The following is a 72,089-nucleotide window of genomic DNA, read 5'->3' as shown; positions in this document are numbered from 1 at the left end:
ACTAGGGTTTGGAGAAGGTTCTAGTGTGTTCGGTGTTCTCTTTTCAAGTGATCAGTTAGACTAATCCATAAGGTTCCCTAGACTTCGAGACATACATTATTTGGGTCTAGAGGGGCAACAGAAAACTCAATAAAATTCTTTCACACCCGGTAATTCGTGAATTATTTTCCAATATCTAAAGCTTAAGATTTTGTTGGAACTCGTGTTCTAGACGCTCTGATGGAACTTGTCCTTTTGCACTTGCCATTCCCCAAAGACATTGAGGAGTCCCCAGTCGCATTGTGGCTATTGCCGAGTGTGGTGATGTTGTAGCGCAATCCTTTCACCTCGCAATTGATTCCGCTCAAGCTATGGTCAAATGGATTGAAAATGGCCATCACCTTATTGTAATTTTGCTCATGGCCTTGATCATTTGGCGGTGGGGGCGGAGCACTACTATAAAAAATAGCATTGGGTGCGACTTTTGACTTTTAGGTGCGAAAAAGTCAAAAGTCAAAAGTCGTACCTCCCGCACCCAATGATACCTTTAGGTGCGACTTTTCCGCACCCGAAAGTCCGCACCTAAAAGTCTTGGGTGCGAAAAGTCCCACCTGCGAATTTCCTCACCTAAAGTCGCACCTAAAAAGTCACCAAAAATAAATAAAAAAAATGGCGACAATTATCCATAGCCACACGGCCAGAGAATACACACACGGCCAAATCCAAAACCGAAACCAAATCATCCACAAATCCGAAAATAATCCATCATCAACTAAATCCAGCATGCAACAAATCACTTCAACACATCACAAAAAAAAATTGAAATCCCGAAAATTCAATACCCAAAACATACGGCCAAGTAACACCCAAGAAATTACACGACCAAAACAAACTCAAATCCACAGGAATAATCTAAAAATCTCATTTCACAATTTCGAGTCCAATTCTAATCATAATTCTAGCACAAATCGAGTCTAATGCATAGAGAAAATCAGGAACCAACCCACAAAGATAAAAGCCCTAAATTAACTTAACCCTAATTCTTTGAATTCCAACCTGGGTGAGAGATTCTCACCTCATTTTTTATGGATTTGAACTCTCTGGCGCTAACCCTCTCCTTCAGTGGCGTCCTCTCTAGCTCGCGGCGACTCGCACTTCCCAGCAGTGGCTCTTCTCCCCGGCCAAGATGCGCGTGCGGGCTCGGTGGTGGAGTTGCTGGCCGAGCGCAAGCGAAGAAGAAGAAGAATGGAAGAGATGCTGGTTGTGGCGGCCGGAGATGGGTTGTTCTTGTTGTCGAAATTTATTTTTCCTCTTTGTTCTTGCAGGTGAGGCGTGCGGCAATGGAGAAGGAGAAGAAAAAGATAAGTATCGGGAAGAGAATAGAAGGAAAGAAGAAGAGGGAATGAGGAAAAATGAAAAAAGACCGCTCAAAATTTTATACAAAAGGGGGAAAAAAGACCGCTTAAAACATTTGGACTTTTGGGAGCGACAAAGTCGCACGCAAAAGGTAACCTTGATTTTTAGGTGCGACTTTGTCGCACCCAAAGATATTAATGAACTTTTGGGTGCGACTTTTCGCACCCAAATTAAAAAAAATTCAGCGAAATTTTTTAGTTGCTTCAATGTCTTTTGGATGCGACTTTTCGCACCCGAAAGTCTTTTTTAGTGCGACTTTTAGGTGCGACAAGTCGCACCCAAAAGTCATCCGCACCGAAAGACTGTATTTGTAGTAGTGGAGGTTCGCCTTCCTCAAGAGCCGTTAAGATTGGGTTGTTCGGGCTACCCTAGTATTGCTCTGGGATGTCGATGAACCTACACCCGTCCGGGTGGACCCTGCTGTGCTCCACTGCCGAAAGCCCATTCCTGATCTTTGCTTCAATAATTGGCTCGCCAAGCCCCAATCGCACTTCGTTGTGGATGAGGTTGAGTCTTGATTTGATGCACATCTCGTTGATGATTCCTCAATGTCAAGTGTGACATTGGTATCGCGATTCACGTAAAACAAGAAACGCTCCTTTAGTATCTTGCCAATGTTGATGCTCTTACCAGTTACGATGCACGCCAGAAGTGCAAGTTGCTAGAGGTCGCACTTGTGCTCCCGCTTGTTCAGGAGGATCGTGGCACAAACAAGTGTTACCACGCATTGGCGTATTGATTGAGGGATGTGATGGTGAGGTGCTTGGAATGGATTTGGCCTCGGACCCTCTTTGTGACGTAGTTTTCCTTTGTGATGGAGAGATGTGAGTAGAACTCCCAGACGAGTTTGGGAGCCGCCCTTACGTCAATGGTTGTCAGCTTCCTCCAGTAAAGTCTCTGGATTTGAGCTTTCATGTTCTCGCATATACCATCAGGGCACAAGGCTTGATCGGGAAGCAAACTCACTCGGTGTTTAAACATATAAAGAGGTCTTTGAGGAGTTTTGTGCGTCGATAAGAAAGTAGAAGTGATATCTGTGAGTTGTGTGAATTGTTGGTGATTATTGCACCTTGATAACCATATTAGTTACGGAATTAATTAATTACACTAACAAGAGCTAATTAATATTACGGTTATCTAACAAGATCTAGATTGACTTATTAATTATTCATGAAAGCGATGTCAAGCAACCAATAAGAGCAAGGTTTAAAGATTCAAAGAGACTCGCATGATTTGGATCAGCTATAGAATCTTCAAGCTTTCACTCCTCTGTCTTAAGTCTTATAAAGACTATCTTCAAGCTTTAGCTCTTCGACGATCTAGACTCGATAATGATGACACCGTAATCTTCCGAGACGTAATCTTCTATACGAATAATAAAGATGAGTGGGCACAATTTTTATCTCACTACGATCTAGAACGAGGTGTTTAGACCGCACCGTGTTTATGGGATTAGAATCACGGAGTTTCAAGAGGGGCGAGAGAGGTCTCCAAGAAAGAGGGAGAGAGCTCTTGGTTGAATTTTTCTAATGCAAATCACTTGTTGTTTTTTGCCTTCTCATTAACCCTTATTTATAGTAGTGGAAATGATATATTATTGGTAGTTTCCAAAATATATTATTTCTTTTTATTGTGTTTACACTAGTGAATCAAAGCTTAGCCATTGGATCTCATCTCATGAATCTTACTTTCTCTCTTAGTCATCAGATCAATATCTGTAAGATTTTATTTTCTGTTTAAATATCTTATTTTCTTTTAAATATTATTCTCTCTAAATATTGACAATATCTTATTTCCTTTTAAATATTATTCTCTCATAATATTCATAAGAGAGAATAAAGAACAGTATCTTATTTCCTTTTAAATATTATTCTCTCCTAATATTCATGAGAGAGAATAAAGAACAATATCTTATTTCCTTTTAAATATTTTTCTCTCTCATTTATTTAAACAACTAGAGAGAAAATATTGGTAAGTACCAATATTGTGATGGACGAATTTGACACACACGGCCAAGAGGGATGACGCAAATGCTTGTGCTCAAATCCCAAAAAAATTCGTCCACCTCATTTTGTGCCAGACCCAATTGCTTAAAACTCAATTAATTATTTATTTACTTGGTCCAACAATAAACAAGTAAGTAATTGATTAATTATTTACTTGATCAAATAATAAATAATTAAGACTACCATAAATAATTATATAATTATGCAAATCCTCATATTTCATAATTGATGTTGTCAATCACAATTACAGCTTGTGAGATTATAATAATGAAACATTATTATTCGTAAGTTCTTATCCGCTTTTATCAGAGCCGACTCGGGGACTATAGACCTAGTATTAGAAGCTTAACAAATTCATGAAAAGATGAAAAAGTCATTTCTCTTTTCCATGTCGATTTGTCTAATATTGGTCAGACTCCACCTTGCAAACCAAGACTGAATCCTCCTTGGTATTAGAATTATATTTACTCATTGTGACGAGTGTCCACTGATATAGTCAGTTCGTGATCATGATCCTCCAAGTTTATCCCGTGTCGAAAAAAGTCAATTATTCCGTTATACTTTTCTTGACACCCATAAGCCCTAAGCATTGTTGCTTACCCAACGAAAGATTTCATCAAATGTACAAACTTTGGAAGTGCGCACAATTTATCGGTTCTGGAATCAACCCTTAGGTGAGAGAACATTTACCTTCTTTCAGGAAGGTTGGATTCCATATCTGTAAACACTTCCCACTCGAACCATGTTCCGAAACTCCCAAGACATAAGCTGTGATAAGCATGATAGTGGCATTTTAGCGAATGAGTCAAAGAGTGCGGTAACATGATCCAGTGTCCATGATCACTTCAGGATTTAGATCAAGTCTCACAGCGACCATCATTAGCGACCTCGGTTAGTGTGTCGTAACGGTCCTTAAATGACACATCTACAACCACGACATGTCCGGGTCGTACACTTATCACAAGCGTAGAATGCTCCCATTAAGTGATCAACATTTACTTGTGTTCCATATATGATTTCAGATTCATTTACCCAGGCTTTAATTAATCATCGACCAGTTTTAGTTCGCCGCCCAAGCTCAGATGTCGTGCATGTGACTTAGTTCGATACAGAGACTATGGGTTGATGAATGTTTGATAGATCTTAATATATAAGAAATAACGATTTCGATTCGAATAAATTATAACTGACAAAACTTTATTTTTTTTATAATTCAGCGAGAATTTACAAATAAGCATCTTCTCGTGGGCAAGAATTTCTAACATGAATGTCTTGTGGTTTGATCGCATTTGAGTTTGTGCGTGTGTGAGTTCGTGTTAGTGAGATTTGGTAATACGATTCCATGATAGGTTCACTTTGAGTCACTAAACTTTCCTATCCTACATGTGACCCTAGCTTTAACGTTACAAGCCTTAAAGACCTATGGACTAGCTAGAAATGATGTGTGCACATTAGTAGAGGTCAAGGGGGACGAGGGGCATATAGGTGTGTCGAATCAATATATTCTCATTTAAATTTAATTTTTGTGTTCTCTTGATGATGGTTTGACGGACTATGAGACTCGGTACCCGATAGCATTCGAGATGGGGAAGCGTTGTAAAACGGTCTAAGGTAACATGAGCTTGTATGATTTCTTTCACATTAGGTAGTTAACTTGAAGTTTAAAATTGTGAATTTCCATGTCGATGTTAGTCTAGAGATTTGGAGTTGATGGAAGCATGAGTCGGTTGACGTATTTCAAGCACCAAGCTTTACTTAATTTGTTTTATATAACAGTTTTTGTGGGTTTATTTCTTTTCTGTTACTTGAGACAAGCGACGGTTCAAGTGTGGGGGTATTTGATTGGTGCGTATCGTACATGTTAAATTCATATTTTCTTGTTTGAATTTAGCGAGTTCACGGGTGTTTTTTTGTGGTTTTAGAGTATTTACTATCTCTTATTGTGTTTTGAAGAGAGAGAAGTTTTGGGGAGCCATTCATCCTCGTCAACACTACGATCACAGTTTTTATTCTCTTGAAGTCCCGTGTTTACGATCATTATAGTGGCTTTTTTCATTGGATTTTAGTTTTTCTTCTTCTTCTTCTTCTTCTTTGTTCCTTCGCTATGCCATGAACTAATCCCTTAAGGGCTATGGTGTAGCTAGTCTAGAATATGGTTATGGATTGAATTTGATTTTAATTAAAATGTTCATTCTCTTTTGCTTTGCTTAATTCAATTATGCTCTTAATGCTTTTATGAGATTCGCGACCTCGTTCATGATTTTGAATTCAACTTGTTGTTTGAGAAAGATTAGGTCGTTAGTGTGCATGAATTGAATTACCTTGATTCATTCCTAATCTAGAGATAGGTAGGTAGTTACGGAGTCGTTTATACGTTCTTGTGTTCAATGTTTGCCATGTTTTTAGGAGTTGAGATCGAAAGATAAAATTTCGGCATAGGTTTAGGTTGTTAGATGGTCGAGAGAAATTTAGTGATATCGTTGTGACCATGACTAGCAAAGTTGAGTGTTTAAATCGTGCGAAAATTCCGAGAATCGGTGAATAGACTAGTGAAGCCATGGTCCTTACCTTTGCATAACTGTAAAACCATCAATTAATTGCTATTTTTAATTTCTTGTCAAGCATTTGTGACAGCTTTTCTTTTGAGTTCAATTCGTTATAGTTGATGTAATCATTAATTAAGCTTAGTCTGCGTGGGTACTACATCCTTACCTACAAATCTATACTACTTAGACAACACGTGCACTTGCGTATGAAAATATTGCAACAGTAGCCTCTTCGAAGTTGAAACAAGGGTATTTCCCTACATCGTGGTGGAAATAATTATATTTGTGTGATCCAGCTATATCCTTCTTGATCTTAGGTGGCTTCCGGAAGCTTTCCTTCTGTTGAGTTGAGGCGTACACTTTTTCTATCCTCATGTTCAGTGATGATATTTATCGAATTTACTCTCGAAAGGTTTTTATGGAGCCAACTCTGGCCGAACTCATTTTGGTGGTCGGTATACTTTGTTGAAAATGACACTCTGGTTTTAGAAAAATGTTTGACATAACTAGGTATGACAAAAAAAAAAAAATCATATTTCTTAAACAACATATAAGAAACCAGATCTATGTACATGATAATTTGTAAAAGAATAAAAAAAAAAAAATGTATCAACCTGTAGTGTGTTTGAACGTTACAAAAGCTTTTAGATTTTGAGCTCGAACGTCTCATTAAATATTTACTTCGAGATGTAAGAGTAACCACACAAAGAATATACTGATAAACCCAAAGAATGTTTCTAAGATTTATGTGGGGACAAGTGAATCTTTAATATAACGAACAAACTAAAGAGAGCGTATGTTTGGCCGAGTGCCTTACAAAATAATTTGAATGACTGATGTTGGGTTGATGGCCGAGAAACCTTGTCTATAAATAGTCATTTCAAACCGTGTAGATGTGTTATTTGATCTCTCAACTATGGATTCAAACCCACCACCTAATCATGGCCAAATTTTCTGCATCTCTCTCTCACTTAGTCCCACGGTCAAAATTGAATCCTTGTGAAATGAATTCAGCCAATGAGTATAAAGCACACCTTTAAGTCATTTTAAATATCAATAAAGAAAATTAACATACATGTCTTTATACATTCTTGACCAAAATCACTTTGCCATATATAAGAAATACAAACCAAACAAAACTCGAGGGTGTTGATGACATGAGATAAATCAACCGTACTTTCGATTCGTTTACTATGTTTTGACCCATGTTCAAGTTGAGGTGAGTGTGTGTTCGAATCGTTGACTGTGCGTGTGTTATAAATTTCATTGATCAAATTCAACCACCCCAAGAAAAACTATACCCCGACCTTGTTAACGTTGCCCATTTTCTCAAATATCGTACATCCTGCGTTATTACTTTCTTCCTAATACACTCGACATATGCGGCCAGCTAATTAATCGAGTTAATTAATTCTGTAAGTGTACTGCTCAGTGGTCATTAAATAATAAGCAACTTTATTTTCTTGGAAAACCCCATATAACTGTCGTGTTATAGTGTTATACTACTGAAAGTTAAAATTATAGTTGGCAATAATGTACGGATTTGCACTGCTTCTCTTAAGGTTTTCTCTACTTTTTTTGTTTGTGTTTTACTTTCCAAGAGTTTATATCACTAAATCATAAACGCAAAGTTGATCAAAACCATTATATATGTAGCCCCTAAAACCAGAAGGATATCTCTCAACCCTGGGTGTCACGCGCTCTCTTTCAAAAAATCAAGACTTATATTTTTAATTTTCGATGTCATCGCTTCCATTAAAATACGAAAATTCCGGTGATCTTGATCAATAGAAGACTCTCGACCTATAGAGCAAAATATTTTTTATCTTTATTTTTTTCTTCATATTTTGCTTTTTATTTTGATTATGTTTCAATAATCCAAATTTATTACATCCAACTTTTGTACCACCCGATCTTCAATCGGAGTGGCTTACTTTTTCCTATCTAAATCTTGAATCTAAGATATTGTTTTCTTTTAGCGTGAATCTCAGTCGGGCAAGACCCCTAAAACCGCAATCTGCAACAGGCGAATACCGGCGTTTCCATTCATGATTCATGTACTAATCTGATAATGACCGGTTACCTGTACAAATGGCTAACCCACGAGTTATTTTATTGTATTTATGATTGTTCGTAGTCCACTTTCCATCTTTTTCGTGTAAAAGTTTTTGATTTTTTTTTTTGCATTTTTTTTAAATTAAATCATTTGAATTTATCAATATATTTCTTTAGATAGCCATTTATCAAAAATAAATAAATAAAAACCATTATATATAAATTTCGAGCCCAGTAAAAATGAAATAAGATTTGACATTCCTTGGCTTCCAATTTGAAGTGCACTGAGACCTACCAGGCTATATATCTTAGAGAACCGTTTGATTGCATATGATTTAGAAGATACATACATATATATATATATATATATATATATATATATATATATATATATATATATATATATACACACATATTGATAAATGAATCCAGCTTTAAACAAACGTACTCGTGATAAAGCCACTACGAGCAAACAAAACATTTTAATATGCTCCAGACTTTTAAAGAAAGAGTAAACTAATTAAAAACACTCGACAGACAATATTCTTCATGTGAAGTATATGATTGCCAAATTTTGTAAGGGAAATAAAGATTCGGTGAAGTTGAAGTGCAATCAAGATTATGGAAAATTATACTAAAAATGAGCAAAGCAAGATATGTGTTTGACCAATTTGCGCACTAGCGAGTTATAAAATATAGATATACCGGTAAAAGAAAGGTCTCAAACCTTTCCGACCCTACACCCAGATCCACCCAAAGAATATCTGTCTATTACCGTATCTCCACAAGGAAACTCTATTAACTAGTCAAATATGGAATGGAACTAATCAATATTATAATTTATAGACTTCATTGCACGCGCACATAATATTTATATATATCTAATTATTGAACGTGCAACGTATACATATGTAACTTCTGTTTTTCTCTGTTAATTATTTGATACAAAAACATGAAAGATTAGTTTCTACGCCTATTATATATAACTCTTTTTTTTTCCTTTCTACTGAATCAACATAGATACATGGTTAGTAATCTCCCAATTTTTGTTATTATTGTTTCCTCGCTATTGAATTAAATTAGATATACATCATGAAGATTAGTTACTTTCGTTCGCGAACATTTTGGGTAAACTGATTTATGTGTCTAAATTATACAACATCCTGCGAAACACACAGTCATCACTATTTTACTTGCGTACGTACAAAATTGATGGTTAGGTTTTAGGGTTTTAAGGTTTAAATCTTTTTGAATATTGAATGGGTTTTTTTTTAATATATATTAACTCAAAAGATGGGAATGTACGTATATCTACTTGAAGATCACAAGCACGAATCATATATTCATTGTTATTCATGGTTGTTTACTGTTCATAAGCCTTAGGCCAGTGAAATTTTTCCTAACTGTTTATGTGGCTAATGGAGTTATTTTGCTTGGTTAAGTTTGGGTTTCGGCAGCTGCCTATCTTTCATATATAATATGGGTGTATATATATATCAAAATCGTAACGAGACGTAATTAACTCTCAATTCACAATCAAACATGTCATGTGCACTCTTTTGACTCTACAGCACGATAACAAAAAAAAAAAGACGCACGATAACAAGATCATGTGAAATCGTTGTAATTGCAGGACTATATACAGCACAATAGGAGAAAAACACTGAATATATATACATATATACATAAATACATATATAAACAGACGCATAAGTTAGTTTTCTCTTCAAAAGGAGAGTTAATGTTGTCTCATTTGTTTGCTGACTATGCACAAAAATATAAATGTATCTTTGTGTTAACCTTCTTAGATCGGCAAGGGTATAATTAAGAACGAATTTCGTCTGTCCAGAGCCGCTTTTTTTTTCTCTTTCTTATACATAACATATATATATTAAGCTAATATTTATCCCCCACTAGGAATGCGTTAATTAATAGAATAAAAAAAGTCTATATGGCTACTGAATTTTATAGTACCTTATATATTCATATGTACAAGATAATATATTCGAATAACTTAATACAACTTTACAACTGTCGAGTAATTAGAGATGTAGCATTCTAATATTTAGTGCTCTCTTTACTTAAAGAATGTGTGTGTACATAGATAACGTAATAGAAAATTGGCATACACTTTTATATTAAATCTTGAATGATTCCGTGATCATTTAAAATACTTATATGCAGATTTTTTATTTTTTAACACAATACATACAAAGTTCTTAGCATAAAAAAATTACATCAATTGTTAATACTTATATAAAGATGAGTTTTATGTTCATTTCATATTTTTCTCTCAATTATATCTTACATTTACATATAAATTAACGTCGATTTAAAAATAAACTTGAAATGGGACATAAAGACCTATTATTAAAAAAAAAAAATTGGGGAATTCGTATCCAAATCTCAAGTTTAGCTAGCTCCTAGGGTCTAAGTTCACCAAATTGTTCTGTGATCATTTTACTAGGAAAATTATATTGTCAATAGTGTTATTCATGACTTAAAGTTGCGACTTCTTATAATTTTCAAAAGTCGCAGAAAATAACAGTGTTCTTTGTATGTTCTAATAGATGCAATTGACTGCTTTACAGTTTTTGATATATATATTTTTTCATTTACTTCATATACGTACGTATTCACTTTACTTATCTATTTATCCTTCATAATTCACAATATATGCATAATTATACATTATAATATTGCTACAAAACTAGAATTTTACTAATCACTTATTAATGAGGTTACTTTACTTTTCTATTTATCCTTTATAATTCACAATTTATGCATAGTTATACAGTATTACATTGCTACAAAACTAGTATTTTACTAATCACTTATTAATGAGGTTACTGTAACAAGAATGTAAAATTTTAGTGAAAATAAAACTTCAATATTAAATGAACTACTGGAGAAAACAAAATTAATGCCAAGTCATATCTGGATTCATATAAATTACTAGAGTTCTCATCGAAAGTTTCATACTTGTAATAATAGTGACTATTAAACACTATTAAGTTTTCAATATCTGATTAACTTTATCGAAGACATTATTATTTAGTCATTATGGTGAGCTAATTATATTTTGGGCCGCTGGCTGAGTTTATTATGATATAATGTGACTGATAATGTAATAGGAAGTTGGTGCATGCATGTACTCTTATTCCTTTATATTCTCTATTTATTTAATATTAAATGTCCCATCTTCTCTCCTTTCCTTTAGAAAATACCACTTCTAAAAGGCCCTTTGAATCTGACGGTAATTCATAATTGGTTCCTCAAGTAAAGGAGTTGAAGATTTTCCCACGCAGAAGCTATTTTGGACCCTTGAACATGGACTTTGTCTGACTTTCAATATCGACAGTGGAATTTAGGTTATTTTTAACTCTAAACGTATGATTGGAAAAGGCCAAATTCCATTTTAAATGTCGATATATGAGTGTAACTAGTATTTCTGCTCATGAAAGTGAAAAGCATATGTAAAGATATACTTTCAAGTGGCACCAAAGAGCCGTCAGATTCTTGTGCGTTATACATTGCACAAAGGTTGTGCACTAATTAACAGTAGTTTTGTACCGAGGTTTTAGCTAAATTCTTGAGTTTAATTTGTACGTATTGACCAATGTGTTATTACGATAAAGTGGGATCTTCACGCACGATTTTTTTATCTGTCCCTAGGGCTTCACAAGGGTCATATTTTGCCAACACACACACACAAATAATAAAAAAATCTTAACCATTGGATATATCATTTTCACGTGAATTTTAGAACTTTGGTTCTTAATAAAGTGATAACATATTATTCTTTATACTGTGTGTGATAGCTTTTGGTTTGATATACATAATGATTAATCAGAAAATGAAAACACTGCTACTAATTTGTGCAAATTTGACTTAAGGAACTCATTGCGAACCCCGAAATTTTCACGAGATTATAGAGTGGAAATTTACATTCTGGTACTTTTTTCCACTAAGAATGCTTGTATCCGCAACTACAAAACCGGTTTGTACGTGTAAGAATCTATCGTACTAGACAAATGGTTATTTGTGCATACTAATGTAATAAGAGACATTTATCATAAACCCATGAGATTTGGTGTACCTGGCTCTTATTTTAGTTCCTCTAAGTCAAAATACAAGAGTACAGAGACTTTGACTGAGTCGAATGGTATAAATTTCACTGATCGATCATCGAAATCATTGATTTATATATATTTATACACTATTGACAGCCGTCCAGACTCATTACCACAAAACTATAAATAGAGTACAGTCTATTTTAGTTTAAAGACTAAAGTTTAACTGAAATTTGTAGCATTTTAAAATAGACTATGATCAACCAAATTTAAGAATTGATAAGACTACATTTGGTACTGCAAACGTAGGGAAGAGTATAGATATATAGGCTACATTATGAATAAAAATGTAGTAGTTTTTTTTCATAATATATTTTAAAAAAAAATTAAAAAAATAAATATATAATCTATTCACTTTCAAGAAAATGTTATCCGCTCCACTTTGATATTCTTTCCCTATTTTGTTTAATATGAATTATTTTCATCTCTTAAAATTTTGAAACCAAACTAATTTTCATTTTTTTTTTCTCATGGCTCCGTGATTCTCTCTCGCTCTATAGTTGTCACTTCTCATCTAGCTCACTAGCACTACCACAAAAACCTTATGTAGTCTTTAAATACAACGACGATTTTTGTTTTGACATCATTGTATCGGAGTCTTTTCACTTTATGTACGATTTCGGTTTTTTTACGTAATTTGTTTTTAATGAGATACCGTAGTGAAAATATATTTGCTACAAGAGTCTCTGTCTCCACTCCACAACAGATCCCCAAAGTTACTCATTCGCTCTCATCATTTCTCTGCCATTATCAGAGTTCATATATATCGATTCATGGTGCTCAAAACTAATAATCTATTTTCTTTTTCTCCACTCATTCTCTCTATTTCTCCAATCAAGTATCTCATACCCTGATGGCCACAACTTCATTTAAGAAAATGTAGTTTATATGAATTCGGCTAGATAAGACTACGTTTTTTTTAATAGATCAGACTACACTGAAAAATTGTAACTATTACAATAAAGATAGACTAAGAAAGACTATATTAAAAACATTGTAGTCTTTTATAAAATACAACAATTTTAGCCATAGTCTATTAACAATTTTGTGGCATTGAATCTAGCTATTCTAACATTACAACAAACTTCCTTCTTAATTAACAGCTAAGCCTAATGTACACTAATATTACAATAGCCCTTCCGATGAAGATAAAAAGGGCTCAACAAGGTTGAGCTTGAAAGCTAAATGAACAAAAGAAAGAATAGTCAAAGGTTTTCTAAACATATCCGCAACTTAATCATTTGAAAAACAGTGATTATTTGAAAATGTAAATATTATTTGGAATTATGTTTTTTATAAAAAAAAAAATGATAATAATAATAAAGTTAAATAGAACTCAAAACAAAACAATAATCAAATTTTTTTTTAAATAATGTTGTTAATATAAAAAAAATATTACTGTTTACAACTAAAAAAATAAAAAATAAAATAAAATAAAACTATTTTGTGATAAAAACTTTAAAAATGCTATTTGTGTGATTAATTAAAAAAAACAGCGATTTCCGAAAATAAAATTCATTTCTCCCTTATTGAAAGACTTGAGCCCATTTATAACTTTACTTAGAAAAGCCCAATAAGAGACCGATCAAGCCCTCCACCGTCCGATACGAAATTTTTTATTTATTTTATTTTTTGTGAGGGTCCAACCCAACATTTTTTTCTCAAGCAGAGTGTTTCAAAGTACAATGTCAACCCAAAAAGAAAGTCTCGAGTCAACGTTTACGATTTGCTAACGGTCCTATGGGCTGAAAAAATTAGTTTATTGTGCTCATGTGTATATTGTGTGTGAAGGAATATGTCAGTCCTTGAAAAATTCAACCAAAAATCAATTTTGAAACGCGGAAAAAATGAAAAATAAAATGGAGCTAATTTTGCTTGATGTTGTAAGCCTTTGGCAAACAGGTATTCTTATAATCTAATAATCAAACTAATTACTCTATTATGCTCTGTATATATGCCAAGCTTTAATGATTTGTTAGTAATAATAATAACTCACTCAAACCCATGAACTAAAGATTTGTACGATGATTATGTTGATTTTTTTTTTTTATGATGAAAATAGAGTACCCAAAAGTCAAAAGTCAAAAGTCAAAAGTCGCACCCAATGATACCTTTAGGTGCGACTTTTTTCGCACCTAAAAGTCAAAAGTTGCACCCAATGATACCTTTAGGTGCGACTTTAGGTGCGACTTTTCCGCACCCACAAGTCCGCACCTAAAGGTCTTGGGTGCGAAAAGTCGCACCCGATGATCATGATTTTTAGGTGCAACTTTTCGCACTCACGATCACACCCATAAATCAGAAAAGTGATGTTGAAAAAGTCCCAAATTATGGCGGGAAGGCCATTAGGTGCGACTTTTCGCACCCAAAGGTTTGGCGGGTAGGCCTTTGGGTGCGAAAAGTCGCACCCAAAAGTATACACTCCAAACCTTTGGGTGCGTAAAGTTGCACCTGATGGCCTTCCCGCCAAACCATTGGGTGCGACTTTTCGCACCCAATGGTCTTCCCGCCATAATATGGCGGGGAATATCGACCTTTGGGTGCGAAAAGTCGCACACAATGGTCTTCCCGCCATAATATGGCGGGGAATATCGACCTTTGGGTGCGAAAAGTCGCACCCAATGGTCTTCCCGCCATAATTTGGCGGGGAATATTGACCTTTGGGTGCGACTATTCGCACCCAAACTTCTACCCGCCTCATTTTAGGGTGCGGATATTCGCACCCGATAGTATTTTTTTTTTGTTATGCTTATATATTCTATGATTGTAATCAAATTATATGTACTTTAGTTTATTAATTAGAAAATTCATTAATTAATATTCATAATTATAATAAAAATTATCCGTTTGTTCTTCGATTACAATAATAATTATAATGTACGACAAATAATTAAAAAAATGTTCAATCTTTTTCTTTTTCTTTTTCTTTTCCCTTTCCCTTTCCCTTTCCTCGGTTTGTAAACCACTCCTTGAATGTTTTACTTCCTCTTCTGCCAAATCTTCCTTCGGAACTGCTGCTACCTCCTCGTGCATTGTCACTCGTACGCTCTCGCTGGAACTCTGCTGAAGCTGGCGGCGTCGTCTGAGCATCCGCCATTGAAATTGATGGCGGTGTTGTCTGATGCGTAGGGTGCATCTGTGGCGACGGGTGCATCTGAGGTGACGGCATCGTCTGAGGCATCTGTGGTATCATGTCGGGCGACATCTGAGGCATCTGTGGCATCATGGTGCGAGAGGCTAACCTGCAGGGCGGGGCTTGAGCACGGCGAGGCTGCGAGAGGCAGGAGGAGCACGGCGGGGCTGCGATGGAGCTGGAGCACGGCACGGTTTTCCTGGAGCACGGCACGGTTTTCCTGGAGCACGGCACGGCAGAGCTGGAGCACGGCACGGCACAGCAGAGCTGTGTTCTTGTACCGGCAAAGAGGAAGAAAAAAAAAGAGGAAGTCGGAGTTTGGCGAATAGTCGGAGTTTGGCTGGCCGGAAATTAAAAAGGAATAAAAAAAAGAGAGGGAGAGGAAACTCACCTTAGAACGCTCAATGGTGGTGGTATCCGTCGGTGGTGGTCGGAGAGAGAGGCTCGGTGGAGAGGAAGCTCGGAGTGGACTGGTGGTGGTGGTAGGAGAGAACTCGGAGAGAGAGAGAGAGAGGGGCTCGGAATTATGTTAAGAATGAATGAAAATCGAAGTGAAAATTTGTTTTATATCCTGGCCTAGAATTTGGGTGCGACTTTGTAAGTCGCACCCACTGACACTTTTGGGTGCGACTTTGTCAATACTTTTGGGTGCACAAAGTCGCACCCAATGATATTTCTTAAAAAGAGGGGGAAAATTTGACCGCGGAAAAATTTAGGTCATTGGGTGCGACAAAGTCGCACCCAAAAGTACCATTGGGACCCGAAAAGTCGATCCCAATGACCTGTGTCAGTACTTTTGGGTGCGAAAAGTTTAGGACATTTGGGTAAGTCGCACCCAAAAGTTTTGATAAAGTATTGGGTGCGACTACGTCGCACCCAAATGTTTTGACGGACTTTTGGGTGCGAAAAGTCGCACCCAAAGTTAAAAAAAATCAGCGAAAATTTCCAATGCTTGTTTGAGTTATGGGTGCGAAAAGTCGCACCTGAAAGCCTCATTTGGTGCGAATTTTGGGTGCAAAAAGTCGCACCCGAATGTCTTCCGCACCGGAAAACAGTATTTGTAGTAGTGTATGTCTCGAAGTCACTACGTATGAATTGCATCATGTTTACCTCAATCCTGAAATGAGACATGTCACTTTATAGCTTACGTATTCTCATTTGAGAAAGTCAGAGTTTGGATTCACTATGTGATTCTGAACAGGGCCTATTGGTGAAGTACTAAGTTATGAAGGTGTCATGTGTAACTTTGTGAAGATCTCATAGATATGGAGTTCATGTACAAGATTGCTGAAATGCAATGTATATCACCTCATGCTTTTTTCCTTGGAATGTGAATAAATGAACTGGCCAGTGTCCAAATTGAGTCATGATTTTTTTGGATGAATCAATGTGATTTGTTAGCTCCTCGTCAATACATTATTTCCAACTTATTCACAAGCGACAAATGAGTTGAGGAAATAACAACTAGAAGGGTAAAATGGTAATTTTGTAAATCCCGACTAGCTGATGATATTCATGAAGGGTAAACATAGATAATATTCAGTAGATCCACTCATCACAATTAAGTTGAATTCTTGAGTAGAAAATAAATTCATTTGAACCGAGAGATTCTCAGTGTCTCTATAGTGGAGTCAGTTGACATTAAGCTAAACTTGGAAAAGGATTGTGAACTTTTGAGTCCAAATATGTTATCTCAAGCTTTGTTCATTTGGATCCATGAGGTCACTGTTACAAATCATTTCGAGTAGGATTAGTTAAACTAGAAGCTAAGTCAAAACAAGAACGAGACAAGTTTTACGAAAATTGTCTAGAGGGTGATTTTTTTCTTTTTGGACATAGGAAGAAATGAATGTCAATAATTTTTTTGGCATTGACATATGATGACAAAATTTCATTCGGCCATAACAACTTATTTGGGCCTTGAGGATTAATTTCATTTTATGGAATTTTACTTGAAAATTTTTAGTGGGCCTTTGTTATGTTGTCATGAACAAGTGAATAAAAATCTAGAAGCACCTTCTAGAAAGTGTTGGCCGTCCAACCCAAGGAGAAAAAGAGAGATTATTTTGTGCATTGATGTATGAAGATACTTGCCAAAAGAAAAAGAGGAAACAAATTTCCTCTACAATGCAAGAGGGATTTCGGACAACAAGAGTCAAGGGAGAAGCAAAATAAAAGAGGAAACAAATCCAAGGCTTCTAGAAGCTCACCTTGGCCGTGTGACTTAAGAGAATAAAGAGCAATATTTGCTCATGAATATGTGATATTCTATAGAAGAGGAAACTACATTTATGAAGGTAATCCCTGTCTTATAAATATAGGCCACATTTTCATTGTTTTCTCATTCCAAAGTTTTAGAGATTGAGAGTTTCTCTCTCTAGAACCTCTTGGCGCCCATTCTCCCTCTCTCTCTCTAGTTCTTTTCGTTTTTTTTTTGCACCTAGGTCCACATTTGACCTAGTGTTTTAGCTCTTCGACTCTTAGACTTGTTCTTGAGTCGTCGTGTTTAAAAGTGCCCACACACTAATTCCTTTCTTTCTCGAGTGATTCTTGTGATAGAAACTTTCGTGGTTACTCGAGTTTCCCGAAGAACGAAGAAAGACGAGTTGCGTGGGGAGACGAAAATTTCAACCTTCCTAAGGCTTCTCAACGTTCAAGCTTCACAAGGGTTAGTAAACGAGTAATGCTCTTTAAGAGTTTTAATTTAAATATAAACATGTGCTTGCTCTTTGTCTAGGTTAGTAAAATTGTTTAACTTGTTTGAAAGAAAATTTTTATTTTCCGCCGCTTGCTCGAAGCGTTAAATCTTTTGATAGGATTAAAGTAATAATATAATGGCATTGTGGCACTCATGCATGATTGGATTTGGAAAGGATTAAAGTAAGTCATTTTTTTATGTTTGAGGATGAATATTGGTTTAACGCCCTGTTTGTAATAATTTTTGTTAAATAAGATTATTGACGATGACCTTCTATACTACAAATTTGAAGAAGAATTAGAACTAAGATCATTTGATTTTCGTATAGAGGTCATTGCACAGAAGACTTGGTTCTACAAGATTTGGACACCGGCAGCATGGCTCAGTGGTTCTGTAAGTGATTTGCGTAACTTAATAGAATGTTTTAGTTACCTAAAAACTTTGCTCTAATTACTTACTGATAACTAACGCATATTTTTTTAGTTACGTATGAATTCCTAATCAATAGTTTTAGTTACCTATGAATAACTAATCAAATAGTTTTAGTTACCTATGAATAATCAAATGAATATTTTTAGTTATGTATGAATAACTAAATGAATAGTTTTAGTTACCTATGAATAACTAAATAAATTATTTTTGTTACGTCATTGTGCAGCACTTGAATGTGGCTTTCTATTACCTGAGGAAAAAAAGCAAGTCTGATGAAGTATAAATACACAACTGTGGACACTCACTTTCGTCAGCTAGTCGAAAAAACATACAAACATTGGGATCAACTTGAAGACAAGGATGATTACGACTAGACTGCGCGAAATTCGTTGGTTGAGTTAATCCTGGCTGAGAGACCCCAGAATAGAGGAGAAAGGCCATGGGTGAAAGCCGGGACTATATATGTTCCCGTCCATGTATATTGCAACCATTGGGTCCTTGCAGTGATTTCTACCCCTGAGAGGTCTGTTATAGTTTACGACTCCTTGAGATCCCAGAGATATACTGTGATCGATCATATGACAGAGCTGATTCTAATCATATTATGTAAATGGGTTCGGGATGTTCTCTCGGAGAAATATCATAGCTCACTGCCTTTCGACGTAGTCTACGCAACTTTTATGCCACAACAACATAACAGATACCCTACTAAACCATTAATGGTCTATGATCATGAGTTACTTGAATCTAATTACTACTTTTGCGACCATTTTTGTAGTGGAGATTGTGGCATGTTCACCATCAAAGCTGTAGAATGTCTTGTGCATTACTCGCCATGGACGTTGTTGAAACAAGACGACCTGGGAATGTATAGGCAGCATCTGTGTATCGAAGTCTACAAGGACGGGGCCCTTGAAAATGCAAGTCCAAATATTCATTATGACTCCGAGACTTATATTTAGTGTTTTTATTTTGAGACAAGTATTTGTAACTATTTCGGGACAGGTATGTGTTACTATGGTACTATTTTGTGACAAGTATTTGTAACTATGTAACTATTTTGGGACAAATATTTGTTACTATAGTACTATTTTCGGACAAATAATTAGTTACTTACGTGTAACTAATTCACTAAAATTAGTTACATACCTGTAATTAATCCTAGTAAATTAGTTACTTACGTGTAACAAATCCTAGTAAATTAGTTACTAGTTAGTAACTAATTCTCTGGAATTATAACATGTTACTACTGAAATAATAGGGCCTAATAGATTTCCCATGCCCAATAAGCCAAAAAAGCCCTAATCCCCAAAAAAGTTTTTTAAATATAGATTTACGAGGATAGACAACACACAAAACTGCCTAACAATTCACAGTGGAAGGTCTCCAATGACCAAATCGACTCCAGAGATAATTATACAAAGGTCCGAAGCCTCTTCATCGAGCATCACAAAGACAAGGCTCAAACAGCTCGAGGATGAACTAACCAAAGCTGAATTCAATGAGTATTTGGAGAATAATGTGGGTGGGGGGAATGGAGGTCCCCTTTTGCTTGTTGCCTCCGTGTTGGAAGAATTGTTCGGCAAGAATTGGGAGGTTTATTTGAAAGTCGGGGGAGTTATTGTGGACGTCCCAAAGACTTGACAGATGGTTTATGTCAAACTCGGAAGCTGACAAGAAGCCATGAAATTGAGGTTCATATTGTAATGAATAGTGTTTAAATGGTTCTTGATTCAACTAATGATACTGTAGTTTTTTGTTTTTTTTAATGATATTGTAGTTCATGGATTTTCTAATGATTTGTAGTGATTACCTAAATTATATTTATAAAGGTTGTTGTCGGTCAATTGGTTACAAACAGGTAACTAAATGCGGTTAATTAGTTACAAATAGGTAACTAAAAGCAGGGAATTAGTTACAAACATGTAATTAAACACAGTCAACTAGTTACAAACAGGTAACTAAACGCATAATTAAAGGTTGTTGGCAGAATTTTATAGCAATGAATGCAGCTTTAAACCTTGTACAAATATATTGTTGAGGGCATTTAATACCAATAAATGCAGTTTTCAAACCTGATTCAAATATATTGTTAAGGGCATTAAATAGCATTAAATGCATCTTAAACAAATGAAGTCAAATTCGAATTCAAATTACGCCAGTTGAGGAGAATTCAAATTCAAATTTGCAGCCATGTCTAGAATTAAACATACACCATGAAAACCAAAATAAAAGCTAATAACTAAACACAGTCAATTAGTTACAAACGGGTAACAAAACGCATAATTAAAGGTTGTTGGCGGAATTTTATAACAATAAATGCAGCTTTAAACCTTGTACATATATATTATTGAGCGGGGCAACCATTTGTCTGTGTGCCGCGAGAACTCGCCAGACAGAAGAGGAAATTAACGATTTTTTAATCGTTTTGAGTCGTCGGATCAGTTTTAATGACCCATAATACTCCGAAAATTAATTGGAAACTTACATAATCAGACCTAGAGTCATATAAAAACACATCTTAGCCTCTTTTTATTTTACCTTAGTTTTTATCTTTTAAATTTTTCTTGTTTGGGAGAGATAGAGAAGTTTGGAGAGCCGTTCATCATCGCCACTACAATTACAGTTTTAATCTCTTCTTTTCTGCTCTTGAACTCTCATTTTTATTTTATAACTATTATTATGGATGTGTTTAATTTTTTTTCTTCCTCTTCTTCTTCTTCTTCTTCATTGTTTCTTCTCTACATGATGAACTAATCCCCTTTAGGACTATGGCATAGCTAGTCTATAATTTGGTTAAGGATTCTGTTGTCGCTCGTTTTCGGACAACTATTTAGAAGCCCCGAACGGTTCGACCCGAGGCCGGACCAAGTGGTCGCGTTCGGGCTCGAGCGTGTCGGACTCGGTATCCCGAGCCTTCCCTTAGCTGTGAAAGTCTCTTGAGTTCGTCCAAGCACCTGAAGAGGAATAAAGAACACGTGAACTACAAAGGGAAAACAGAGGGGGTGCCTCTGTATACCTCTCCGACGCTCAACATTAGTGGGATTGAGGTGGAGAATAGAGGGTTTAGGTGTTTAGAGGCCGAGACTTGAGAGAAACGAGCGAGAGGTGAGTTCTGCAGCGTTTCAGTACTCAAGAATGGGTTACCTTCTGAAGAGGGTGGGCCTCTTGTATTTATAGGCGACCAAGGGGTCATTTGTGGGCCCCTTGGCCGAGGATAGCATAGGCTCGGCCGAGGATAGCATAGGATGGCCGAGGATAGCATAGGCTTATGAGGCCGAGGTCGAGCTCGTGAGGCCGAGGTCGAGCTCGTGAGGCCGAAGTCGAGCCCGTGAGGCCGAAGTCGAGCTTATGAGGCCGAGGTCGAGCCCGTGAGGCCGAAGTCGAGCCCGTGAGGCCGAAGGCCGAGGTCGAGCTCGTGAGGCCGAGGTCGAGCTCGTGAGGCCGAGGTCGAGCCCGTGAGGCCGAAGCCGAGCTTATGAGGCCGAGGTCGAGCCCGTGAGGCCGAAGGCCGAGGTTGAGCTCGTGAGGCCGAGGTCGAGCTCGTGAGGCCGAAGGCCGAGGTCGAGCTCGTGAGGCCGAGGTCGAGCTCGTGAGCCGAGGTCGAGCTTATGAGGCCGAGGTCGAGCCCGTGAGCCGAGGTCGAGCCCGTGAGGCCGAAGGTCGGCCATGGAGCTGGAGGCCGAGCTCATGAGGCCGGAGGTGGGCTATGCGTCAGGGGGAGTCCCGGGGTGGTCGCTATCGCGGCCGTCGCTGCTCTACCGGGCCGAGATGGACCGGTAACAGATTCCATTTAATTATTTGTTGTGGTATTTATTTATTATATCTTGCTTTGCTTAATTCATTTTTTATATGCTTAATGCTTGTGTGAGATTCATGAGCTCATCCTTGATTTTGAATTCAACTTGATGCTAGAGAAAGATTAGATTGTTAGTGTGCCTGAATTAAATTGCCGTGATTCAATCCTAGGCTATAGATAGCTAGGTTGTTATAGAGTTCTCTAGACGTTTTTGTATTTAATGATTGCCTTGTTTTTAGGAGTTGAGATCGAGAGATAAAATTTCAGCATAGATTTAGGTTTCTAGATGCTCGAGAGAGATCTAGTGATACTTTTGTGAACGTGACTAGCAAAGTTTGAACATTTTAAATCGTGCTTTAGTTCTAAGAATTCAAACCATTGAATAGACTAGTGAAGCCTTCGTCTTTACCTTCGCTTATTCGTAAAGCCTTCTTTTTTTTTTGTTGCTTGCTTATTTTATTTACTTGTCAAAAAAGTTTTATGACATCTTTTCCACTCATCTTGCTAGTTCAATTCGTTCTAGTTATTCTAGTTATTAATTAAGCTTTTTCCTTATGAGATCGATACTCGTACTTCGAGTACACTCTACTACTTGGACGATACGTGCACTTGCATGTGCGTAAAAATCTCGACAATACGCAACTATGAATTGATTCGTTTTAAAATAAATAAAATAACAAGAGCTTTTATTGCAACAAAAAAAAGTGTTGTATATTTTAATTCAATTGTAACATAAGTTGATATATAATTTTTTATTTATCATAATTGTAAAAATTGTGTTTTTTTATTAATTTAAAATATATACAAAGGGCTCTTTAATCAATCGCCGAGTGAATGAACCGTAAAACTTTATTTCCTTGTATATATATATATATATATATATATATATATATATATAAAATGTGACTATAAAAAACTAAAATTCTAAGAAACTAATATATATGTCTGATAAAAAAAAAAACTAATATATATGTGTGTATATGTATATAATTTCGCATCTTTTATAATTTAAATTTGTACGGTGACCGTTGCGAACATACATGTAGGAGTGACTCATTGGGATGGCTTTCTTAAAGCTTTCAATTAGCATCCTACGTGTACTGTGGATAGGCTTAACTGTGGATAAATCCACCACACTCGTATCTTGGCAACCAAGCAAACGATGATCTGTATGTCCTTCAATCAGTCAACCAAATAGTAGTTAGTACCCATGTTTCCAAAAATGCAAGAAAATGCCACAAAGTCAACATAATATCGGGCACGTAAGCATAGAACAAGAATAACACGCATTCATATTCCTACTTTTTCGTTTTTTTTTTTTGTATTTAAATATTTCAACACATATGGTGTGAAATGAAATCTTGATACTTATGAATCATTACGAGTTTATCTTATTGTTTAATATTTAGTCAAAATTATATATATATATATATATATATATATGTGTGTGTGTGTGTGTACTAATATCAGGCACGCTAGAGAAGCAAGAAAAAAAAGATATAGAAATAAAAAAAATAAAAATAAAAAGGTAAAACATGCAAAGAAAGAGACATGAGAAAAAAAGAAAGAGAAAAACAAATGCAACATGTCTTCGTTTGGCTTAATCACGAAGCAAAGTTATAAAAAAACATAGTTACGCATCAAGAAAACTATGAAGTTTTTTATGTTTAAGAAATAACTAATTAAATGCAAAAGTTCACATATATGTTAACGTGTGTGAATTCATTTTAATTTAGTTTTCTAGCTTTATTCTTTCGTTTTATATGGATTTGTTCTCACTCGATTTATGACAAGATTATAATAGATATAATTATTATTTTGTAAATTAAATTGCGATTGAATGACTAAATAATAATAATAATGAAATAAAGAAGATGAATAATTTTATTACCGTTGAAAATGAAATATATGCCAGTAGGAGATTGGCTCAAAAACGTGGCCAAAAGGATAATATGAAATGCTTGACGGCACAATAATAATAAGAGCCAGATATATTTTGAAGACTTAAACCATCTATTTATTGATAATTATGCACTTATAATCATGACATTTGTAACTGACTAAGCGTATTCAAACTTAAGAGTTTTATTTTATCATACGTTTCAGATTTTTTTGATTTATAGTCATTCTGCTTATGTGACACATTGTTTATACCATATTTACCCTTATTAATTAGTTAATAAAATTTATTTTCGAAATTAATAAATCTAATTTATTATTCAAAATCCCTAATTATTAGAATCTCATATCTCTATCTCTCTCTCTCTATTTTCACATTCACTCTCTCTCTCTCTCTCTCTCTCTCTCTCTCTCTCTTGTGAAATTCCAAATTTTAAGATTAATTAAAAAACCAAAATATTAGTGTTCGAGTGACGTTAGTATATTTTTTTAATAAAGTAGTAGTGAATGATTTATTTATGTGGTAGTTTTTGAAGTTTTATTTTTTTATGTGTGCTTTAGAGAGTTTTTGAATTTAATATACTATTTAGATTACAAAATATGGATATAATATATATAAGTTATATATTATAAATAAGTTATGTGTATATATACGTACTTTACATATATATATATAAATAGTATATATATACATATTACTTTATATTATATAACATAATATATATAAGTCATCTTACGTTTATATATATATATATATATATATATATATATATATATATAAGTTAGTTATATATATAAGATCAGCGTGCATATTATATATAAATATAATAATAATAATAATTAATATATTAATATTAGAAGTAGGATTAGGGTCTGGGCTTTTAGAGTTTATTTAAGTCATATATAAACATCTCATCCTTTTCTTTTCACGCTTCTTCTCTGCTCTCTCTCCATCATTCCTCTCTTTGATTGGAAATTTGTAGATCTAATTAGGTATGTTTTCTTTTCTATCTGGTTCGGATTCCTTGAAAACGTTTCTTAAAACACTTGTCCTGGTTTCAAAAAGAATGGTTTTGCGTTGATTCTTTTTGTAAAGGTTAAGTTTAAGTGTCTTCTATTTAAATCTTTAATCGAAAAATATTTTTATGAAATACAGAATATTTTCCGATTATTTTCAAATCAGTGCACAAACCTGAGACCTATTTCCGAATTTCATACTTTAAACGTTTAATGTGGATTCAAAAATTTTGGTTTTGCGTTAATTCTTTTTTAAAACGTTAGGTTTAAATGTCTTCTATCTAAACCTTTAATCGAAAAATATTTTTATGAAATACAAAATATTTTCTGATTATTTTAAAAACGGTGCGCAGACAGTTTTTGGCAAAAAATTTAAAGTTAGATTTTAGCACTTCTTTTATTTTTAATAAATAGTTAAAAAATTATTTTGGCCGTTGTGCCTTTACAAAAAGTGATCAAAATTATGTTTTATACGTACTGAAAGTTTTACAGAAGTTTTCTCAGAGTTTTAGTTTTTCACCGAAACCCTAATAGACAAGGTATTTTCGTGATTTCACTTTGAAAGTCGTTTCAGAAAATTTCCAGAACCAAAAGTTTGCCTTGAATCTTTTTCTAAGCTGATCCCGGTAGTCTTTTATCCCGATTAGGTTCCAAGTCGTTTTGAGCGTCATTTTCCTTCGACGATCTAAGATCGTAACCTTCGATATCCAGGTGAGAATAATCTCACTACAACATAGATTAGTTCAAAATTAAATATGATGATTCGGAATTCATGTTATAGTTTGTTAAAGCTTTATATTTTTTAGTAGCTTTTTCTTTATATGATTGTGTGATTGATTGTAGTAGTTGGATTTATGTTTCGTCAACTATGCAGTATTAAGTTAAAGTAGATTTGAGAATGTACATGTTTTATATTTTTTTTAGTAATGTATTGTATGAACATTTGTTTGAAAGTTTTTATGTACATGTCATATCAGTATGTAATGTAATTTTAAAAGTGAGCGTCCTTTTCCTTCAACGATCTACGATCGTAACCTTCGATATCCAGGTGAGAATAATCTCACTACAACACAGATTAGTTCAAAATTAAAAATGATGATTTGGAATTCATGTTATAGTTTGTTTAAAGCTTTATATGTTTGAGTAGCTTTTTCTTTATCTGATTGTGTGATTGATTGTAGTAGTTGGATTTATGTTTCGTCAACTATGCAGTATTAAGTTAAAGTAGATTTGAGAATGTACATGTTTTATATTTTTTTAGTCATGTATTGTATGAGCATATGTTTGAAAGTTTTTATGTACATGTCATATCAGTATGTAATGTAATTTTTAAAGTGAAAAGATAAATATAAGCAAGGGAGTCGTATCGCCTCGAAATGTATTAAGGAGAAGTTTCCCGTGCCGAAGCTTTAATGGGAAAATTTCTTGGGCCGAGGCCCTAATAAGTTTAAAAGATAGAGCAAAGTGTGGGATTTTATAACCCCGTCTTCGTATCTAAAGTGTACACTGAAATTGGTACGACTACCCTAGGGACACCCCGAACTAAAAGTTGATAGAATCAAGAAAAGAAAAATCAAGTCATCAATTAGTTTTAAAATACTAATAACCGGTTCATGCACTGCATTACTCTTTTTATTTTGTGAGCTTTATATTATTCTTGATGAGCGTAAGCTCATCTCTTCGAAAAAAATATACGCCTGTGTTGTAGGTAAACAACTTGCAAAGAGCTGAGCAGGGTGGACTAGCGGCGTCGATAGCGACATGGTTGGGTCATGGTTTCCATTCACAAATTAAGCCTTCCGCTACAAGTTATTAAGAAATAAAGTTTAAAGTTTTGTTTTCGTTATTAAGAAATAAGTCTTCCGTTACGAGTTTTTAAGAAATAATTTTTAAATTTATTAATTTTCATTTACTTCGAAGTTTCAAAGAGTTTTATTTTTTTGTTGAGATTTAGATTATGTATTATGTTTTAGTATGTTTGCTGTTATGTTTTGTTTCAAATTCGTATTTTCAATTTTGGTTAAGTACTTCTCCTGAAGTGTTCAATATGCAATCTTCATATTTTTCTTAAATGCTTTTGTTTCTTTTTAATTCGATGTGTTTTAAAAAAAAATTCCTCCAAGTTTTCTAAAGAATTTTCTATAGTTTAAAAAGTAAGATAAGTAAGACGGTCCGAAAAGTCGGGTCGTCACATCTCTCTCGTCACATTTTTTAGCTATGGACAAAGGTCAAAAACATTAAAAAAAAAAACGCAGTTAATAGTCGTTAATAACCGTTAATAGGTTTTTGCTTCAACTAATAGTCGGTAATAATTGTTAATAGGTTTCTACCATAAACCTATTAACAGTTATTATCAACTAGTAACTGCGATGCTGTTTTTTTTTTCAACTTTCGTTATGGCTAAAAATATAACGAAGAGAGAGAGAGAGAGAGAGAGAGAGAGAGAGAGAGAGAGAGAGAGAGTACTTAGATATAGATAAATTATTTTCATTTAATTTATTTTTGTCAAAGAATTAGGGGGAAAAATAAGGGTAATTATGTCTTATTACATCAAAGATTGGCTAATTATCAAATATTACTAAAACGTTAGCTATTTCACAATTCTAAGTTTTAAAAAAGGCTAGTAAGCTAGAGCACCCTATAATCATGCGGAAATAATTTATTATGCTACTTAGCTAATTAATTAAGGTTATATAACAAGATCTAGATTTACTTTAATTAATATTAAGCATGAGAGCAATATCAAGCAACCAAATTAAACATAAGTCTTTAGAAAAACTTACATATTTCTCATTAGCTACAGAAACTTTAATCGAGTTCTTCAAGATCGCGTTCTGAGCTCCAATAACTCGATCTTCTAGCTTTAGCTCCCACGATCAGATCTTCGGGTACTCTCGTGGTGATGAACTTGATGATGACACCTTAGTCTTCCGAAACATAATCTTCAAGACGAATAAGAAGAAAGTGTGGGTGCACTCTGAATCTCACTACGACTCTGATTTATGATTTCATATTGTACTCTGTTTATGGGAATAATGGAATCACGTAATCCCGAGGGAGAGAGAGAGAGAGAGAGAGAGAGAGAGAGAGAGAGAGAGAATTTCGTCCAACGCAAGGGAAGTTGGTCGAAATTTTTTGCTACCAGTTGAGTGATTTTTGTTTTCTCTTAGATTTCTATTAATAGTGGTAGAAATGAGATATTCTATGACTCTCCTAGATATATTTTATTCTCCTTTATTCTATCTTATTTTGTATTAAGCATGAACCGTTGGATCTTGACTATAAATCCTACTTTTTCTCTCATCCATCAAATCATAATCTATGATATTATATTTCCTTTTTTTCTCATATATTTAATGAATCTAGATATTTGAGAATAATGAGGACAATATCTTATTTCCTTATTTAATGGAGAGAATATCTCTACCATTATTATACTCCTAGATATTAGGAAATTAATTATGAGAGAGGATAAATGACAATATCTTATTCCCTTATTTAATGGAGAGAATATATCTACTACTATTATTCTCTCTCTTATTTAATTAGTTACTTGATTTTTTTTCGATAAATCTAGCAACTAATTAAAGAGAGAATATTGGGTATTTTCTACCCAATGTAGGCGCCCATTATCGCTAGTATTGGACCAATAAATTTCGAATTTTACAGTGTCCATAAGGCTCAACTTAAAATTCAATTATTTATTTACTTGATCCAACAATAAATAATTACTTCTACAATAAATATTTAATTCGAAAAATAGACAAATTTCCGAATGACTGCTGCTAAATAATTTACAGCTGTGAGATTGTAATAATAATATTCATTATTACCGAAGAGTTCTTATCCGTCTTTATCATAGTCGAATCGGGGACTATGGACCTAGTAATAAGAGCTTAACAAATATGATGAAAAAGACGAAATAATCATTTCTCTTTTTCCAGCGATTCGTTTAATCTTGGTCAAATATTCCACTATGTAAGGCAAGACTGAACCCTTCTTTATTCTAGAATCATATTTACTCATCGTGACGAGTGTCCACTGATATAGTCAGTTCGTGATTTAGATCCTCTAGGTTCAACCTGTATCGAGAAAGGTCAATTATTTCGTTATACCTTTCTTGATACTTATATTCGCTAAGCACCATTGCTTCCCCAATGAAAGATTCTTCCAAAAGTTACTGATGCACGCAATCTATCGGTTCTGGTTAGGTGAGTGAACATTTACCTTCTTTTAGAAAGGCTGGATTCGGTATCTATGAATCATTTTCCGCTCAAATCATATTCCAGATTCCCAAGACATAAGTTTAATCAACGTCTTAGTAGCCTTTAACGAGATGAGTCAAAGAACCCGGCGATATGACCTAGAAGTCCATGATCACTTCAGGATTTAGATCAAGTCTCACACTGACCATCATAGCCCCGGCTAGTGTGTCGTAACGGTACTTAAAAGACATATCTACAACCAAAGTCTGTCCAGGTCGTACACTTACCATAAGTGCAGAATGCTCTCACTAAGTGAACAATCTTCACTCGTGTTCCACATATACCATTTTAGATTAAGCTATCCAGGCATGAATCAATCATCGACCATGTTTTAGTTCACCGCATGAACTTGGATGCCCAGCATGCGATTCAGTTTAATACAGATACTACAGATTGATGAATGTTTGATAAATATTTTATATGAAATAACCGTTTTCAATTCAAATAGATAATGAATGTCGAACTTTATTTTATTAATAATTTCAGCGAGAATTACAAATAAAATCTTCTCGTGGACAAGAATTCCTAACACTATTTGTACACCTTAGGCTTTTTTATGAGCTTCATTTATTGAGGAGGACATGTTTTGGTTGAATAGGTCTCCATCCAGCTCGCGAAATGCCCGTCTTCCTTGATCCATAATAAGCAAAGTAGTTGAAGAGATGGTAATTCACTAAGCTTGGTCTTTCACATATTGTTTCAGCTCGCAGCGAGACAAGTGAGCTGAGCCCTCGGCAAGTGGGATTACCTCGACAACTCGGGCTAAGTTTTAGAAAATTCAATAATCATGAGTAGACTAGGCCCATAGCTTAGTTTAAGGGCCGAGTTCCGCACAATTAGTCCATAAATTTGAGATTTTAAGGACCAATAGTCCTTTTGAAGAGATGACAAATCCTACACTAAAGTAAGCCCCCCTTTACAGCATATATGAAACGGTTAATTAACTAAAATTTGGTAGCTGGTGTAGGATTTCATCTGGACAAGATCGCCTCATTTGAACTAATTATTTTCTCTTTCGATCGATATGTGTGTTGCTGATTGAGTTGAGTAAAAGATGCGAATAAAATAATTATATCAAATCGGGCTGATTTAGGAAGTCCAAGCTAGACAATTTTAGATTTTTAATTTATAAAATTATGAGCTCTATGATTAACAATGACATGTATCAGTTGAACTCGATGAAGATATTCCTTGAATTTTACGCAACCTAAGAATTTGTAAGTCAGTTTCGCGAATCTAGAATTTTGTGCCAAATGCTATATAATAGACGCCTATAACACTTAAAAGAGTCGTTGCGAGAATATTTTGACACTGTCGATCATTTTGAATTCCTAAGTCTCTCTCTCTCTCTCTCTCTCTCTCTCTCTCTCTCTCTCTCTCTATATATATATATATATATATATATATTGAAATCTCTTTGAATGACTTTGGATTTCCTTATATTTTCTTTGAGTTTCTTAGAATTTCTCGAAATTGCTTCAAAATAATTTGAGTATCTTTTAATCTACTTTCAAGTTTCTTTGAGCAAACGAATAATTTATGGGGTATGTTAGTGGCTTTGTTAAATTTAGTGTTCATATCTTGTAGCCCGGTCAAGGCCTCGGTTGTTGATTTTTTAAAAATTTTGTCATCATTTTTGGATGAGTTCACGTTGCGATTGCGTTATTGGAATGAGAGGACGTCTCGGTAGGTCCATATTGAAATATTGTTGAATAAGGACTCGAATGGTTCAGTGTGAGCTTAGTGGAATGCTTAACTCTAGATTTCGTGGTCACTTTGGTGTGCACTTGAGTTTTCAGTCCCTTGAGGTGTGGGCTAAGCGGAGCCATGTTCATTTTATTGAGGAGGTCGGAGCTCATATCCCGAATCGAGCTGGAAGTATGGCTTGGAGGGCCTTCCCAAACTAAAGTGAAAATGATTGGAGGACGACAATAGAATATACATAGGGTATGTGTTCTTCCCCTTAAACTAATTCTTCAATGCTCTTGGTCAAGCCTACATTTTGCCCGCTAAGGCGATCTTCGTTCTAGGATTGGATTGCAACCAGTTTTTCAAGTTAGATCGCAAGGGCTTAATTAGACTTTTCTTGTTGAGTTGCCTTCAACAAGAGGGCGTCTAACATATACCCTCTAAAGAAATTACCTAGTTTGGTTCAACTCCTCGAGCGGCGTTTGCTGCAACAAACATGGAAAAATTAAGTGCAACATGCCCACCATTAATATATATACATATATATATATATATATATAATTTAATGAAAACAATTTCTTTCATGGAAAATTTAATAGTATTCCACAAAAGGCGTCAAATTGTCGACGTGAAAATTCACTTTAAACACTCCCGAGATTTTAGTACTGAAGCCCGATTTAGATTTAGTTTTTGGGCCTCAAACTATCCTTTTATGGATTTGCTCTCCCTCAATTATGACAAGTATGTAAAAACAATTGTTAGTTGACAACAACAACAATAATAATAACAATAATAATAACAATAACAATAATAATAATAATAATAACAATAACAATAACAATAACAATAACAATAACAATAACAATAACAATAACAATAACAATAATAATAATAATAATAATAATAATAATAATAATAATAATAATGTGATGACCCGACTTTTCGCACCGTCTTACTTATCTTACTTTTTAAAACTTTAGAAAATTTGAGGTAATATTTTTTTTAAACATAACTTGAGATGCAAATTTGAAAACTCACAACTTAATAATAAAACGCTTAATTCATAACTCGATAAAATAAATAACTCAAACGTAGCAATTGCATAAACAAGAATTTAAACTCCAAATACGATTGTAGATAACCCCATAATAAAATCGTAACCTTTTTCGAAATTGAAAGGATCTTAAAATACGTAACTTAAACAATGAAAAATAAAACCTTGGGTTTGGATTATTTAAAAACTGAAAGCAAAGCGGAAGTTTTTAATTTTCGTAAACGGCAACCATAACCTAATCCTCTCGATATCGTCGCCGCTGGTCCACCATTCTCATTTGTTCAAATGTTGTTTACCTACAACACTGATGTATATACATAGAGTGAGCTAACGCTCAGGGAGAATAACTATAACTCACAAAACATAAGTAGATATACATAGGATGAGCTAACTTCAGCGAGCATAACTATAACTCAAAAAACACAAGCAAATATAAATAGAATGAGCTAACTTCAGCGAGCATAACTATAACTCAAAAACATAAATAATAAAAATGCATGAACCGGTTTTTAGTGTTAAAGCTAAACCGTGACATAAGATACCCTATTATAAGTCTATCATATTTTAATTCGGGGGTCCCCTAGAGTAGTCGTACTAATTTTCAGTGCATACTTTGGATACGAAGATATGGGGTCGCAAGGCTTCATATTTCGGCTCGAGAAATTTCCCCATTTGTGCCCATAAGTCGGCTCGAGAAATTCTTTGTAAGACCTCCATAGCTCGAGGCGGTACGACTCTCTTACTTATCTTGTCACTTGATTATTTTTGTTACATACATGAATGACATATAAAAAAAATATATTCATAATAAACATATATGATAACATAACTAGAAATAAGAACATGTTATAAATATTCTAATTTACAACGTATCATCACATAACACAATATAACCTATCATATCATCAACTCGACATATCATAACATTTCACATACTAAACTCTCATATCGTATCATATCATAACATTTCACATACTAAACTCTCATATGTTAAATTCCACAAGATTATGCCATAAGTTCGAGATAAGACGAAGTCGTACACCAATAATACGTTAATTTTTTTTTTAGATTACAAATTAACATTTTAATTAGAAAAATTAGTTGAACTAAACCACCTGAAACGTTGAAATTGTAATCTAGCCAACGTGTCGTCCAAATTTTTACTCTAGCCAAAAATGATGACGTGTCTTAATTATGTAAGATGTTAATTACTATAATATCCTCTACTAGAATTTGCTTACAAAACTTGTAGCCCACGTTTGATTAACCAAAATTTTCGAAGTTAATACACGTGTATATATTTAGAATTTTTTTAAAAAAAATATATTTGGCAAAGTTTGTTATTGAGCGTTTTCTTATTTCTTTCTAATTTTTTGTTAATCTCCGCTGCTTTGTTAATTTCTGTTAATTATGGTAAATTTACATATGTACAGGTAGAGGTCGATGGTGTTATCAATTTATATTTCTTTCCTTTCCTTTAATACGCATTTAATACGGTGTTATTCACAAGCCGATCAAATTTTCAATACGAATTTTCGAAGTTAATACACATGTATATATTTAGAATTAAAAAAAATTATATATTTGGCAAAGTTGGTTATTGAGCGTTTATTTCTTTCTAATTTTTTGTTAATCTCCGCTGCTTTGTTAATTTCAGTTAATTTCCGTTTATTTTACGCACGATAAACTTCGGCTGGCTGAAACGTTGGCTAGTATTTGGTTTCTATGATTTATGTTACATAAAGGTATTTTCGATATTTTCTAACCGTTTATTTTTGTAAATAGCTAGATTAAAAAATTTTACCAAACGCTGGCTATATTCTTAAAATCATGTTTGAAATTGGCTACGTTGTTAGATTAACCTTTTAATTATTTTGTGAATACCTAAGAAAATAAGTTTTTAAGATCGTAACAAAAAACTATTAGTCGTCGATGACTATAAACGTGATTTTTAGTTGCGAATAGCTTTCATGGATAAGAGAAAGAGAACAATCTAATTACTACTAGATTTTATGAATGAAAATTGGATGACGAGTGACATATATCCACTCATAAACCTAACAAACTAAGATAAGATAAGTATACATAAATAAAGTCTACTAACTACATGACCAGATAAAATAATTATTTGTACGTAAAAAAGTTACCTCTGTAATAATGGTAAATCTAGCCAAGAACATGGAATTTGTAAAAAACTTTTTAAAAATATTATTGACAAAAATCAATTTTGAAAAATTAAGAAAACATGTGTGTAAATAAAAGAGATATAAACCTGAACTAATAAAGATTCAAGGAAAAATTATCACACACACACCATCATTCTTTTAATGGAGTTATGTGATTATATCATTTATTAATAGTGAGTTATAATTTTCTATGTGTTTATTTTGCTAATTTGACACGGATGTACTTTTAAATATGATGTATCCTTTAGTCTAAAAAAAATTGTTTCAATATTGAATAGTTAACTATTCTTAATATAATTGTTGTTGATAATAAAAACAGATTAAGTGTTTTGGTAAAATTAATACGAGCATGACAAATATTGAAATATTTAAATTTTTTAGTGTTGATAAGAAAAAAGTATATATGACTAATTGTTGAAATATAAATAATAAATATTATTCATCTTAATTATTTTTTTTTACTCAAGTACTGCTTTTTGTGGTTTAATTTTGCGATGACGGTATACCACACCGCCTGTGATACCACTAGAGTAAATCATACTGAGTATTACAAAAAGGAAATTAGAGGTGCGGCACAAGGACAATAAGCGAAATTTAATCCTTGCGTAGGACGCGTGAGGTGCATGCACTGCAATGAAAAAATAATTTTTAGGTTCAAGATTAATTTGGTAGAAATAAATATAAGTATAAGATTGTGAGAGCTAATATGGCCATTTTAGAGTCCCATCTCTTATTTTAAGATTAATTACTACTTGTGTTTAGGGTGCCATCTCTTTTTTTTTTCCTTAGAAAAAAAACATTGTTCATTGAACAGTGTTTTGTAAGTAAAGGTCATACATCAACTTTATATATATATATAATTATAAAACAATTTTGTCGGTTCAAATTGTAACTGCATTTTTATTTATATATATATATATATAATAATAATAATAATAATAAGTCTTATATTTTTTAAGAGTTATTTGCGACAAAAATACTTAAACTTTCCGATTTGTTACAATATAATATATATATATAAAGTAATTTTGTCGGTTCAAATTGTAACAACGCTTTTATTTATAGAATAATAATAATAATAATTGTTATATTTTTTAAGAGTTATTTGCGGCAAAATACTTGAAGTTTTCAATTTTTTACAGTATAATACTCAATGTTAAAAAGTTACGGCTAAAATCACTAATGTCGATTAAATGTGTCATCGTAACGACTTTGGCCATTCTAATGATATTGAACGGTCAGGATTGAATGAAGTTAGTAAAAATAATTTACAAAATGATTTTTAAAAAATAAGTAATACAAAAATAATGTATCAAAATCTGAGAAAACAAAATAAAACAATTAAAATAGGTAAATGCATTAAAAATATCGAGAAAAACAAAAAACTAAACACGTTCGACAGAAAAGCCCCAATTGAAACCAAAACACCATACCCTAAATTTTGAAATTACTAATGGACGAGCATGAACGAGGCGGTGATGGCGAAGATTTCGACACGGAAGAAGAAGAATATCGCTAAGACGAAGGTCTTGACATGGAGCCGAACTCGACTGAATTAAAAAAAATGGTGGTATGTGGTCAACAAAATATGCAACGAAGGTCTTATTGGTGAAGACGAGTCAGGCAGCGTATAGTCTGAGAGTGACCTCGATAGTTTGTGTAGCGACAAGGAGGATCAATGCACAAGGAAGAGCTGGAGATAATACAACCCTTAGTCAACACGTGACGACTTCAAACCGAAACGCGGGATAGTGCTTCCGTCTATCGATCATCTTCGACATGTTCTGAGAGAGGTTTTCATTAAACAAGATAGAGAGTTTTTGTACTAGCTAACGACCAGATCAGAGTATGAGCTAGATGCAAAAGGTTGGATTGTAAATGGATTCTCTATGCACGAGTTCAGAGTTCGGATCGAAAGTCGGTGAGAATTAATACTCTCGTAGATGTACACAACTGTGGAATTGTGTCGACAATAGACGTGAATAACACATGGTTAGCTAAGCACTTCCTTGAGCAGTTTCAGCTTAATCTACACATGGAGTTTCAAAGCTTTAGAGAAATGTGTATGTCAACGAAATATAGCAACATGACGAGTCCAACATTCTATCGGGCAAGGAAGAAGGCAAAAGAGACTCTCGAGGGTTCAGTACGTGATCAATTTTCCGTTCTGGAAGACTATTGCAAGAGCTGACCTTGACTATCCCAGGTACGACAACTCTTCTCAAAACATCCATGCTTAGTGATGGACCACGCATATTTGAGAGGGTTTACATCTGCTACAAGGCATACAGAGAAAGCTTTAACAGCGGTGTCAATCTTTGTTAGCCTTTGCTGGTTGTTTTCTAAAACGATATTGCAAAGGCATACCATAGCCGCCTGTAGGAACCAAGATTGAATTCTATATTACCACCCGAAGAACATATTCTACCAGAAAGACCGAAGAAAAAAAGAAACAAAAGTAACGACGAGCCAAGGCCTGATTTTGGATCACTACTTGAACATGCGACAAAAGTGTCCAAACAAGGGCAACTCAACCATTGCAAAGTGCAAACAGACGGGTCATTGTCATAAACCAGTTGTTGTGTAGGTTCAATACAGAGTCCTTACCCGTAATTAGAAGTCTTGTGCTTCTCATCTACTAACCAGTATTTATTTAACTTTGCATATCACATCACCAAAGAAACGTGGACGACCCAAAAAACTAATCCTTGCCTTGAAACAGTGAAAAAACACCAAAGAAGAGAGAGACGAGATGCTGCTCAGACTTAGATTTGAACCTATTTTGATGATGTTTTTAATTTTTTTTGGTTTTGTAATGAACTTGGCTTTTTAATATGATTTGGTGACGTAATGAAGTTGTTTTGCTCAGGTTTTGGAACTGTTTTTTGAAGTTGTTTTGGTGATGTAATGAACCTGTTTTAAACTTGTTTGAGTCATTTCAGTTTGTGTCATTTTAGTTTAAATTGAAGAACAATCTGAAACTCTTTTCATTGAACACAACAATAAAAATCAGTTCAAGATTACAAGTACAATACCCCATAACTCAATTGCATTATAAATATATTGAACGCAACATCTACATCCCATTAGAAATAAATTGCAGCAAACAACACAATGCACAATACTAAAACTGTGAAATCCCAAATTTTAAGCTTAATTAAAAGGCTAAAATATTTGTGTTCGAGTGACATTAGTATTTTTTTTAGTAAAGTAGTATTGAATGATTTATTTATGTGGTAGTTTTTGAAGTTTTAGTTTTTATGTGTGCTTTTTGGTGTGTTTTTTAATTTTAATATTATCTTTAGATTACAAGTTATGGATATATATTGTATTTAAGTTATATATTATAACTAAGTTATGTATATATTATATATATATTTTTTTAATTAATCTGTTAAGTTATTAGATGTAAGTATCATATATATGAGTATGTAATATATTATATCATATAATATAATATTATACTAAAAGTTATAAGTTAAGTAAGTATAGTAGTCATGAGCGTTTAAGGTTAGGATATACATATACTCATATCATAATAATAATAATAATAATAACAATAATAATAATAATAATAATAATAATAATAATAATAATAATAATAATAATAATAATAATAAAAATATGAGTAGGACTAGGTTTGGGTTTTTAGGGTATAATCAAGCCCTATTTATAAACATCTCGTCCTTTTATTTTTCACGCCTCTTCTCTGCTCTCTCTCCCATTCCTCTCATTGTTTTAAAATTCGTAGCTCTAAATAGGTATGTTTTTATTTCTATGTGGTTTGGATTCATTGAAAACGGTTTCTTAAAACGCTTGCCGTGGTTTCAAAAATCATTATTCTGCATCGATTCTTTTCGGAAAAGTTAGACTTTTTAAATGTCTTCTATCTAAACCTTTAATCGAAAAATATTTTTATGAAATACAAAATATTTTCCGATTATTTTCATATCAGTGCGCAGACCTGATTATCTAGTCTGACCTATTTCCGATTTTCAGACTTTAAAACGTTTACTGTGGATTCAAAAATTATGTTTTTGCATTGATTCTTTCTGGAAAAGCTAGATTTAAATGTCTTCTATCTAAATCCTTAATCGAAAAATATTTTTATGAAATACATAATATTTTCCGATTATTTTCAAATCAGTGCGCAGACCTGATTCGCTGGTCTAACCTATTTCCGATTTTCAGACTTTACAACATTTACTGTGGATTCAAAAATTATGTTTTTGCTTTGATTCTTTTTGGAAACACTAGTTTTACATGTTTCTTTTTAAAAACTATAATCGAAAAATATTTGCATGCTATTTTATGAATTTATTACGATCAGTGCCCAGACTTGTTTTCGCCTTTGTTATTTTTACAACAAAACGTCCTGTTTATATATCTACAAAAATTTTTTTACCTAATTTTTGTACACGACCTAGATCTATATGTTTTTGGTTTTTAGTCCAAATTATAGAATTTTCGGATGCACACAAAATATAATTGGAATAAATTCCAAACAGTGTGCAAAATCGTTCTAAAACAGTTTTTGATTTTTAAAAAGATTCAATATTGCTTTCTTTAAATTTTATTTATTTTTTAAATAATCTGAGCATATTTTGTATGTGTCTCTGAAGTAAGAAGTTTTCCAAATTTTATTTTTTTTACAGTAATTTTTATAGATTTATTTTTCAAAAAAAAATATTTTATCGACCCCAAGGGTACTTTCGTAGTTTTACACCTTCAGCCGACATTTTGAAATTTCCAGAACTTGAGTTGTCTTTAGAACTTCTTCAATAGAAGCTTAATAATATTTTCCATCGATTAGGTTCTGAGTCGCGTAGCTTTTCCGACACGTCTAGTTTTCCCAAGCCGTTCTCGACCAACGGTCGTAATTTCCGAAGCGAAGGTGAGAATAATATCACTGCAACAAGGATTAGTTCAAAAATATATTAAGTATTATGTGATCTGAAGTATTTATGTATTGTGTGAATTTATGTGTGTGTGATTGTTCGTAATGTGCTTGATATGATATGATATGACGATACGTGATTTATGTTATCTTATGCTGTGTATTAGAATATCTATAGCACGTCTTATTTTTCTAGCTATCTTATCATGTATGTTTATATCTTATGTCGCTCGTGCATTTAACGTAATAAACACGGTTAATAAGTTAAGTAAGCAAGAGAGTCGTACCGCCTCGAACTACAGAGGTAACTAGAGGAATTTCTCGAGCCGAACTACGGGCTCAAATAGAGAGTTCCTCATATGTTTATGTATGTGACGGGACGTTCTATGGGAGGTCGCAACCCCATGGTTCGTTTCAAAGTGTACACTGAAATCGGTACGGCTACTCTAGGGAACCCCCGCACTAAAATACGATAGACTTTTAATAGGGTATCTCATGTCACAGTTTAAATTAAAATACTAATAAATGCTCCATGCTTTTCTAGTGCTTATGTTTTGTGAATTATTGTTATTCTCGCTGAGCGTTAGCTCATCTATGTATATCCGTTCGTGTTGTAGGTAAACAACATATGAACAAGTGAGGAGGGTTGATTAGCAGTGGCGATAGTGAGAGGGTAGGGTTATGGTTGCCGTTTTTGAAAATAAAAGACTTCCGCTTTGCTTTCAGTTTTTCAATAATCCAAACCCAAGGTTTTATTTTTCATGGTTTAAGTTATGTTTTTCAATTCCATTAAAGGTTACGACTTTATTTATGGTATTTATTTACAAAGGTATTTTTGGGTTTTAAGTTCGATTATGCAACTTTGTTTGTTTTTTTTTAGTTCATCAAGTTTTTAAATGAAAATTTATTTTTAGGTCACGAGTTTTCAAACTTTATATTTTAAGTTATGTTTTTTTTTTAAATTTACCTCAAATTTTCTAAAGTTTTAAAAAATAAGATAAGTAAGACGGTCTAAAAAGTCGGGTCGTCACAAAAACAATGATTCTCAGCCTCCGAACCCGATGACCAAGTGCATCGATCTCCAACTCCAAATGGTTCACTCTTTTGAGTAATCCAGGAATGATCTCTTTGCCCTTGCACAAATTTCAGGATCAACCCATTGAAAAAAACGTACAACCCATCATCCTGAAAAATCCGAACAAAATTAAAAAACGAAATCAAAATCAATATTAACCGAAATCCAAAATCAATACGCTTACCCTCACGACGTGACATTTTCTAAATCTCCTTCCAGGATTAGCGTTGGTCCAAGACGTCTTCTCAACAGAAGCTACGCCGCAGTTACAAAAATATTCGCCTGAAAACTTGCTCGTTGTTGGCGCATGGAGATGGTGATTCGTCTGTGCTGAAGAAGAGAATTCCTTTTTCATTTGAATCGAGCGGCTCTCGTGCTATGAAGATGAATCACTTGATTTTGGGGCTTTTTCAATTTTATTTCCTCATCGATTTGGGGCTTCCTCGATTTGAGGATTTATGAGTTTATGGATTTATGAAAATAGTGGCATTTAATATAAGAACCAAAATATAAATAAAGAGTTAATATAATATCATAAATTGATTTTAAACTTATTGTAAATGGATTTTAAAAAAAGAAACGATTAAATTGTTTAAGAAACAATCTCGATTTTACACGTGTTTTCCCATCCAGTAACAACAATCAAAGTAGTTACGGTGACACACTTAATCAACATCAATGATTTTACCCATAACTTTTAACATTCAGTATTAAATTGTAACAGAACGAAAAATTTGAGTATTTTTGCCTTCAATTTCTCATTTTTTAACTATGTATATTACTTTTTTTTTTTCACTTGCTTCGCTCTAAAAAAAACATCTATTGAAGTTTTTATTGTCAAATCTTTTAAATGTTTTTTTAAATTATTTTTTTTCAAAACTCACACCCACACCATTGCCAAAAATATCAATTTTCAAAATTTAAATTTTCATTATGCATAAAAGTTTATACATAATTTTTCAAAATCTCACTCATTTTATGAAATCCTGCATTTTTCATTATGTATATATAAAAGTTCGATTGTTTATGAATTAACGCATATTATGTATCTTTTTATGTGATTTATTGAATTTATCTTATCTTCTATTTCTACGCCACTATGTAATGATGAAATTCTTAATTTTTTGATACTGCTCAAATCAATTATATATATATTTGTACATGTAACCGTTTTTACGTCCCCCATTGTGATGTGGTCATATTTTTGTCCCCTTTTGTAGTGATAATAATTTGTCCCCCAATTTTGACGATACTAATCGATTTCTTATAGCCACTGTTATATATGTATACGTATGATTAGAGAAATTTCATTAATTGGGCTTAATAAGTCATTAAATATCAAGATTAGACCCTAATGTTTAAAAATATCTGAATATGGACTTTTGACCCAAAATCGGACAAAATCGAAACTGAACACATACAATATCGTACGATGTCGTACAATGTTGTACGATGAAATTCAACGTGAAATCCTCAAAATCGAAACTGAACACATACCCAAATTCCTAAAAAAAAAAAAGTTTAGGGCAACCAAAATCGAAACTGAACACATACCCAAATTCCTAATCCTAGCGCAACCAATTCGAACATGAAAAAGAATTGTGATGAAAATCATTTGAAAATGAGAGAAAAATATGGATTTTTTGAATCAAGGGTATTTTTGTCCGATTTTGGGTCAAAAGTCCATATTCAGATATTTTTAAACATTAGGGTCTAATCTTGATATTTAATGACTTATTAAGCCCAATTAATGAAATTTCTCTATGATTATACATGTGTAGTATCATTTTTGCCTAAAAAATGACTTTTCTTTATTTATTTGTATTTTATTGCTCGTTTGAAATGCGAAGAAGAGACTTTTTTGAAAAATTATTAAGAATCCATACTAGATTACCTCGTAGACGTCAATTTTTTCTTCGAAAATTCCAGTCTGTCCAATCAAGATTATCTACTCATATTTTGGCGAGTGATCCTAAACCCGAAAACAGGATCGCTCCTAAACTAGATAGATGCCACCAAGTTGCGACGCCTACAAGCTCAATGTCGATGCATCAATAATTCCAAAATCTTCAAATTGCATTGGTGTCAGGGCCTTGTTTCGCAACTCTTCTGGTTTGGTAATGGTTGCCTTGGCCTAAAGTCTTCCGGGCTAATTCACGATCAAAGAAGCTGAAGCTCTCGATCTCGCTCTCTGCCTCGGCTTATTGATGATGTTGGACTTCGTACTCCATTAATGCAAATTTGTTTGGGCCCAAACTGATCAGTTTGATCCAGGCCCATAGATTGATCTCGAGTCCCAGCCTACGACACATAGTGGGTTCAACTTAGTTCTTTGGCTCAGCTCATTAGCTTAGTCCTCCGGCTTAGCTCGTGAGTTTAGCTCTCTGGCTCAACTCGTCAGCTTACTCTTCGGCTCAGCTTAGCTCTCCGGCTCAGCTCATTAGCTTAGCTCTCAGTCTCAGCTCGTCATCGAACTGTTTCAAAGAGCTCATAGAATCTCAAAGATCGAGGACCAGTCAAGCACTACTCTCAATCGCTTCGTCAATTTTGAATCGTGCCACATACGTGTCACGAGCTGAGAGGAGAAGACCTATTCAACAATAACGTGCCCCCAAAATCAGCGGAGCTCACCAACTTCTCACGAGGTATATAAATAGAGACATCCATTTAAAGATCTGGAGGGAGATAAAAGAATTCCACCTGCCATTTTCTTAAGCTCTCTATTCATTTTTCCTATGTTCTTCATAATTTTTTTTTTTTTATTGAAAATCCTTATTTAATATTTAATGAAAAAGCCACGAGCCATTCTTTTTATAATAAGCCTTTATTTATTTCAATAATATTAATAAAGAAAATCGATCTTGTAACATAAGTTTGAGGCTCATTTATAAATTCAAATCGACCATTTTTCATAACGAATTGTCGAGACTGTTTCGAGGTGAATTTTCGGTCCAACACTTATCATGAGCTTTTAAAGTGTTTTTGCCTAACCACTTTGTGAAGTTAAATGTTAAGACGGGGTTCAAGCTCTCGATAAACACCGTAGTTCAAAATGAGTATGGTTCTATTTTATCGGATGTACCTAGTTTATTATCTAATTTCTAAGAGTAAAGTTGTCATACTAAGAGGTCAATATGATTTGCAACTTAAGCTCTTTTCATAGATTATAAAACTCATTTGATTGGAGGATAACACTCTTTCGATAGAGTTTATAATTTTAAAAAAAAAAACATTATGCTTAATAATAGATTTCTATTTCTAAAAAAAAAGAGACTTGAACTATTTTATTAATATTTAAATAATCAAGCTAAAATTTTAATTAAAAATATGCAACCATTTCTTGTTCAACATTTATGCAACTTCGAAATAAAAATCGAACACTACGTATTATTTTTGTTACGAATATAAAATTAAATTTCTAAAATATAATAAGACAAAGAATATGCCGTTACCATAATTCCAATGTTCTTTCTTCCCCCTTTCTCTATCGCGGACATCAATAATAAATAGTAAAAACTTTATTATACAAAAACTTAAATTCGATAACTCATTCTACACAAAAACAAGAACCATTTCGTTTTCAGGTACTTCCTTATCCATCTTTTTGTTTTCTTTTCTAAATTCCCGATTTCAGGAATTTTTATTATTGTCTTCTTCTTGGTTACGAAGCAATTGCGATTTTTGGGGTTGGTGAAATTCGAACTGATTGCTCGGCTTTTTCAAAAGGTGGTCGGTTCTGCTCTCTCTCTCTCTAACATTTTCGTAGGCGGTTTGCTAATGCTTTTCTTGGTTTTTTGTTTTTTAATTTTGGTTTTCCTGTTGTGAAAGAAACCCATAGATTTCAATTTGTTTGGTACTTTGCATGCTTTGGTGCTCTTTCGCTGAATTGAGTACTATTCGAAGTGTATTTTATGTTTTTTTTAAGTTGAGTTTAGTTTTTCACGCTTTATGTTTTTTATGGGTTTCATGTTTTTTTTTTTTGGGGGAGTTAGTATAAATATATAATAATCGACCATGAGTTTTTAGTCTGTATATTTTTCCTCTGTACAGTAGGGACATATATTTTCTCATGGATCCTAGTGATCTCTAAATCGTCATTTTCAATACAGTCGGTATGTTATATGTAACTGATTTTGTGATGGTTGTAAATGACTTTGGCTAGGTAATCTAACGAGTTTGATTAGCCGAACAACTTATCACAGAAATAAGGTTTTATCATCATTATTATTAAGCTTGCAATGTGGGGTCCGATAAACAGTTCTTGTGCTAAGATATCATGTTGGTTGGTTGATGAAATTATTAACAAATAAAAAAAGTTGTAATATCTGTTTGAAAGTAAATGTTTCGAATGCATATCAGCTTATTTACGGTATGGGTTTGTTATCAGGGCTTAGTTGACTGTGCTCGCAGTGGTGACTTTGTAGCATCGTTTGGTTTTGTATAGGATAACCTGAAATCAGAGTCTGATGGGAACTAATAGGCATTCTGGGTTTCTGGATTCCCTTAACATGGAGAATTTTAGGACAATCTTACCGAACACATATCCTTATCCACACGAGCATTCACGGCACGCCATTATAGCAGTTGTTGTGGGTTGCCTATTCTTCATTTCGTCCGACAACATTCACACGCTCATAGAGAAATTGGACAACAATATCAAATGGTGGTCTATGTATGGCTGTCTTCTCGGGTTCTTCTATTTTTTCTCGTCCCCATTTATTGGAAAGACTATCAAGCCGAGTTACTCAAATTTTAGTAGATGGTAGGGAATTTTTTTTTTTCTTTCTGTGTACATGGACTCTTTAATTTTTAAATACCTTGGGGTTTAATTGACTTTCAAGAAATTACGCAGGTACATTGGCTGGATTTTAATAGCAGCGTTGTACCATCTGCCTAGTTTTCAGTCAATGGGAGTGGATATGAGAATGAACCTTTCTCTCTTCCTGACCATTTATGTCTCTTCCATTTTGTTTCTCATTGTCTTCCACATCATATTTCTTGGCCTTTGGTACCTTGGTCTTGTTTCACGCGTTGCCGGAAAGACGCCAGAGATATGGACTATTTTTCAAAACTGCGCTGTAAGGACTTCCTATTGTTTTTCTGTTTCCAAAGTTTGTTTTTCTGCGGCTTTGGAGATTCGTGTCGAATTTCATTGTGTGGTTATTGACATGGTTCTTTTTTGTCGGTGTAGGTCCTTAGTATAGCATGCTGTGTGTTTTATAGTCATTGTGGCAACCGGGCTATTTGGAGACAGAGACCGCTTGAGCGCAGAAACTCTAATTGGTTCTCTTTTTGGAAGAAAGAAGAGAGAAACACGTGGCTCGCTAAATTCATCAAAGTGAATGAATTGAAAGACCAGGTCTGCTCATCCTGGTTTGCACCAGTTGGCTCTGCGAGTGATTATCCGCTTCTGTCCAAGTGGGTTATTTACGGCGAGGTACGTATATATTCATAATAAGCTGGTATTATCATCTTCTTTTCATGTTGTTTATGCGACACTGTGTGACTTGTTTTATTTTTCATGGTCTCAGCTAGCATGTAATGGGTCGTGTGATGGTTCTTCAGATGAGATCTCTCCTATATACTCGTTATGGGCAACATTTATCGGCCTTTACATTGCTAATTATGTTGTGGAAAGGTCAACGGGGTAAGTAATATCTTCTATTTATTTCCGACACACGCGCATAAACTGGTCAAGATTCCATTTGAACCGAGTCTTTGTGTTTCTCTGTGATGATCCTCTATAGGTGGGCTCTTACGCACCCTTTATCTGTTGAAGAATATGAGAAGTTGAAGAAGAAGCAATTGAAGCCTGCCTTTTTAGACATGGTCCCGTGGTATTCAGGGTATGTATATATATTCTTTTAGCCATCTTGCTTTCTTTTCCTTACTGAGGAACCAAACCAACCTCTAGTATAGCTTAGTTTAACCATTTTTTTTTTCCTTGCCAACATTGATATGTAACAGAACGTCAGCTGATTTATTCAAGACTATGTTTGACCTCCTTGTATCAGTAACCGTCTTTGTCGGCCGTTTTGACATGAGAATGATGCAGGTAAAGTCTTCTATTCTAAAGTATACTTATCTCTCACTTACGTGCTTAAATCGTGATTATGTAATGCCAGTAATGAATATCTTACCTTTTTTTCTGTTCCTGCTGTCAGGCAGCGATGAGCAGGGCTCACGATGGAGCTTCACAAGGGGACCTTTTATACAAGCAATTCAATGACAAAGACGACCTCTGGTTTGACTTCATGGCTGATACAGGCGATGGTGGGAACTCATCCTATGCAGTGGCTCGACTACTGGCTCAGCCTTCCATCAGTGTTAACAACGACGACGCACAGCTTAATCTGCCTCGGGGAGACTTGCTGCTTATCGGAGGAGATCTCGCGTAAGTTGAGAGCTGTAACTCTGACATTATTTTGTGAAGATTCCAATATTTGAATGTATTCGTTTCTGGAATTATATATATATATATATATATATATATAGGTTGTGTGAGTCGCCTATTATATTGGTTATCGAATAAGCAATTTATTTGCCCTGTAAGCGTATTCAGTTGTGTCATGTTTAATTTATTATCTATTCCGAAATATCAAATAGGTACCCAAATCCGTCGTCCTTTACATATGAAAAGCGTTTCTTTTGTCCTTTTGAGTACGCTCTCCAGCCTCCTCCGTGGTATAAAGAAGAGCACATTGCTGTAAACAAGCCGGAGTTACCTCCGGGCGTGTCTGATTTGAAAAATTATGACGGCCCTCAGTGTTTTGTTATCCCTGGAAACCATGGTTGGTCTTTTTTTTTTTTTATAAATAATTATTTTTTCCCTTGTTACTAGAGACAAATCGCTTTGAGTCTAACGTGTTTAATGCATGTGACAGATTGGTTTGACGGGCTTCATACCTTTATGAGGTATATTTGCCACAAAAGCTGGTTGGGTGGATGGTTTATGCCTCAAAAGAAAAGTTATTTTGCCTTGCAGCTCCCAAAAGGATGGTGGGTATTTGGTCTTGATTTGGCACTTCATGGAGATATTGATGTGTACCAATTCAAATTTTTTTCTGAGCTAATAAAAGAAAAGGTACTTCCTCTTCTTTTCTCTGTTTCCCAAACATGTTTTTTTAGTAATTTCTTTTAAGCTCATATTGTCATGTATGGTCAAGGTCGGAGAAGATGACTCTGTGATCATTATGACACATGAACCAAATTGGATTCTTGATTGGTATTGGAGTGACGTTTCTGGAAAGAACGTCTCTCATCTGACCCGCGATTATTTGAAAGGAAGGTGTAAGCTTCGGATAGCCGGGGATTTGCATCATTATATGCGACATTCGGTCGTGAAATCGGACGGCCCAGTTCATGTACATCATTTGCTCGTGAATGGCTGCGGTGGGGCATTTTTACATCCCACTCACGTCTTCGCTAATTTCAAGAATTTATACGGAGCTTCGTATGATTGCAAGGCCGCTTACCCTTCATTTGAAGATTCGAGCAGGGTAATGTTTGGATATTCTTATTTTTTTTTTTTACCTGCATCGTAGATTATTTTATTTGTTTAAAAAATGGAATAATATTTTGTGTCTTGCCCTCACGCAGATTGCACTTGGTAATATATTGAAGTTCCGAAAGAAGAACTGGCAGTTCGATTTTATTGGTGGCATCATATACTTTGTGCTGGTTTTTTCCATGTTTCCACAGGTTAGTGCAGTATGATTTTTTTTTTTTTTTTTTTTTTTTTTTTTATATGTGAGCTCATGCATTTTCTATCTTGCTTTTACTTCTAAGCCCATTTCTCTGAATTTCCCTCTTTTTAAATTATGTTACATATAACTCTTCGTTGTTTCATGGTCATCGAGTGTATAACATTGTCTTTTTCTCATTTCATAGTGTAAGCTTGATCATATCTTGCGAGGCAACTCATTTTCTGGTCAACTCGGGAGTTTCTTTGTGACGGTGTGGAATGCATTTATATACATGCTGGAGCGCTCTTATGTATCACTAGTGGGTTCTCTGGCGCTGCTAATCGCAGCCATCGTGTTTGTTCCGTCCAAAGTTTCACGGAAGAAAAGAGCAATGATCGGCATCGTTCATGTCTTGGCACATCTAGCCTCGGCTCTGTTTCTCATGTTGCTTTTGGAGCTGGGGCTCGAGATGTGTATCAGGCACAACCTACTAGCAACATCAGGTCAGCTTTAAATAATCGAGGACCGGTTCAAATGTTTGATATAGTTGAATCATCGGTAACTGAATCTTGGTGTATCCTGTCTGATTTCCAGGCTATCACACTCTGTATCAGTGGTACCAAACCGTAGAGAACGAACACTTTCCGGACCCAACTGGACTTCGAGCTCGTATACAACAATGGACTTTTGGTCTATACCCAGCCTGTATCAAGTATCTTATGTCTGCATTCGATGTTCCAGAGGTACAAAAAAATCTGTTGGAATCCTTTCTTACTTTTAATTTAATTTTACAGTTTTTAGCGTAAATAGTCCCTTAACTAGTTTGCAGGTGACATTTTGGTCTCGATGCTATTTAAATTCGTAAATAAGTATTTAGTTTTCGGATTTCATTGAAAATTCTTAATATTATTTTATAAAGAAACATTAAAACACAATCTTACTCCCAACAATCCAAAAACGTTAAAAAAAAATTTATTTAGTGTTTTTAGGGTAAGATTTTGTTTGTTTGTAAAACTGTCAAGTTAAATAAGTTGGCAATATCTTTTAAGTTTCTTAGGTTATAGATATTATTAAAAAAAATTAATGTTCTTTAGGAATGGACTAAAATGCTACAAGTATCAATAGTGAGGATCATTTTGTCACATAATTTCATAAGAGACCAAAATACGAATCGCGTAATAGCTCAGAAATTATTTACGCAAAAAACCCAAATTTTTATTTTTCTTAGATCACATAAAAACAAAAAAAAAAAACATTATGATAATTAGGTAATGGCGGTGACAAGAAGCACGATATGCAAAAACGGGATGGAATCGATGTCAAGAGGCGGGGCTGCAATATACTATGCCTCAGTGTTCCTCTATTTCTGGGTCTTCTCGACGCCGGTGGTCTCCTTGGTATTCGGAAGCTACTTGTACATTTGCATCAACTGGCTTCACATCCACTTTGACGAAGCCTTTTCGTCGCTCCGAATCGCAAATTACAAGTCGTTCACTCGCTTCCACCTCACCAAAGACGGCGATCTCGAGGTCTTTACTCTTGCTGTCGACAAGGTAAGCAAGTGCCAACAAATTGCCATCGTTTTCTTTTTTCATCTTTTAATTTTCGGGGAATCAATGTTTATGTTCGAGGATAAATATATACTTATTTTGACGCAACTTCTCATCACCATTTACTCAATATTGTTTTTTTACATTAATTATTTTCCTTGGTAAAATGGGGTTTTAAATGAAGTGAACCTGGTGAGAATGGTGTAGGTTCCGAAGGAATGGAAGCTGGATCCATCTTGGGACGCGGAGCCGAAGCAGGCTCAGCAAATGAGCCACCGAAGAGAATTTCCGAGCAAATGGAGCGCGGATTCTTCTCAGCAGGATCCGATACAAACTGTTAAGATTGTTGACCATTTTGTTATAAAGCAAACCGAGGATCCAGTCGCCGCTGCTAGTGACGGGCCAGTTTCTCACTGACCCCTCGCCAATCAAATTCGCAACTTAGTGTAGTGCAGTCCAGTTTAGTTAGCTCACCAAATGGGTGGTATATATAAAAAAAAAAAGGGAACCATATGATTTTATAAATTTAGACTTTAATGAAAATCAATCTAAGCATGGTTAGAAACCTGGAAATCGACATGAATATTAACAAAGTTACATTTTGTGCATTTACAATGATATCATTGCGATTTTTTAAATGCTGATATCATACGTTTGGAATGAAACTTGGTGCTATTTCTTCTCTTTTTTTTTTCGTTTCTTTCTCATTGGTGATATTAAACCTATTCCCGAGATCTTAAGAGGGGAAGGAGGCAAAACTAATGAAACTTGTTATATACATTATTTTGAAATTAGGAATTAATTTTGGATAATATAAGTCTCAAATGATGTTCCAATCAGTGCATCTCTTACGTCGTCCCAGTTCTCCACTTGTTGGGATAAAGGGGCTGTGTGTATCCTCACTTGTCTACTATTCAGTTCTTTGTGTGGTAACCTTAGGAATTCTTGAACCTCGTCGAGTTTCTGCATAACATCATAAAAATCTCAAGCCAGTAACTGTGGCAAAAAAACAGGGGAGAGAGAGAGAGAGAGAGAGAGAGAGATTCATAATAGCAAGTTTGTGAACGAATATTTACCGTTCTGTTGTTAATAACATCTTCATAGTAAAGAACAATGTGGCGAGTGGTGTTGAAGTATTCTATTACTCTATTGCTTGTCTCGTTTGATTCCCTTAGTTCGTTAATCATGAGAGTGGTGTTTATCCTCGGCTTGTATTTTGCAAGCACTTGAGCCTGAGAGTGAGAGAAGTTCCAAAAAAGAAGAAAACAAGTTATGACATGTTACGTACTTGCATGCAATGCATGTACTAATATTGGAGTAAATAAATAGGCACAAGACAAGACAAGGAGAGACCTCAAAATGTGAATGTACATGAGACTTGTGCGTTCCATTGAGTAGTTTGGCATCTTTGTCAAAGGAGTTGGCGAGTACAGAAATCATTCTTCGCAGTAAATTTCGTCTGAAAAGGAATATCACTGACACTCCTCTTCTCTTGAAATACTCCACAATCTCTCTGCGATTTGCCAATAAACCCTGTATACCACCAAACATAAAGATCCATGCGAATATATCCTAAAGGAAATAATACTAGACAAGGGAAACTCTAGAATAGAATCAGCTTATGTGAACAATCTCGTTAGTTGAATAATGTGTGGCTTATTGAATAATCATAGGGGAAAATACTGGTGATTTGAGATATTAATAAAGGTGTTCATATATCAAATTTCATACGTGCAATACAACGCATCATATTCCCTAAGACAGCAATAACTAATGTGGACCTTATGCATGTTAGAAGAGGAAAATTGGATTAAACTTTACAATAAAGATTATTGATTAGAATGAGGCAATTAATTTCAAAGGAAAAAAAGACCCTTTCTTTGATACAACCTGTTAAAGTACCCCACATTTTTTTTTTTTTTGTTTTTTTTTTTTTTTTTCTGTGTCTTGGAATATAGTTTAGTATAAATTCTCTAAATGTGGTAACATTCAATTTACATGGCTGGAATTTCTTTTGGATATGTACTCAATTTTAAATGGCTGAAAGTGTAATCCATTTTAGTCTAGATTCTATAACTTGGAATTGGAAGCCAACACTTTATATGAAGTTAATCAATTACCTGATTTAGCATCCATTTGAATCCAACAGCAGAAGAGCAGTGATTCTTGGAAGCACTAGAGAGCCAGTCAAGATTGTAGAGTTTGTCCATGGTGCTAAGAATAGCAGAAACGTTGACTCTCCTTTCCCTCACAGAAAATATCTCACCGTTCGAACTTACGTTCGTGTGGCTATTCAACAATGTCTCAAACCACCCACTCCCTGATCTTTGCATCGACAATATCGCAAAATATCTCACACCATTGCATGCACATTCTCCCCTGGAAAAAAAAAACCATAAATGTACATATATCCAACTAAAAAAATTAATCCCATATTTTTTATCAATCATTTAATGAACTAGTAATTGATACTGTAAAACAAAAGCATACAAAATTATCAATATCTCGTTTGAAAATGTTAATGATTATATAAAATCTCTAATTGGAAAAAAAAAAAAAAATTCCTCGGAGGTGAACCCATGCTTTTAATAATAGTAAACGAATAAATAGTGTTACGTACCTGGTGAAAGTTTGAGGTTTTGGATAGTGAATGTATTCGAGTTCGGATTGTTGGAGATGATCATCATAATGATTGGGTGAAGAATGAGGAGGACAAGAGTGTTGGTGATCGACCTTGTTGATGATGTTATTATCAACAAACTTGCCCATTATTGCGTTGTCGTTTTCGTTTTTGTTGTCGTTGCGACCCACTTGCTTCATACACATTGAGCAAATGTAAACACCACAAACCATCGCGAACAACAAAACCACCATCCTCGACGTCATTGCTGGTTTCTTCGGAGCCTTGATCACCAGTGTATCCTACAACGAATAATAAAATAAAATTGATTGTCATATAAAAGAGTTTCATAATAAAAATACTGCTATTAGATATCTAAGAACGTAATTACAGTGTATTGTTCCATCGGATAACCCCCATCTAAAGAAACAGGGATATTATATATATATATATATATATATATATATATATATATATATATATAGATATATATAAGTGGATGTCACGTTGGTGTGTCATACTCATAGTCAGTGCAATGAGAGAGAAATCCAAGGCTAAAGAAGTGGTCAGACAAGTGTTTTCGTTTATTGAAAAAATCATATGATGGAGTTATTACATATATATAAACATGGTTGTTGAGTGGTGGTTGTTAGATATATATATTCGATATGCGTCCAAAAGTCGTATTGAAATCAGAAAATTTAGTATTCATTTTAATCGGTACGTCGGAAAAAGACCTTAATAAAGGCAAATAGAAAAATGAAGAACGTTTTGAAAAGGAATGAGAACTTCTTTAAGATGGGAAATATTACCTTCTTCATGAAACATATATTTTCAGTCATTTCCTTTGATACAGAGGAAGACAGTGATTGAACGTGACAATTGATCAGCGACTATTCTTTCTCTCTCTACTACTCTAATAGAGACAATGAAGAAAATAAATGATATATAATTATTTGTTTTGTGAATACGATATACAAATATTATAATGTTGTGTATGTTCTTGGTATTGAGCTTTTCCTCGTGAAGGTCGAGGGCATTTATACCACCATGCTCTCTGTCTCCAATTCTTGAAAAATCTCCTTATTTTTTGTAATATTATAACTAACTTGTTGCATTTCTGAAGAAAAAAAAAAAAAAACTTGTTGCATCAATATTATAAAACTATAAGCATTAAATCTCCAGCTCTGTTTTCAATATTTTCACACAGTGCGATTCTCAAAGAGTTCATTATCCATCGTGATCTCAAAACATGTTAGAGAATCTAAACATAAATAGAGAAGGAACTTGATGTACGTAAATGCAATTAAACAAAAACTAGTGTCGCATTTATCGCTGCTGTGGTGCAGTGGTAATTAGAGACATCTATGAAGTTTGAACACAGATTTCAACGCTTATAGTTGATAAATAATTTAGATTATCTCGCCTTGGTGATAACTTGAACTTTAAGCCCCGTATCCACATTTTCTGTTTCACTTTGTATTTTTGGATGATCGATATGAGTTTCAGGTTGTTTGCTTTTAATTTTGATATGGTCTTTTAAGAAATTTTCCTCGAGATGTGATTCAGCTCTATTGGCGTATAAACTAACCTTAGATGTATAAAGTTTATAAACAATTTATACCATTTAATTGACGTAATCTCTGTTTGTAGTGTTATTTTCAAGCTCCACTTCATATAGTTCAAGGCCTCGAATTATATATCTTTTTTTTCCTTTTGAAAAAGGGTCACAGCGAAAGAATCACAAATCATAAATCTGTTCAATTTAGTTTCCGTACCAATAATATGATAAAGCTGAAATGAAAGGGCATGGGCAAATAAAGAAAAGCAGGAATATAAATGGTTGGAAATATATTTCGAAGAATTCTACTTTGTCACCGTGGAATCCACTGTTTTCTGTCTCTAACCACAATTTTTTCCTTTTTTTTTAACAAGTACGATTATTAGTATTTTTTTTTTCTTCTTCTTTTGTTAATTTTTTTAACATATGCCATGTACAAAGTGAGAACTGTACACGTTCTAAAAAAAAAAACGTTCTCAAAAAAAAAAAAAAGAAAAAAAGTGAGAACTGTACATGTTAATTAATTGCCTTCAGTTTTATATACTGATATAAAGTTATAAACAAGATGAACAATAACTCCCTCTCACATGAGAAACTGAGAAGGCACATTGATTAAAGAAACACAAAAAATAGTGAACTCCAACCATATACGATTGAAACCATTAACATCCACAGATCAGATGAATTTGATAAATTAAATAACAAGTTAATAACTCATCTCATTTCCTATTTGCACCCAAACCAATGCTCGTGTTCCCGCAGTTTTAAACTATATTTTTTTTATTTGCCTTGAGAAGCAACAAATAGTCCACACAATTTGTCACCAAACCATCCATAAAAACAACTGTTGCGTTATCTACAAAACAATCAATCAAAAACAAACATCTTACCCAAATAATGTGTCAATTATATCGATACTTTACAAGTAGAGTTGGTGAAGAAATTTTTTTTATTTTTTATTTTTATCGGAAATTGTTTTTGTGTTTTTTAATTGGTTTGTCAAAGAACAGAGATGACTATATTCCTTGTTCTCCCTCAAACTTGTACTAGTCTTGAATGATTGGTCAAAGAATATCTCCAAGGCCAAAAATTCAACGGGCAATGCAACATCGCAACCTGATTTACCAGAACAGAGAACTGAAAAAAGAGAAAATTTCAGGAGTAATCTAAAGTGTAACCAATTCATTTGCTGATAGGATATGATACTTGGTTGGTCGTCTATATTTTTGGTTTCCCTTTCTGAACCACCTAAGAGATAATTAATAAAGAATCTGTAAGTACCGCGCACATTAAATACAATCTCATAAGATACTTTGACACTGCAGAAATGGTCAATCCCTATGGAAAAGTCAACAATAAATTATATATCTAGATCGTGGCGGTGGTAAAGATTAAGTGGTCGATACCTCCAATGCTGTTTTAATGTAAAATTACTCGGCCCACGTCAAAATGAAGCCCTTCCAGAATTTAATAGAGGACAAACGAGGATAAACTATATCATCCGAAAAAAAAAAAAAAAAAAAAAAAAAATGTCACTCAACCCAACATGGAAAAAAAAAGGCAAATGAATAGAACAATATACAATATTATATTAATAATGAAGGAGAGATACAAGATTTACCTATGATCCTTGATTGGACACTCAATAATTCCTTTCTTTTGTGAGTCTAGTCCCTAACTCACTATTTCTGTTCTGTTCTTATGTTACACTGTAACTAAATCTCTTTCTTGCATCTCCACTAAAACCACAGCGCAGCCTTTATCTAATATCTAAACTACCCTTCCCTCCACCTCTGGTGAGTGAGTGATTGACCTTCTTGCCCTCGTGCTTAGAGTACATAAGCCTGAATGAAGGTTTATTGGGAAATGTAGGTATAAACGGTCTTTTCCATTGTTAAATTCACTCATATTCACGGAAACACGATTCACTCTATTAACTCGATGAGAAGAAACTTCTGTGATACGGATCATTCAAGTCTTGGGGAAGTGTGTCGAAACTTTCAGATTGTCAGTTTCACAAAATGATTAGGCGAACAATCTGACCCAGAAACTTGAATGACTTTGCCGCTTCTTTCAAGCACTTGTTTTTCTCATCTCTAGACCAGTGCTGTATTCAACAAGTTGCGACAGAAACAGAGTTTAAAAAAAAAAAAAAAAAAGTGAAATAAATAAACATCCCGTGAAAGAAACAATTTAGAAAGCCATTCTCGGGAAACTAACCTCTCCGAGCATGTTGAGCTTTTCGCGAACGTCTTTCAAGAGTTCCGGAACGTGACCGTCCCATCTGTAAAATTCCAGCTCCATTCCATCCAGCAGCGATGCAGACACCTTAACAACAGATAATTATCAATGGGGTGATTATCAAAATGATTCGTGGAAAAATGAACTCTTGTTACCTGTTTTCCAATGACCTGACCACCGGCTATGTGAGAGAAATAGATGTTATAGAAATGGCAGAGGAACAGCGGGGCACTTTTCTCGGCCAGCTCTTCAAGATATTTTGTATACGTGAGCCCCGGATTTCTGGGCTCAGGTATCACAATTCCCTTTTGCCTGAAATACTCTAGATCCTTTGAGAGCCCCTCTGACCGTTCCAATCCGGTTTTCCTAAAGTAAGCATCTTCACATGTGAATCACCGAAGCCATAGTCAGAAACTAGGAATACCCAAGTGATTCAAATCAAAAGGGACCATTTAAGCTCATGATCGTAATGCTCGGTGGTTTCGTTTGGACACAATCACTTTGGCACGTTTCTTCCAAATATTAAAAAGTGAATAACTTTTTTTTTATGATATTCGTTTGAACCAAGTAGAATGTGCACTTTTTTTCGAAGTGAATGGGGGATAATTGTATTAAGTTATCATTGGAATTGATCAACAGCTTGAAAATGAGTGTAAACCGTGAAATCCGCTTCTCAATTAAACAATAGAGGTAAATGAACAAGTTACGATTCTTAGTAAGTGGAAAAGGACTCACATGCGACGTCGTTGGAGTGGTCAACGATGCGCTCCACAGCGTTGAAGACAGTCTCGCTGTCGACCAAGTAGTTGACGAACCCCTCCACGCTCGGCTTCCACGTGTCGCCACCGTCGCCGCTCGGATCCTTCTCGACCGCATCGGCGTCGGCATCGGAATCGGGAATCTTCTTGCCGTCGGAGTTGCGGAGCCTCATGGCGACGAACCTCATCTCCTCGGTGATGCCCTCGCTCTCTCCCGGGTACCGTTTCCGGTACCGAGTCCGCTTCCGTAAAGTCGGCGGCGGAGAGGCCGTGGCAACCGGAGATGCGTATTGTCGACGACGGAGTAACAGTCGTTGCGGCGATGGGGGAACCGCCGTGGGTCTTGCGAGGAGCAAGGAGTGAGCGAAAGCTGACATCACTGGATTCGGAGTTGAGACTTGAGGCAAACAGAGGAGTCAAAATGTTGAAATGAAATCTGATATCACCTAGTCCTGGGCCTGTTATTGGGATTTTGCTTTACATTAGCCCAATAATTTAAACAGGGCAACGTAGGGAATTGGACATTAATGTTGACGATTTTACCAAAATGAAAAAGAATTAGGATACCAAAATCATAATAAGGATAAAACTAATAGTAGGCCCAGCGTGAAAGGTCCATGTTACTCTTGAGTTTTTTTTTCTTTTCTCATTCTCATTTATCTAATTTTCGCTCTATTTTCTATGTATCTCTCTTGTGTAGGTCGCACATAGGCTAAGGGGTCGTTCTCGTCTTGTATCACCAACTTTAGAAGCGAGAATAAGTCGGTTTATGTCCTGCATAAGAGTTAAATAATGAACTCAAAAAGGCCCACGGAGATTGTCCTCGACGCGCTCTCCGACGCTCAACGGTAGTAGTGGTGTAATGTCAAGGTGGAAAAGTCTCATCTCGCTCTAAACGTAGTATTTAAAGATAGGGAAAGAAAGTTTAGACTTGTATGTGTTTACAGAGTGTCTGATGAGATTTTTAGTTATAGAAAATGAGAATGAGATGGATGTTGAATGCTATAAATGTGGTTAGGTGAAAAGGCATGAGGCGAGGGCACGCCCTTTCAAAGGCTCGCTCATAGACGGCGAGACCTTGAGAGGGTTCACGTCCTCGCCGGTGACTAGTAAGACCTTGGGAGGGCTTGCGTGTGCTTGGCTGGAAGAGGTCTCGCCCATGGTCAGAGAGTCTTTGGGAGGGCTATTGTGTGCTTAGCAACCGTTGGTTTTCCTAGGCGTGTTCAGCCCGTTTTTGGCTGGCGGGGCTTTCCCGAAGGCGGTGTTCCCTTGGCAGGCGGGTTGGTTTCTTTTTCATATCGGTTTGACCGCTGCCGGTGTTTAATTATGAGGGATGAATTTTCACCTTATAACATTACCCTCCAATTTTTCATGTGACTCGTCATGCAAAAAATTAAAGTTTCAAAAGTTTTTGTCATAGAATTGGGCGTATGCTGATGGGGAATAGCCTGCGTATTTTTCTTCTAGGCAGAATATTGTTGCTTATTGGGACCTCTATCTGCCCCTCGAGTGACCCTATTTTGTGTGATTTTTTGTATGCCATTGCTATTGGCTTAGTCTCGAACGTCATATCTAATCACAGTCTGTACACTCATGTTGAAACTTGAAACTATATATCTACACATAATGCTCACGTTCAGTGAACCTACACGTCGTGTTATGCATATGAATTTTCTCATCTAGTGACACAATAATAGATTAATCACTGACCAATTTTAGTGTTCCATCCTGATTAGATATTTAATATCTTATATTTAAATATAAAAAATTACACGTTTTAAGCCACTTGAAACGTTAGAATTGTAAATTAGCCAACGTTTTGAGATTTTTGTTTACACATTCAATTTTGATGATAAGACAATCAAACCAAGAATTTGCTTCTGATTTTGCCCTTTTATTTATATTTTTTAAATAAAAGAAATAATTAATGAAAATCAATTATTGATTGTTTATCAAAATTTTAAATGTGAATAGCCCATTAGATTTAGATCTCTCTCTCTCTCTCTCTCTCTCTCTCCAGGAGACTACACAAAAGAAAATTCTCCATTGTCGCGGCCTTCCTCTACCCTTCCATCCCGTTCTTCCCTCGGCTCGCGCTCCTCCCACCGTCGTCGGAGCTCTCCAATCCGATTATTTCAACAAATATATGGTCGGCGTCGCGAAATGCAGAGACAGAGGAGGCCGACGCCGACAAGGATGATGGTTAGTGGGGGTGGTGGCACGGTCGCGATGGCAGTGGAGGGAATTGGTCGGACTTGAGAGCATTCTCGCCATGGAGGTCGTAGATCTGGCGCTTGGCGGGGTCGGAGAGAACATCGTAGGCTTCAAAGATCCGCTTGAACTTGGACTCTGATTCAGGGTGCCAAGCCGTGGGGTTCTTGTCGGGGTCCCTTAACATGGCGAGACGCTTGTAGAATTTTCAGAGATCATCTTCGCTCGCTGTGGATTGTACGTTGGATTCCTATCCAAATAATGTGTTACACATTAAAAAAAAATTATGTATATTTGATCTTATTTGAATAATAAGATCCATGGCCAAATTTATTGATTTTTCAAATCTGGACATTTCTTTTATAGCATGTTTATTTACTTCATTGTTTATTTTGGTTAATTTTGACACATAATATTTGTTATGTACTTAAATTAACCATTATTTACTAAAAATTTACAGATATTAACAGTACTACCAAATTTTTATTCGCGCTCGTCAATGGTGTTCTTCGCGTCGAGGATCTGTGTGGGCTTTTTATCACGTGGTTGCATCAATGTGGTCTTAAGAGAGAGAGGGAGAGAGAGAGAGAGAGAGAGAGAGAGAGAGAGAGAGAGAATGGTCATTAAATGTGTTTATGGTCAATTCATTTAATGTCTCATTTTTTTTTAATTATTAAATATTTAATAAAGAGTATTTAAGATATTTTATATCCGTTATATTTCAGTAAATGACAAGATTTCAAAATTTACCAAACGTTGGCTAGATCTTTAAAACTATGTTTGAAATTGGCTAAGTTGCTAAATGGGCGGTTAAATATCAACCAAGTTGCTGCAGAAATTTAAGGTTTTATGAATATGGTTGAGATTAGTGATAATGTCAACTTATCTCATTTATCACTTCGGTCGCACTTGATTCAGGATCCCGGTGAATATACATGTTGCAAATAAGAATAATAAAACTTACTAGTCATATGTCAACCCCTTTTCACCCAAACATCACCGTAAAACAAATATATGTTCAGCCAATGATATATTATTTCGTAGATTTTCACCCAAACTTAGATTTTCATAGAGAATTTCATGATTTTAGCAAAACTTAGATACTGAAAACTTAGCAAAGAGACTCTCCACATTTATGTATCAGTTTATGCCACACTATGATGTTACGAGGAGGTTTGCATTTTCAAAGGGTAAAAAGTATTGGTTTTTCAAAGGATAAAAGTAGTGTGTTATTTTACAGAACGATGAAAAGTGTGGGTATTCTTTTGTAGTTATACAAAAAAAAAATATATTATAAATGGAAGAGAACTGAGAAGAACAAAAATGAATGCAGTAAAAGGTTTCTAAATTATGCTCTAGATTCTTTCTAGTTCCTGGGGAAGATGCAAATACACCTGTTTGAACCTACTGTCCAAGCAGAAAAATCTTGGATTGGAAAATATTGAGAAATCAAACATGGCTAAACTTAAACACGTTCAATCCCTACCAAAGAATGAGACCCTCAACAGAAGAACTAAACCACTACAGGTACAAGATGGTTGTGTTATTTGTATGGAATCTGCTCTGGTGTGTACTAAAAACGACACAATTTATTTCCCCATGCAGCATTGGAACAAGTCGTGATCATCAAGCAAATATTCTGCTTATTATGGTTTTAACCGCTTTTAAGTGACACTCGAAGGCTTGGCACTTTGATATCGAGCTTCCAGCTTTATCAGAAAGTCCAATATCTCTGTATAGGAAGGATCAGCGCGGCTGAGCGGTTTGCAAGAATTGATGTGATCTGTCGACTCCAATACCTGTTCCAAATTTCATCACTTGAAATTGTCAAAAGGGCTCAATTTGATTTAGCTTAAGTCGAGTGAATAACGATATCTAATGTCTATATATGACAATTCTCGACTGTACTCACAACAAGTTCGCCAAAACCAGGATAGGCCGATTCAATTGGAACAATTTCCATCCTGAAGGCCCATCCTCCGTAGCCTTCAACAATTGGGGTCACTTTGGTCTGTGAGACGATCAAATTTGTATTTATCAGGCTACCAAGCAGATAATTAAGCAAAAGACCCAAAAAAAAAAATGGTAATTTAGTTCTTACCTCACAGAAACTAAGAACTTCTAGTGACCCTTTCTTGTGAAGTTGACGGGTAAAGTCATTAAGCTCGACCAATCTTGAAGATCCACTTCTTAGCTCTCCTATCTGATACGAACGTTTGAATTCCGTTAATAAATATAACAAAGTGTTCAGGAGACCCGGAAGTCTCTCAAAATTTAAGCGTTGCATTCCTTCCAAAATGATTCTTCTATAGACTAAAAACTCCTATTAATACCACATCTTACCCTAGCCAATTATTAAACATTTCATTGCAAAGTCCTAAAAACATCCTATCAGCTTAAGTACATCGTGTGGGTCTCTGGTTCCGAGCCCGAGAAAACAATGCTAATTCAAAATTTGTATACTCACACTGGGAGCAGGACGCAAAACCAGGCCCATTCTCCAGGGCATATCTGCAAGCTTGCTTCCGAAATGTGGGCAGCTATAGAAGACCTGAAATGATAGTATGAAGCTATAATATTCGAATAAGAAATCTCAGTCATAGAAAATTTGAGAAATGAGGTAAATACATACTATTCCAACGGTGTTCTTGACAAGCTCATCGACATTCTCTGCCTTTGCTTTATACAGCATTTGCTTCACTACCAGGCCCCCCATGCTGCAAACAAAATAGCAAAGGCCATCTTTTAAAACAAATAAGGTGTGCGTGGATATATGGGTGTAGATATTTGTGAACGTCAAACAAACCTGTGAGTCACAAACACGACAGGTCGATCACCAATACCAGCTGCAACAAGTTTGTCGAGCAACATCGAACTGACTTCCTGAATCGTATCAAAATCCCTTTTATATAATAATGGTACAGAGCTAATGCTTTGGACGAGAAGCAACAAAGAACTAAACAACTCCAGTGGCAGAAAAGTATATTTCTGACTTGTTCTAAGCATAAACAACGATACTTGCTGCATTATCAAGTATCCAAGACTTCTTGCAATCTGGTTTTCCCATCTATACATCTATCACCAGAAACTAGTCCCAAGAGACATGATGAACAGATTGTATTTTACAACATGCATTTATATAGTCGTGTCATTGATTTTTGACATTCTATTTCTTTCTAACCTATTCAGCCTATTATATCAAGGCATCATTGAGGTACATGAGAAATTAATTTGACCATAGATACTTAAAGGCTAAGTAACCAAATAATACCAACCTGAAGAGGAAGGCTAGCTCCAGACCACTGTGTGAGATTTGTCTGCATGTAACAATCAAGTGACCTCAGTGAGGCTTACACACATAAATTAAGCCGAAGAATGCTTGACCAACATGGCACCGGCTGATCATGCAAACATATTTTCCAAAAGAAAGAAAGAAACAAACAAACCTTGTATTTAAGTGAAAACATGCGAGCCTGAGGAAAGTCAGCTGAAAGCCATGCACCGGGCCAGAATGTTCCTATCTTTCCAGCTTCCTGGTCAATCTTTTCAACTAACCCAGACTTCGTTGATGACTTGTCCTCAGATATACGCCAAGTTTTATAAGGACCACCACGAAGACCATGGATAAAGACGATATCAAGAGGAGGAGGAGGAGTCTCACTCATTCCCGATATGTTTTGGTTTGCATCTGAACCCGTCAAATTATCACCATTTGAAGATCTATTTACTGATTTATCTTCTTGGCCAACAGAGCTGGTATCAGATAAAGATGACGACTCTATTTGAAACTTTTCTTGGCCACATTTTTCAGGACACTTCCAATGGGGCAATTCGGGGTTGATTAAAAATATTATGTCATTATAATGAGGGCATCTTTTCCTGTCGTTTGAGGTCCTAGAACCAGTGGCATCACTATTTGCAGAGTCTTCTTCACTATCACGACTACAGAATATGTTTAACAGAGTTGCCCGGGCATAACTCTGCATTTTGAGGTCATTGCAACCAGGAATCTTTCCAGTTGCACAGCTTTCAAGCCATGAGCACCAAGTTTTGTCTGCAGCGACGACTTTCTGTACCTTTGGAAGCACTGAAAGGATAGTCAAAAGCCTCGCTACATGCCTTCGGATGTGAGCCGTAGCTGGAACCCGAACACTAGATTGATCATTGCTTTCTAATTCAGACGAGTCGCTTGGGACGTTTACATTGCGCTCTTGTGCTTCGGGGATCTTTGAAGCATCATATGCTTTTATTGCAGCCAGTTTCTCGTAGTCATCGCACAAAAGAAGGCGCCTCAGTAAGCACAAGACCCCATAAGCAGTAATTATATCTTGGCATGAAGAATCGTCGGCGCAGAGTTCAGCCAGTGCTTTAAATCCCTTCAAGGTTGCCATTGCACAATCTGCCACATCTAATTTAGAAACACCGTTGTTCTTTCGATTTTTAGATGGCCCAACAAATGGTTCCATAGACATAAGATCTTCGAGTGGAAATCCTTCTGTGCAGTCCGTGCCTGTTCCAAGCTGATTTCCTGCTAGATTCACAACAGCAGCTGCTAATTGATTCAAAGCTTGTCCGGCAGAAACAATGTTTGACTGATCAATCTGAGTCTGCAAGCAACAATTATGTAGTAACATATTACTAGCAAGTTCTTTGTTTTTCCTGATTAGGTGAACAATTTGATTGACTTTCGTATTAACAACGTGTTTATAGACGATAAAACGTCTTTATCTGGTACACCAAAACTACAAATATCAGTCTGCACTTGCCAATTTTATATCATGTCTGTTCTGAAGATAAGAAATTGTTAATGCGGATACAAACGAGAAAAGAATACAGACCTTCACTTTGTCAGCTTGAGGCTGCATTTTCCCTTTAACTGATGCCTTGTTCGACGCCAGAACTTCAGACAGCATAATAGCCAACCAGCCTTGGGATATGGGTATTGAAAATGGCCCATGGTCTTCAAGAATATATGAAAGAACTGTTATAGCCGAAGAGCGTAAGCTGTCTGATGAGTGTTTCCCGAAAACCCAAGAAAGCAAGATGTTGGACCACTTTTGGCTCTCTTGAAGAGAAAACCTCAAGTCCTCAGAGCACAGCAGCTCCAACGCTTTCGCTAAAGCTTCCTGTACATCTTTATGCGTCGTCGTTCGCTTAGCAGAGTCTCTCATCAAATGAAGACCCTTCTCCATCACTTTTTTCCGAGCCATAGGGCTTCCCTCAACGGTAACCAAAAAAGCCGACAAAGCCACCTGGGCCAAAGGGATGTCATCATTCTTACTCGCCTGAGAAACCGTGGAAAGGAGGCTGGAACTCCAATCAGAAACATAATCGTTGAGGAGGGTATTTTTGTCATCCTCTAAAAGCAACCGAGCCACCAAACTTCCGTGCCATTTCACAGACCTTTCCGGGGCCATCAAAGCAGTCATCACCGCTCTTCCATCTTGATCCAGCTCCTGTATGAGACACCTGTTGGCCTCCGATGCCGTCGCCCAATTTGCCAGAGCCCACGCAGCAAAAGGAACCGCGACGTGTTCGCTGTGTAAATCATCCCACAGCCCCGGAACAACCGCGGAAGCCAAATCGCTCTGTGCAACGACATTCCCACGCCTATTATGCAAAACGAGGTCATCGGATTCCGAATCTCTGATATTATTAGAACCCCTCAGCTCCATAAGCTCGGCGTTTCTCGAGAGCCCTAGAACCGCGGTGCCACCGAGAACTTTAATGCCGATCCCTTTTATACCGCCGTCGCCGTCTCCGTCGTCTTCGACATCGAGGGACTCGTCGAAATGCAAGCCGCCTTGCTCGATAACATGAATCGCAGCGGCGATATCTCTTGTCGTGGCGTCTCCGGGGAGAGACGGGTTGAGATCGAGATTTTGTATGTTATCGCAGTTGGATGTGACGATATCCATGATGGCAGCCACAAGCATGCTCCTGCCTTTCAAAGAATCAGAAACATCGAATGAACTACGTCTTGAGTTCTGCTCCCATCAAAATATTTTATATTAATGTTATATAAAAATCAAATATTCCATTAAGAAGATAAAAAAAAACGATGCTTTTTTTTTTTTTTTTTTTTAAACTTCGATGGCGGATGTTTCAGAGTTATAGAAGCTCAAGGTGGATATGTTTATACACCGACGATTATCTTTATTACTATGCTATTTAAGGGGAATTTGAGGCCAGACAAAATCCAAAAATTGGCCATAATTCACTGTTCAAAGGTCTCTCAAGGCATTATCAGCAACGTTAACTAGATGAAGAGAAAATCACCCGATTTGCTAAATCACGGCCTAAAGCTGGTCTAAGACAACTAACAAGGAAGCATTTAAAAAAAACAAATATTTTCTGATAAGAATATATATATATATATATATATATATATATATATATATATATATATATATATATACAAATAAAAAAAAAACCCGAAGCTTTTTATAACCTTGATCATAGATGTTTCAGCCTTGCAGAAGCTCAAGGTGGATATCTTTATACATCAACGATTATCTTTTACTATATGCAATTTTAGGGGGGAATATGAAATCCGAGACTAAAGACAAAATTGGCCATAATATCACTGTTCAAAGGTTTCTATCAGCAACATGAAAATAAAATCAGCGGATTCGCCTAACCACGGCCTAAATCTGGATTTAAGTCAAGAAACAAGAAAGGGCAATGCTAATTCTCACTGGTCAGTATTTCTAACAAAATAAAAGTGCAGTCATAGAAGGTGAACTCCATGAGAGAAAGCACGGACCTTGTGAGGCTGGCAAGAGAAGATGAAGCGCAGAAGCTTCGGGACAGCACCGGGCCGGCCGAGCACCGGTCCAGACACATTCGGATCAGCGATCAAGTAAGCCAAAGCCCTAGCTGACTCCGCCTGCGTGCCGTTCCCATCCCTCATCACAGCCACCGAATCCAGGAGCCAGTCCACGACGGCGCCGCCGCCAGCGCCGACGATGGCGGCCCGGCGGCTCTCGTTCGCCGACGCGATGTCGGCCAGCAGAGCCGCCACTCTGAGGCCGAAGCCAGATCGGACCTCGTGGTTGGCGGAGGACAGAACCGACCGGAGGGACTGCAGAAGTACCGCCGCGGCGGCGCCGGTCTGCCGGAAATGGCGGAACACCCTCTCCGCCGACTCCTGCGTCCGGCGAGCCGCCCCCTCGATCGCCGAGTAGACGGGTTTCGACGATTCATCGCGGCGATCGGAGAAGAGAATCGCCGCGGCGGTGGCCGCTAATAAGGCGGATACGGCCGCGGCGGCGACGGCGGCGGAGGAAGAGAATCTAGGGAGAGTGGCAGCGTCGGTGGAGCGGCGGTGGAGGATCGGCGGGGGAGGAGGAAGGGGTTTTTGGGGGCTCGCAACGTCGTTTAGGGGATCCGCTGGGTTTTCGTCGGGAGAAGATGATGAGGAGAGGAAGCGGCGGCGATGGCGAATTCGGAGGAAGGCGTTGTGGCGAGTTCGTAGGCAGAGACGAAGCATGTTTCAATGGCGGAGTTTCGCGGGTTTATTTATTTTTATTTTTTAAGGCGTGGTTGGACGAGAAAGAGAGGCGAGTCCGAGGGAGAAGTTGTCTCGGCCAGGGCCCGGCTAATTCGCTTACCTTTTTTTTTTATTTTTTTTTTTAAAGGCCTTTTAGCTCGTTTTGGGGGTCCGGAAAATGGCAATAATCGTCCTTTGTTTTTTTTAAGAGTTAATAGCGGTAAAAATATTAATATTTTTCAAAAATAATACTTATTATATATACTTAATTTTTTTTTAAGCTACAAAAATAGTTAATGTTATATTTTAATTACACCGTAAGTACTTAAATCATTTAGGTGAATGGAAAAATATGTGGCAACCTTAAATTTAATAAAAAAATAAATATTTGTACTCAAAACTAATTAAATATTAATTATATAATATAAACCAATTCAAAAGAAAAATTACAAAGTTATTAATTTTTGTAAAAATTAATTATATCATTTTTATGGTAAAAATAATTAGTATTTTTTTCTTAAAATTAATATAAAAAATTAACTATATCATTTTATAACACAAAAAATTAATAGTAATTAAAAAAATTAAACAGTAATTACATCATTTTACTATACAAAAAGATTTATTACTAATTTATATTAAAAATAATTAAACATTAATCGTCATAATTTTTATATACCTAAGGAGGAGAAAGTTTTTTTTTCTTTTGATTTTTTTGTATTATAAAAATTATATAAATAATATTTACTTAGTTTTAAGAAGAAAAAATATATATTTTCATTAAATCTGAGGCTGCCACATGTTTTTACATCCAACTTAACGGCCTAAGAACCTACGATGCAACTAAAATATAACATTAAGTATTTTTATCGCCGAAAAAAAGATTATGTATATAAGTATGATTTTGGAAAAATATTAGTTATTTTTTGTCGCTATTAACTATTTTTTTGACAAGATAAAATAGGGGCAAAAGTATATATTGGGTGGTTTCGCATATTATTTGAGCTAGCCATTTAATCCGAACCGTTTCCTTATAAACTGGACATACAAATTGGTCATTTAGATATGGCAAAATATCCATTAACTGAAATTAACTATAAAATGTATGAATATACCATTTCACACGTTGTCTTATGATTGCCTATGTATTAACAGACGATATATATAAGGATATATATATAAGCTCACGTTGTCTAGCCATTCGAAATCAAGATATTAGTATTGTATAAGAAAAAAAAATTATAGTAAGCGTCATTAATACAATTTTTTTTTCTTTTTTATTTGACTTTGTTATACAGCCTTGTTTAGTTTTGTTTACTCTTTTAATATTCACTTAAACGTGTATGGAGAAAAAAAAAATCAAATAGAATAATTGATTATGAAATGTGTACAAATTTAGGTAAAATGAAAACAATTAAAAAAAAGTTGGGTATTCTGCAAATTGAAAATCTTAAGCGCCTTATTACGAGTAATTTTTCTCAATAATATGAATTTTAATTTTTACATCACTTACATTATATATTGTTTAGATGATGATAAACATACGTTAATTTATTGGTTTTTCGTTTGAATTGTTTTTTTTTTATGTAACTTCTTGAACTACATTTAAAACAATATATTTTAGTTATTTAGCAACATTACTCAATTATTAATTGAAATAAATTAAAATTATTATAATTAAAAATTTTGTATTAAAAAATCTACAAAATCATTTAATTGATATATTTTATTTTATTTTATTATATTATTCTCAAAACCACTAAATACATACTAATAATATTATTTAAATTATGAAAATATCATCAATCAAACATTGGCTAATATAAAGTTAAGTAGTTTGATTTAACTTATTATATGTATTTTATAAATAAACATTTATAATGTTCCATTTTTTTTTAAATAAATTCAATGATGTTAAATGATCAAATATGATATAAATATACAATTGTGGGGGTATAAAAAATAAATTTGTATTATTTATTGGGCTTCAATTCGACCAAAGGCCCAATAAATGATATTGTCTGGCTCAAGGAGAAAAAGTCAAAGTCCAGTCCGCAGAGAAGCGATCCAGCTCGCCCATGTTGATCCAGTCATGTAACTAAGTCGTAGTCAAGCCGCAATGTCGCCGAGAAGATCAGATCTAAGACTTGATCAACCTGTGACATTGCGAGGACGAGCTGATCAACACGTGTCCTAGTGACGATCATTTCTTCGTCTATAAATAATAATCGTTGTATTCATTTTTGACAGATAAGCTTACGTTATATAATTATATTTATTCAAATTCTCTTGGTCATTTGTTGAGTTCGTCCATTCGAGTTCGACACTTCACCCCTCTTGTAAATAGCTGATTTCAATAAAGATCTATTCTCTGATATAGATTTCGTGTCAATATTTCTTTTAACTAAATATTGTTTGTTTCTTATATAAAATCTTCCTGAGACCCATTAAATAAATTAAATAAATATATCTTAAATAGTATTTGTGATTGTTGAGATTTCGACATCAACAATAATTATTATTTACTATTGATAATTTATTTCTTATTGTCATGACATTTATTATTTTATTAATATGGTAAAATGCATAATAAAAAAATATATTTGAGAAAATTTAATACATAATAACTAATATATCAGAAATGGTGAACATCTTCTAAGAGTTTAATTCACCCACCTAGTAGAATTATAATAATGGTCAAATTTCCATTTAAGTACTCATTTAAATAAGTTGAATGTTTTCTTATTTTTTTTGCTCAAAAAACACATAAAATCATTTAATCCATTCATTTAAATGATAATAACATATTAATGGTAAGTCAAACATGCTGAATATTTTAAAATTGTAACAATTATATACTTATTATTTAGTAATTGTGGATAATTTATTCAATATCAATATTTAGTCCCTCAGTTAATATTAGGCCATTAAAATTGGAGGTTGATACACGTGGAAGACAGTGTTAATCTGGAAAATTAGTTGCTCTATTTTATCAATTAATGCAAGGAGTTAAGGATGTTAAATGTTATCGTTCATTCATATATTCAACAACCAATTTTTTCTATTATAGATTATGTCTTTATATATCATGTAATAATGATCATTAGTGTTAGAAATCTCACGACTCTAACCAAATCTTGTAAATACAGTAAAAATCATCTACGATTGTGTCGGTTCTGGCTCCGGGAGGGGGAAGAAAGGTTTTAATTTCTGGAGGTATTTGATATTTTTCACGAATCCCCCTCAAATCTAAAGAAGTTATGGCAGAAGGCATAAGGATATCCTCGTTCCCTAAAAGACTAGACCACGACGGGCAAACTTCTGAGTTCGACATCTAAACTTAAAGATATGGGGGACGAAGTGAATAAATATATGAACTTGGATGAGTTCGATGGCCGAACTAAGAATAAAATCTAGCCGAAATCTATACGAAACTAAGAACTCAGAGAGAAAATGAGAGTTCGAAATATAATTAAGAGAGAGAAAGAAATTACCTTTTTTACTTCGGATGCTGAGAATATAAATGAGAGAAAGTGTCTTATCACTGCACGTATTTATATACAATTATATTTAACCGCATTATGAAAAAATCTCACGTTATTATCTGATAAAATCGAATCAAATACTCGATATCCATGAGAATATCAACAAACATCCGCGATCTTTCGACTCCGACTTTTCTAATGTGACTAGAGCGCACCATGTGTCAATCATTGACAAAGAGCGCGTCATCACACGAAGCCACGTGTTGAAAAAAATTTACCAACTTCGCTCCAAATTTTCGAGACAGTTCGGATTCCTCGCGCGAAATATTTTCAAAATATTCGAAATATTTTGGAAATATTTAGGGGCCAATTATGGGGGTATAAAAACTAAATTTTTATTATTTATTGGGCTTCAGTTCGACCAAAGACCCAATAAATGATCCAGTCCGGCTCAAGGAGAAAAAGCCCAAGTCCAGTCCGCCGAGAAGCAATCCAGCTCGTCCATGTTGATTCAGTCAAGGAACGAAGTCGTAGTCAAGCCGCAACGTCGCCGAGAAGATCGGATCTAAGACTTGATCAACTTGCAACGTGACGAAGACGAACTGATCAACACGTGTCCCAGTGACGATCATTTCTTCGTCTATAAATAATAATCGTTGTATTCATTTTTGACAGATAAGCTTATGTTATATAATTATATTTATTCAAATTTTCTCGGTCATTTGTTGAGTTCGCCCATTCGAGTTCGACACTTCGCCCCTCTTGTAAACAGCTAATTTCAATAAAGATCTCTTCTCTGATATAGATTTCGTGTCAATATTTCTTTTAACTAAATATTGTTTGTTTCTTATACGAAGTCTTCCTAAGACCCATTAAATAAATTAAATAAATATATCTTAAATAGTATTTGTGATTGTTGAGATTTCGACATCAACAATAATTATTATTTATATTGATAATTTATTTCTTATTGGCATTGACAAGTGTTTGAGGTAAATTTTTTGAGCATTAGAATTCTATCCACATAGTTTCATCTTTCTTTCTTTTTGATTTGTGTGTGTCTCATTTTCTTTTGTTACTTGAGGACAAGTCACGGTTTAAGTTTGGGGGGATTTGATAGGTGCGTTAATCATGCGTAAACTCCTATCTCCCGAGCTTAAAACCAACGAGTCCTCAAGGATTTTAATTATCTCTAGAGTGTTTTTGATGGATTTTCAGGTCTATATGGGTTTTACTAGTGTTCGGAGTCTCAATATGGAAAAATAAGCTAATCGGAGTCAAAACGGAGCGCAAACGAAGAAAAGAAGTGAAGAAAACATTTTTTCCAACTCCGCACGCCGCGAGGTCCATTTCGCGCGCCGTGCGGAGTAAGAAATCTACATCAAAAGATACAGTCTTACGCGCGAACCGCGCAGAAGCGAAAAGAAGGACCGCGCGGCGCGCAGGGTGAAGCGCGTGGCGCGCAGGGTGAAGTACGCGGTCGTCTTGACAGACTTCGTTATCTTCAATTTTTTTAGCGATTCTCAGCCATTGGATGAGATTTGAAGGCTTAGATTGCTCCGAAAACAAGTTCATTCAACCTTAAAAAGGCCAATGTTCTCAGAAGAAGTCATGCATGGAGGGAGATTTTGTAAAATCTATCAAGAACACCTTTTCTTTGTCTTAGCTTTTCTTTAGTTTTTCTAATTTTTTCCAGACTTGTTCATACTTTGTGGCTCCAATTTGAAGAGAAGGAGAGAGCTGCAGAGTTCTACCGTTGCTACAATCTAATCAAGTGTTCTATTCTCTAACTCTTACTATTTTTAATTCAAGTTTTTCCTATGATCATGATGTCTCTTGATGTGTTGTTCTTGTGTTCATCTTTAAGTATTTTTATTATCATAGTCATCAATATGAACTAGTCTCATGCAGGGCTATGGTGTAGCAGGTTCATTACAATGTAGGATTCATGGTTTTAGAATTGTTAGGTTGTTGTTTTTCTCATCACTTTTACTTAATCCATAACTATGCTTAATGCTTGTATGAATGTCATAAACTCATGCTTGTTTTATGTTCATCTCTAATGCTTGAGAAATATTAGGTTGTTGTGTTTTTGTGTGGGTTTCTAGAATACATTCCTAGGCTAGATATAGCTAGGTTGTTTTAGACTCGTGTTAATACTATTGTTTTTAATGCTAGCAGTGCTTTTTAGGAGTTGAGATCGAGAT

The 72,089-nt window shown here is 35.0% G+C and overlaps 4 protein-coding genes across 8 annotated transcripts; 1 reads left to right on the top strand and 3 right to left on the bottom strand.

Annotated features, from left to right (window-relative positions):
* Positions 1-43,930: 43,930 nt before the first annotated feature.
* Positions 43,931-50,196, top strand: LOC149390699 (uncharacterized). Of its 2 annotated transcripts, none has more exons than XM_089619197.1 (16): positions 43,931-44,005; positions 44,724-45,041; positions 45,132-45,357; positions 45,471-45,716; positions 45,811-45,926; positions 46,027-46,125; positions 46,247-46,334; positions 46,444-46,673; positions 46,886-47,070; positions 47,164-47,363; positions 47,446-47,778; positions 47,879-47,980; positions 48,170-48,467; positions 48,559-48,707; positions 49,233-49,517; positions 49,722-50,196. In XM_089619197.1, the coding sequence occupies exons 2-16, from the start codon at positions 44,746-44,748 to the stop codon at positions 49,929-49,931; spliced, it is 3,063 nt and encodes a 1,020-aa protein (XP_089475323.1). In that variant the 5' UTR covers positions 43,931-44,005; positions 44,724-44,745; the 3' UTR covers positions 49,932-50,196. The 2 variants fall into 2 exon arrangements, with proteins under 2 accessions (XP_089475323.1, XP_089475322.1); XM_089619196.1 differs by having other exon boundaries at positions 44,667-45,041.
* A 102-nt stretch (positions 50,197-50,298) lies between these two features.
* Positions 50,299-53,052, bottom strand: LOC149390698 (uncharacterized). 2 transcript variants are annotated; one of them, XM_089619198.1, is made up of 6 exons: positions 52,947-53,052; positions 52,135-52,436; positions 51,635-51,893; positions 50,868-51,047; positions 50,591-50,746; positions 50,299-50,477 (listed from the first exon to the last, which is right to left on the bottom strand). In XM_089619198.1, the coding sequence occupies exons 1-6, from the start codon at positions 52,974-52,976 to the stop codon at positions 50,313-50,315; spliced, it is 1,092 nt and encodes a 363-aa protein (XP_089475324.1). In that variant the 5' UTR covers positions 52,977-53,052; the 3' UTR covers positions 50,299-50,312. The 2 variants fall into 2 exon arrangements, with proteins under 2 accessions (XP_089475324.1, XP_089475325.1); XM_089619199.1 differs by lacking the exon at positions 52,947-53,052 and adding an exon at positions 52,526-52,598.
* A 2,212-nt stretch (positions 53,053-55,264) lies between these two features.
* Positions 55,265-57,118, bottom strand: HO2 (heme oxygenase 2). Its single transcript, XM_089618484.1, has 4 exons — positions 56,672-57,118; positions 56,092-56,315; positions 55,916-56,023; positions 55,265-55,802 (listed from the first exon to the last, which is right to left on the bottom strand). The coding sequence occupies exons 1-4, from the start codon at positions 57,069-57,071 to the stop codon at positions 55,710-55,712; spliced, it is 825 nt and encodes a 274-aa protein (XP_089474610.1). The 5' UTR covers positions 57,072-57,118; the 3' UTR covers positions 55,265-55,709.
* Positions 57,119-60,157: 3,039 nt separating this feature from the next.
* On the bottom strand, positions 60,158-66,511 carry LOC149390696 (alpha/beta-Hydrolases superfamily protein). 3 transcript variants are annotated; one of them, XM_089620003.1, is made up of 10 exons: positions 65,672-66,511; positions 63,744-64,892; positions 62,352-63,512; positions 62,181-62,222; positions 61,712-61,788; positions 61,538-61,622; positions 61,373-61,456; positions 61,007-61,108; positions 60,818-60,916; positions 60,158-60,704 (listed from the first exon to the last, which is right to left on the bottom strand). In XM_089620003.1, exons 1-10 carry the CDS (start codon positions 66,395-66,397, stop codon positions 60,570-60,572), a joined length of 3,660 nt encoding a protein of 1,219 aa, XP_089476129.1. In that variant the 5' UTR covers positions 66,398-66,511; the 3' UTR covers positions 60,158-60,569. The 3 variants fall into 3 exon arrangements, with proteins under 3 accessions (XP_089476129.1, XP_089476131.1, XP_089476130.1); XM_089620005.1 differs by having other exon boundaries at positions 63,744-64,845; positions 65,672-65,844; XM_089620004.1 differs by lacking the exons at positions 60,158-60,704; positions 60,818-60,916; positions 61,007-61,108 and having other exon boundaries at positions 61,534-61,622.
* Positions 66,512-72,089: the final 5,578 nt, after the last annotated feature.

This window comes from Urtica dioica, chromosome 7 (assembly GCF_054948205.1).
Source record: "Urtica dioica subsp. dioica isolate 48M chromosome 7, U.dioica_male_clone48M_v1_H2, whole genome shotgun sequence".
Taxonomy (NCBI): domain Eukaryota; kingdom Viridiplantae; phylum Streptophyta; class Magnoliopsida; order Rosales; family Urticaceae; genus Urtica; species Urtica dioica.
Note: the sequence above shows the minus strand (reverse complement) of the source record. Positions and strands in the feature narration are given on the sequence as shown.

Bases quoted from the DNA above. Each gene is read 5' to 3' on its own strand.
- LOC149390699 (XM_089619197.1), top strand. From the start codon at position 44,746: ATGGGAACTAATAGGCATTCTGGGTTTCTGGATTCCCTTAACATGGAG. The intron at 46,335-46,443 runs GTAAAGTCTTCT...TCCTGCTGTCAG, and splicing joins TTGACATGAGAATGATGCAG to GCAGCGATGAGCAGGGCTCA. The intron at 48,708-49,232 runs GTACAAAAAAAT...TATGATAATTAG, and splicing joins CTGCATTCGATGTTCCAGAG to GTAATGGCGGTGACAAGAAG.
- LOC149390698 (XM_089619198.1), bottom strand. From the start codon at position 52,976: ATGACTGAAAATATATGTTTCATGAAGAAG. The intron at 52,437-52,946 runs GTAATATTTCCC...TATTCGTTGTAG, and splicing joins ATATATGTTTCATGAAGAAG to GATACACTGGTGATCAAGGC. The intron at 51,048-51,634 runs GTAATTGATTAA...GGTGGTATACAG, and splicing joins TCAAATGGATGCTAAATCAG to GGTTTATTGGCAAATCGCAG.
- HO2 (XM_089618484.1), bottom strand. From the start codon at position 57,071: ATGTCAGCTTTCGCTCACTCCTTGCTCCTCGCAAGACCCACGGCGGTT. The intron at 56,316-56,671 runs GTGAGTCCTTTT...TCACATGTGAAG, and splicing joins CCACTCCAACGACGTCGCAT to ATGCTTACTTTAGGAAAACC. The intron at 55,803-55,915 runs GTTAGTTTCCCG...TGTTGAATACAG, and splicing joins AGCTCAACATGCTCGGAGAG to CACTGGTCTAGAGATGAGAA.
- LOC149390696 (XM_089620003.1), bottom strand. From the start codon at position 66,397: ATGCTTCGTCTCTGCCTACGAACTCGCCACAACGCCTTCCTCCGAATT. The intron at 61,623-61,711 runs GTTTGTTTGACG...TTTTGTTTGCAG, and splicing joins GTCGTGTTTGTGACTCACAG to CATGGGGGGCCTGGTAGTGA. The intron at 60,917-61,006 runs GTAAGAACTAAA...ATCGTCTCACAG, and splicing joins AAGTTCTTAGTTTCTGTGAG to ACCAAAGTGACCCCAATTGT.